Genomic DNA, 67,788 nt, shown 5'->3' with positions numbered 1-67,788 from the left:
AATGGTTGTCAGTTTCCCTTGATTAGGGTACTGCACGTATCTAAGAAACTGGATATTAATCTGAAAGCGAAGCATGGCAAACATACCATCTTTAAACATGTAACCCGACCATAACATCACAGATCCTTGCTCTTTGGCTTAAAGAGTAAGGGTATTATCAAGAACACCCATTTGTAATGTGTCTCTATACCATGGTTTCCTGATCACAATAGTCTCCTGGGAGGTTCAGATCTCCTAAACAGAGTGAACACAGATCCTTCACTTCCTTGGGTGAATGCTCAAGCCACCGAGACCAGCTTTTCTTCTGGAGGCTTTGTGAGTCTTGTCTGAATTTCTTGGATGCCGCTCAGGGGGAGGGGAGAGGAGGTAGAAGAGTGAAGTTCCCCTCTGGGAAGAAGGAGGGGTGGGGAGAAGGTGTTTTTAGTTTTGTTCTTATTTCTCACTAATTAATTTCCCTGAAGTCAAATCTGTTTTGCCCCTGACATTAACTGGTGAGTGATCTCCCTGTCTTTATTGTGACTGACGAGCTTCGCCATCATATTTTCTTCCCCTGTCCTGTTGAGGACAAGGAGTGATAGAGCAGCTTGGTGGGCATCTGGCAACCAGCCAAGGTCAACCCACCACAATGCTATAAGTGCTAAACAGCCATAACTACTTAGACTGGAGCTGTGTCCAGTAAAGGATGCAAATCTTTAGAAAGTCTTTGAAAACAGTCTCTGGCAGTAAGGAATCCTGGTGGTTTGTTTCCATGAAAGGTACTTCTGGAGTATAAAAACAGAGAGAGCAGAAGTCTTGCTGTTGAGCTCTAGCCATGTAACTGTTGAAATCCCAATACCACAGCTCTGGTAGAGAGTGCTTCTTGACAAAAGCACTTTGCTGTTGGGATTAGAAGGGGTATCTTGTTCAGCAGTATCCATTTACTGTGCGTTCACCTCAACTGTTTCTTCTTGATGATCACACCTGTGACACCCAGATGCCGTTGCCTTCAGGCTAGCCACTGGATAGAGCTAGTGGCAAGAGGCAAATGCCTGTGGTCCTGACAGTGTTCACTCCATAGTGAACTGAGAGTGTCTTATCAAGAGACAAGAATGGTCTTGAACTGGTGGATTATCTTACTTTCACTGGATGGTAGGTGTCGAAAACAATTTCAACACAGGGATCATGTCCTTTCTCCCAGAGAAAAGGTATACACGCAAATCTTTCTGTGGAACTACAGGGCAAAGGTTTACTTCATATTTGCGTTGTCTTTTTCCTGATAAGGACTGGCCTCGAGTTCAAATCCCAAACTAATAGCTTCTGAGTTTGTCGTGTCTCTACTGGAACCAGGAAGTATAGGCAGATTTTTCTTTCCTTTTGTTAATAAAAGGAGTTCCATCAATGTTTCCTGTTGCTTAGTTGCGGTAAAAGTCTGGTCACTTCTTGTTTTATTTCAGCATCTCAGGGGGTTATCTATTAAGTATTTATGGGGTTAAAAATGAATCCAGATGTGTTTACACAGTATCTGCTTTAATGCAGTAGGCACAGCTGTTTTTTGGATGTATCCTGGCTAGATTCCAACATGAGCAGTCACATTTTCCCTGTCTCTGAACTCCCTTGTAGTTTTAACTATCAACAAGTACACAAGAACCACAAGAACATTACTAAGCTTGGTATTTCCAAAAACAACCATTGAGGGTCCTGCTGCTGTGAGAAGAAATTTTAAGAATCGGGTATTTATAAATTCATAGGGAGTTGTGGGGTTTTGCCTATTAGTTTTGAACCTTCTGTGTCTGTTCTTGCCAGTGATACAGGCTAAAAGCTTTAAACTGATCTGAAAGTGCGGTTTATCCATATGAGGCCAAGGGTTGGGGCTTTAGTTTGTGGGGTATCAAATATCACGCAGCTTAGGATGTAACGGTGACAGCTGGCAGGATGGCAGTAGCCAACAGCCAGTTGAGAGTACAGATGGATAAAGAAAAAGCATATGGTGATGTAACTTCTTTCTGATGGAAAAAGGGGGCCCACAGCTTGTCCCAAAGCCCAAATTTGTTCTCTTAAGGGAAAATTTGAATCTAAAGAGGCAAGACAATAATCTCTATATTCTTAATTAGGCATTAGCAATGTCTGATTGGTCTCTGTCCTGACAAAGGGAACATAGGTAGCCATACATCAGCACCACCGTTAGGTACTCTTCTGGGGTGCGTCATGTCTTTCAACCTTTGGGGTTCACCTGCTTCTTGGTGGAGGTGTTGCCATTTTGTGTTGGTTTTTCTGTTAGGGTTTATTCTCCTTTATTGTGGCAGAGTTAGCTTGGACAGGCAAGTACAGGATTGCTTTTGCACGTGGAAAAGATATGACTTTTATTTGAACTATGTCTCCTGTGGCATGAGTACTGGTAGGATTTGAGTACTGTGTACCTTTTGTGCCCAGTTGCCAGACAGGGATTGTCTAGGAGGGGTGAAAAGAGCTGTAGCCCTAGAATAAAACTGCTTTTGTGTCACCTGGTGCATTTATGAGGCCACTGGAAACTTCTTTTAATTTGGGAGCTGTGTGTGTCTAGGCTTGTCAACAGTTGCCAAGGATATTGTCTCTTTTTATAATTTAAAGCAATAGCGTGACCGAAATGAGAGCAATGATACCAGTTCTGGAGATTTCATTGCACATCTTGATGTCTTCCTTGGAAGATCCAGCATGTGGAGTTACCTGGAGGCAGAAGCTTCATCTTTCCTTTTTAAAGCAAGGTTCTGTTTCTCATGGTTTCAAATGAACTACTGATGAAAAAGGACTCTAACACTGGAAGGCACACTAAAATACAAACTCAAGACTTCAAAGCTATTCTCATAATCTTGGAGACCTCAATCGTAGTATTTTTTAAGTAGGGTTGAAATGCTGATAGCTGTTGTAATTGCTAGACCAGAATCTATTTTTATAGATCAATGGTCTCTGTATTTCAATATTTATTTGTTTTGTATTAAGCAGAGGACAAAATCAATAGGGGGGAATTAGCTGTTGTGAAGATAAAACAACAGCAACACATAAGTTATTATGCAATGATTTCTCTAATATCCACATGATTAACAGCACAAGTTTTCCTTGTAATGCATCCAACTAGATTCCTTTTCCCTTAACAGTATTTTGGGTTTTTTGTTTTGTTTTGTTTTGTTTTTTTTTTATTGCTAAATTGTTCCTTCATGGGATTTTTCAGAGAGTATCTGAATTGCATGGCATTTGTTAGAGGAGAAAATAGAGAAACCTGAGCTGCCATTGTCTTTAGTTAAATTCAGGTCTGTATCCAAAGTGATGGTATTTTCAGATATTAGGGATCTGCCTAACTGTGCCCAGAGTCAGATCTAGCTGCAAATTGTATTTAAGTTCAAACTTTCTTTGGTTAAAAGAGTATCTGTGAACTGTGATTCAGGCTTTAGTTTGAAAGCAAATGTTAAGTTAAATAATTTCTTTTTTAGAGTTAGAAACTTAGTGAAAATGAATACCAAAGGGATCTGTGGATAACTGTTTCTCTTTTGATATGCTGCCTACAGCTAAAATAAAACTAGTTACAAAGGGCCCCACCCCTGCCGTAACTTAAGGCACTGTTCAGAGCTAATGTGTGCGCTCACACTCAGACCACAGGAGCTACAAACAATTCCAAAGCGTGCGTGCGTGCACGCTTACGACTCGGGCTTTCCCAAGCAAAAGTGAAAACTCTCGTGAAGAAACTCAGAGGCTGAAGGGGTTAAATGAAATACAACTCTCCTTTTCCTGTGCAGTAAGGATTAGTAACCAAACAGAAGCTGGAGAGAAGAGCGCTTAAGAGCCACCGTTTGATCCAGAAGGGTAGGAAAGTGGTATTTGGAGCTTGGTTGCAGAGTGGTGTAAGTGTCTCCAACTTTTGCACTCACCTTTCACAGGTGTACGGAGAAGGTAAGAGTTAACTTTGTGTTCTGGGCTGTCTCTCCTGATCTCTCTACCTGGACATCTATTTTCTATTAGTCTTTTCAGTGCTGTTTGTGCTTTTTAAACTATATTTTCTTTCCCTCCACTTTTTCCCGTCAGTTAAAAGAGTACAGGGGAGAGGAGAGACCAGAGTCCTTATGACTGCAAAATTTTATTTCCTAGAAGGGAAGGAAGAAGACACCCCATGTATTTGGTGAACATTAATCCCTTTCACTCAGTTAATTACACTGAGGCTTAATGTAATCAAAACTGCTGTTCCTGATATTATGGGTGGGAGGTGCAGCAGGCTGGAAGGGGAAGGTATCAGTTTTGTAGGATGCTGGTCAAATGTAGCAGGGATGTTGAGTGGAGAAGCATAATTTTTGCTGGTAGGAATAAAAGCCTGCCCAGGTGCTAAGACTCTTGTACCCCCTGCCTATCACCCCGGGGGTGCTCAGCTGCTTCTGTTCATGTGGGAGCAGGTGCTGAGCAGAGGGGAGTGTCTCCTAATCAGCCTTGCATTGCTTTCAGCTGTGGGAGACAGGATCCGTTTGGGAGGCTCTCTCCAGCCAGCTGATGCTGTCAGAGCCAACAGTCCTGTTGGTGAAAGGGGAGGTCTGCAGGACTGGATCTCTCATCCCTAAGGAAGTCTGGTGGGTGAGGGAGGACAAGGCGGTACTTTCAGGGACCTGTCCTGGCATGGAAACGGTAATGGGCCGGTAGGAATGTGGCTGGGCAGTGAATTTACCTGATGCCCTGGTGTTCCTTGTGGGTGGTCAGGTGGAGGTAGAGGAGCAGGTGATTTAAAAACTGAGTTTCAAAGCTTCGACAAAGGTAATGTCAGTCTTGAATGGGGTTCATAGGACTAGGTATATCTTGTGTTAGTAGAGGAGCATAGGGAGATGGTATGTTTCTTTAGGTCTGTCTTTAGAGACCCTAAAGAAGGCTGTAAATACTTTTGCTTATTATTTTTGGAAGCGTCTTCACAACACTTGGAGTTTGCTTTGTCCATTCTGCATAGCACTTGTGAGGGCCCTTCAACAGCTTCTCTGTAAACTGGCCTGCCACTTATGTGTTCCTCTCTTGGCTTCTTAGAGATGTACCACCCTCTGTGATGCCAGAGCATTTCCCAGTCTCTGTAGACAGAGCAGCCATGAAAAACCATTCTTTCTGAGATCCAGCATGTTGGTGAGCCAATGCGCTGTGCAGCTACGTGTGTGCTGGACAACCTCATGGTGGACTTTCAGGACAAATGCTCTACTGTTACAGGGAGCAAAGGGAGGCGTTTGTGGTGTACAACAAAGGTAGGTAGGGCCATGTATTTTTGGCATGGCATGGCACTAATACTTGTTCACATTAGTAAATGGCAAGATTAATAGAATGCGAAAAAAGAAAACAGAGCAAATCTGCTGTCTCTGGAAGTTTTGCTTTTTAGCATATTTTCCTGTCCAGTGTGAGATAATTGAGACTTCTTTTTCAAGCACGTTTTCAGGTTCTCACACACTGTGGAGCATTCTGACACCTCAGAGGTGTTTGTTTTTAAAATATTTTGCTTCACAAGTGTAGATGCTCGATGGCTTCACAGAAATGCTGGGCTTTGGGGTAGTTACTCTGTAGCGTTTGCATATTCCAAATCTGTCTACTAGTAAACAGTCTACTCTAGCATTTGAGAAAAGGTGTGTGACAGATGACTTGAGGTGATTTTCAAGCAAGGGTGTAGGTTTTTGTTTGCTGGTCTCTCTCTGTATATATATAAAAAATAGCATTAAGTATAAAACAAACCGAGTTGTCTTAATTTTAAGGGGAAAGTAGCAGTCATTATGGTACTATAATGCTATAGAGAAGTTAGAGAATGTTGCACTTCAATAAGCGCAGTACTTTTTGATGCGGACCCTGTAACTCTGGTTTTGGGTTGGGCTCTTTCTTAGATCCAGATACTTACCAGCTTGGTAAAAGAGAATGCTGGTTGAGCTCATCTAATCTAGTTGCTTAAGGGATTGCTCGCCTCACAAATTAGGCCCCAAGATTCAGTTGGAGTCTGTGCGAATGGCTGTGCCCTGACTTGCTGAAAGGGTTTAGGAAATGGGAAAGGAGCTATGTTGTTGCAACTTGTTTTCCTGGTGGTACCTGAGTTTGTGTTAAAAGAGCAAATTTTATTCTAAAGAAACACAGGTGTCCTGTTAACATGGGGAACCTGAGGAAAGAAAACAACCCTCTGATCTGGATTGAGGGCCCCTTCTTCTGAATGCAATGTAAATAAGGCAAAATACTGTTCTGTGTCTCAGAACAGGTAGGGCTTAGGCTGCCAGAAGGCTTTCTCTTTGTTCAGAGCAGGGCTTTAAATGTTAATAAAATGTTAACCATTCTATTAGATCATGTATGTACCTTGTGACTCATCAATATACAGTATTTGAACGGAACTTCCTATGTTCTAACTTGTGCCCATTACCCCTCGTCCTGTCACTGGGAACCATTGAAAAGAGCCCGGCTCCATCCTCCTTCAACCCACCCTTTAGATACTTGTATGCCATAATAAGGTCTCCCCTCATCCTTCTCTTCTCCACGCTAAAGAGTCCCAGCTCTCTCAGCCTTTCCTCATAAGGGAGGTGCTCCAGTCCCTTAATCATCTTAGTTGCCCTCTGTGAACTACAGAGGAAATTAGTTGCTTTGCTCTTAGGTCTGTGGGAAGGATTATACAAAACTGATGATAAACCCTTCAGTGTAGCTAGCGTAGCTGCTGAGCCTAGACAGTGACGGATGATTGCTCTGATCCAGTACAGTCATTTGCAGTTATGCTCATGGTATGATGGACTTGTCAAAAGAATTTATTTCACTGGAAATAATATTCTGCTGGATACAGTTTTGCTGTCTCATTTTTTAACACTCTTGGATCTGAAATGTGATTTGTTGGGGTCCAGTCTTGTCTTAGATGATTAATAATAATGGTTGAGATGTTTGAGAAGGGACTTTAATACAAAAGGGTTTGAGTGGGTACCTACTCATATGCATAGTCTATGTACAAACCGCTTGTTTATACTTTCTCACACAGTAACAAGCTCGCCTTCTTGACATGCAGTCATGATGTATAGAAAACAAGTACCATCCATGGATTGTTTATTTCTCTGCCTCACCCTCAGAGCAGTAATTGGAGGCTCTGGTTTGGGCATCTGTGGGAGAAACCAGCTTCGGAGCGCAGAACCAATTTATTTTTAGATCACACCGTTGTCATTCTGCTGTGATCACACAGTCGAGCATGTGCTTCCTTTGAGATCTCTCCAGGCACTGCAGTGCGATCGCACCCTCCTAAGATCATTTCTTGTGAAGTTAATTTTTAGTGGCAGATGAAAGATGCTAGGGCCGGTATCCTTAGAGACTGTAGCCCTAATTCCTCTAGCGCATGCTCTGCCTCCTGAGTTTGTTAGTCAAAAGTTCTGGGTTTTTTCTTTTTTTTTCCCTTTTAATTTCTTTTAGCTCTCCTCACGTTAGTCATCCTTCCCTTGCAGAGTAATGTGAGTAAGCCCACTGACTTCTCTGGGGGAATTCCTGCTTCATACCACTGAAGGTGTGTCTGCATCACAGTCAGTAAGGGTGATTCCTTAGGGAAGAGATGTACCCATACAAATGTGGTGTGCTTGGCATGTCTATAGATATATATAGTTAAAACTGAGTTAGCTTTAAAAAGAAAAAAAGTATCTTAGGTTCTAGAAACAATGTAGAGGCAGCAGAGCAATCAAAACCCACCTGAGGTTCAGAGTAAATACTCTCATGTTTTTCTGTCTATGTTATTAGTTCCCAGGCAAATTTATTTAAAGGTAACACAGGTGTTGCCTATGTATACTACAAACACACTGGTGGACGTAGTGCTAACATCCTCTCAGTGAATGGAGATGAAGATCTTGCAGAGAGGCAGAAAATCATTTATATAATTTTGAAATTTCCTTTTGAGATAACGCTCGTTATTTATTTTTATTTTTTAACCCCTTGCACAGCACAAAAGATTGCCATATTTATATTTAGGATGAAATGCAGTTAAATAAAATTGGAAGTAATTTTCCAGCACTGAGATCCTTTATTTTCCTAAGGAAGTCTCCAAAATTTGGATTGGAAGGGATTAGTTTTAGCTGGCTAACATGTTTGTAAACAGCAGCAGTGCTCAGTGTCAGGTAATATTTCAGATCAGGCTAAATAACTCGTGTAAGTGAAGCTTGAGCTGTGACAGGACGGTTGTAAATGTAAAAGATTGTAACCCATTCTTCTTCAATTATGTTAGTGTTTGGGATATTATATCCTCATCATGTATTTTCCATAGGCACTGTGTGGCTTTTTGTTGCAATGTTAACTGTCTAAATTAGTCTGTGTGCACTTGTCGTTATCCCTATGTGCTCCCAGATTTAATTAACAGCTAAGCACAGCGAGACTACCAAAATAGAAGGCAGAATCCTATCTTTACTCCTTATAATAAATCTCTGCCTGCAAACCTAGTAGTGGAAGCCTGGTTGCAGAAAATTGAATCTCAGCTGATATTAATAGGTAGACAGAAAGTTGTCCTCATGAAATACTGTATTAGCTCCTGTAAAGGGCAGGGATAGTGACCACATTTACTTGGAAGATGCTGCTTCACTGACCTAAACCTTAGATACTTCATTGTGGATTTTGGAGAGTGGAAAAGAAACAGATGTGGCTCTTCGCCTACCCATTGTTAGGGTATGGTGTGAGGCCTGACCAGAGCTTCTCTGTGTTTCCCAGCCTGATCTTGCTCTTGCACCTGATGATCTTTCAGCCACGGTTTTGTGTGATTTCAGTATTCAGATTAAAACTGTGTGGCAGAGGCTGGTATAGCTTTCCCAGGTGTTGCTGAACTTGGCATTGCTGTAGAAGTCCTCTGTGAAAACATTGTCAGTCTGAGTCAGCCACAGTAAGCGCTGGCCCGGTGCAGATTTATGTGTCTGTTATGAATCGGGCTGAAGGCTGAGATGAAAGCCTATTGACAGACCAGTCTAGAAAATGCTTATATGTTACCATTACTCAGTTCTCCAGCCAGCTGGTGCTCTGTTGCTGTGCTCATTAGTACGTTTTTGTAACTTTTTTTTTTATTTAACAAGGTGAATTTTAAAGTTATTCTAGCTGAAATTTTATGTTTCATATTATGCCTGGTATGGCTGAAAGTATATCTCAGCAGGATTACTTTCTTGATGAGCATTCTTCAACTCCTAGCATGTATTTCGAGTGAATTAATAAATCCGGATACCAATGGTAAAGATAGCTCCATAAAACTTTTACTCAGACTACTTGTGTCTTGTTTTCCTTTCCCGCTAAGCCCTTTCAACTAGTCTTGTATTTAAACACGTTTATAAACATTCATCCCTTGCTTTGTATATAAACAACTCTTTATGAATGTGGCTCATTGTGTGGTCAAGGCCAAGGAAATTCAGCATCCTCCCACTTTAACAGGCACATGTACATTAATTGGCTTATCCGCCCTAGCCCAAAGGACATCAGGCCCAGGGTTTTCTTTGGAAAAATGTCAGACAAAAGATAGTTTACTATAGTCGGGGAAGAAAACAGGCGTATCTTTAATGTGATATCTTCTGCCTAAAGGGGTGATTGGTTCCTTGGTTCCTCTGGGCTGTGTGATGTGGTCCTCGTGCTCTCCCAACTCTGCTCCCAGCCTAAGGAGGTTTTCCCCTGCCCTCAACCTCTGCTCCACAGAGCCCCTTTCTCTCTCCACCTTCATCTCATCTGTATGTATGGATTTCCCCTTTTTAACACTTCTACCAAAAACTTAAAAGGTGCTTCTCAGTAGACGAGGCGAACAAAAGCAAGCTGGAACCAAGATACGCTGGATGTTTTGAGAGCAAACCAAAAATCGTAATGTCTTTAGAAAATGTAATGAGTCTAAAAGCTAAAAGGCTTTGCTCTTAGTCAGTGGCTAAAAAATTTATGCCAGTGGATAATTGGGCAGCATATCATCATCCTTTCTGACTTCCCACCTCTTTCAACCCAACTTCTAAAAAATGTAACAACTGAGTGAGATATGATATGCTAAAGGGGGGAGCTGGGAGTGGAGGAAAGGGAAGGAAATTCTGAAAAGGTGTGAGTAGCAGGATCACAGTGACAACTTCTGCTTTAGTGCTAGGTGTGCTGAACTTTACAGTGAGCAATTTCTGTCTGTATTGCAAGAGACAAATATTTATTGCCAGGTTGGCCAACCTGTGGCTCACAAGCCGTGCAAAGGCAGCTTCTGTGTCAGGGCTACCTCAGACAGGAATAATAGATCCACGTTGGGTAATTCAAATCCCCAGCTGGGAGATGAAATGAGCTATAAGGACCTGCTGAAGCTAGTATTGCTGGGTGGCTTTGCTGATTACCTGCATGTCCAGCTAAATCTTGTCTGGCAATAGAAAAGTGGGAACCCTGAAGGGGTCTTTTTGTCTTCTGCCTATAAACTGCTCCCAAAACTGTCCCATCTTTGGCCAAAGGATGATTTAGAAATGTGGTTCGCTAGTCTGTCTTATGTGCCAAACAGGGAAGAAACCCGCAGCACTGGCTGTCCAATTATCTTAAAAAAGAACAGAGAAAAAGCCAGACAAATAAATCTGTGAGCAATGGAACTCATGAAACCTGTTTTATTTTCACTTTGTGATCTGATTCTGTAGTGTCTAAACAGCTTAAGCTCTTGTTTAAGTAAAGCTGATTTATTAATAACATGTCTTTCAAGTTTGGATTCCCTCCCGTGAAAAGAAAAAGCCATCATCTAAATGGGTTAAAAGTCTAATACATTTCTTCATCCCAGCCCAGTGTCTTTTTCCTCAAACAAATTTAAGCTTATGCTTTTGAAACCCTGAAATTAGGCAGCTGATTCAAAGTTATTTTTACATACATATACAGGCAAGGTAGGTCTTGTTTTCCTAGGAATGTGGATGTTGAGAGGTTATTTGGAAAAGAGGCTAAGTTTAAGTAAGCAATCTTGAACCTTGTTTGTACATTGGAAGGCAAGATTTGCACACATAAAGTAAATATAGGAGTCATTAAAACTACCCTTGATTCTGAAACATACTCCTGGTCTTAATGAGGATTTGACTGACCTGGCCCTGGACAAGGGTTTGTAACCAAATAAAATATTTTTACAGCGGTTCACTGATGGCTGCGCTATAGAGAAATCTCCAGGGCTGCCCATCTGTCTTTTCTAGGCCTTCTATTTGTTAAGGCAAAAGCTTCGTTCCTGAGTGGGTTCAGTGTTAAGCCCTGAAATAAGGGTGTTTATCCCAGTTTCCGGTTGTATCGGAGTTCTTGTGTTCTGTCCAGAGTTATGAAATTTCAGCCATCTCCTTTATGGCCTCTGACCCTCCTGTCCACGGTGCCAGGGAGAAGCAGGTGCTGTGGAGGCAGTTCAGAAAGGGCACCAGAACATCCTTTCGGAACTTTCTGAAATTTCCACGAAATGTGATTTGATCCATGCTGTTCTGGAATAGAAGTAAGGGTCCTGAGCTGCTGAAGTCAGATTCAAGTTTGAACTTCTCCAGTGTTCAGAGGAGCTTGGGTCAGCATCTCTTAGAGAAAATGGCTCTGCAGTTTTGGTCTGGACTGACTCTTTTTGACCAAGCTCACAGGTGGCTGGAACCAGTCACCACTTCAGCCCTTTTATTCATCTAACCTGAGCAGTTAATGCCAGATGTCATTGGCTAGATAATTTGAATTTGAATCTCTTCTGGTGTATGGAATGGAGGTTTCAGCTGGGCACACCCCTAGTTCTGTTAGAAAATTCTGGTTGTTCCTTACTTATTGTGAACTGATTCTCATAATCCCTCTCATTGAGATGACTTCATATTTTAGCACTATGGCAGGAATTCCTCCATGTGAGCTTTCCAGCAGCTGTTTCATATCTTGAGCATAAAGTCACCGTTTCCCCTCAGGCCCTGCTGCTGTTTCTGGGTGGAGGGGGATGGAGGTGCTGTTTTAGCACACGGTGGGAAAAGGGAGCTGGGGTGGGTTGAAGGGAATTGAAGAAGGGCAGGAGGCACAGGGAGCAGCTGCTGCGGTTGTTACAAGCGAGAGCACTGCAAAACACTGTCCTTTTTATTCCTGCCCCCGCATACCCAGCCTTCAGTGAGAAGAATGGCAAACAAGCAGAATAAACATACGCTGCTCTCTCCCAGGTCCTACAAGGAGTGCAAGAGCGGTTAAACCCAGAAACAGAACTTGGACTTTGTTTTTGAAGGTTTCGGACAGAGTCCCCAGTCCCATCTGTGTTGTTTGTGGTTGAAAGTAAGGAAAAAGGGATCGATGCTGAATAGTACATCTGAAGAAGCTTTTAAAATAACAAGTTTGTTGAAGCTCAGAGAATCAGACACAAGATTTGTTTTGCAATGGGGGATTTAATAGGATACAGAAGGCCCTGTTCTTCCTTCTGACCACCATTTCTGGAATCTGTTGACTGGTTTAACAGGTCTGGATGGTCTAAACTTTTTACTGCTAAATCTGGGACGTATGACAGCAATTCCCTTGCAAGTGCAATGGCACAAAAATACAAGCAAGCACCAGAGCTGTAACCTCTTGCTGCTTTGATGCAGGGGATTGTCCCAAATGTTGGGTGCTGTCTCTAGTTGTCTCCTCACAGAATTTTTTTTTCCTATCTGGCTAAAATCCTCCAAGATATTAACTACTTGAAGAGCGGGAGCACTGCTAGCCCTGGTAAGCTGCTTCTCTGGCCTCTTCTCCAGGAGCCTCACGTGTCTTGGCCCCAGCTCCCCGTCTGCTTCTTGGCTCAGATGCCAGAAGGAGCAGTCTGAGCATCAGTCAGATGCTGAGTGGGCAGTCCATTAGCAGCAGAATGAGGCTGCTGGAACAAGGGATGTGATTTCCACAGCCATCTCCATGAACCTGTGAGGTGACTGGAATGGAAGATGGGAGAGAGGAATACTGGGGAAGAGATATTTTTTCTCTCTGGGCAGTAGGAGGAGGATCTGATTGATCTCAAAGATTTATTTCTGTTTGACACCAACACCATCCAAGGAAGATGCTGTTCTCACAGTGCCCTTTGCTAGTGTGAGGACATTACAAACCGCTTCAGGAAAGTTTTGCTGTCTGTGTGCATGGAACTTGCAGCAAAAGGGTCTCTCCTGGCTGTCCTTCCCCTCTGAAAGGATTTGGCAGTTGGATAGGGTTGTGACACAGATCTAGTCTATGTTTTGGCTGTTGGTCTCTACAGCATAAAGAGTGTACTTGACCTCTTGCAGAGGGCATCTCCAGGCTATTTCTTCCTTGACTTGAGTGGGCAGAGAAATAGTAGCACGTGTGGGTGCTATGAGGGTACATAGTCTTCCCTCAGTTTTTGAAGAAGGACTAATGCAAAATGAATGAAATTCTATTAATAAAAAAAGCTCCTATAGCTTCATTTTCTTATGAATCATATGATTGACACTCAGTACATAGGGAGAGAAGCTTATCAGTGCTTGTTTCCCCAGTTACATTTTCCTTGTTCATTGCTATTTTGCACATAGAATTTGGTGCAACCAGATTTTCAGCACTTAATAGTTTTTACATACAAAAGAAAAAAAAAATTAAAGACCAAGCTTTTTATCCCCAGCACTGTGAATGCAGAGAGTTTCAAAATCCATGGTATGTATGGGCTTAGAGAGTTGTAATGAGCTATGATCCAGTGAGGCCTAGCACTATGAGGAAAATGGTTGCCCATCATAAAGTAACCTGAAATATGTCAATGCTAGATCAAGTAGGTTTCATTTTGGGTATATTTTGTTTCTGATTTGATATTCTCATGCAACAATGACTTAATATCAATATTATAATTGTTAATGATGATTTACATTCTATATTTTATCTGGATTAATAGGCTGGGCTAAAGGAGCTACATATGAAGTTTTAATAAAACAGATGTTGTTACAATGACTGAGATACACATTTCTTCCTTGATGCTTTTATGAACTGTAAAAGGAAGATTTCTTCATCTTTCCTTTTTCCTTCACTTTCCCAAGTTAGAAAGAAGCTTAGACTAGATAAAACTATGCTAGGAATATCTAGTCCATCTCTTCTTTCTGGGTTCAATCAACTAGTCATGAGGTCATGAGAAAATGGTCATGAGAAACAGGCAGTCCCTGGTGGCTGAAGTGTCCATCATCACAGCTGTAAATGTTGGTGAGTGGTGGTTGGTGTGGGCTTGGTTGCTGCAACTCAAAAGAGGAAGGCTCAAGTAGCAACAGGCAGTGCACCAATGAAGTATTGCGGTCTCAAATGGGCATAACACCCCGATTTTTAGGAACTGTTGTATCCTGTTGTATGCTGCTATACCAGTCTGCGTGGCCTGATCTTTCTAGCTCTGCAGAAGGGGTCTAACTACTCGTGGTTGAATCTAACTATAGCTGTCCATGCTGAATGGTAGGATTTTAAACAAGCAAGATCACACAAAGACAGACATGAAGCTTCACCAAGCCCTACAGGATGAATACAGGGTACAGAAATGTTACCTGTGGAATTTCTTACCTTGGTTGAAGTCATTGCAATCTTCAAGTATTTTATCATGTGTATATGTAAAGGGGTGGGAGGGCAGACATGCAACAACATGCATCTTCCACTGTGCCCGGGGATGGTGTTCTCATAATACCAGAGGAAAGTTCAGGGAAATATTTGCACTCAGTAATTACATTCTGGCTTTCTGTGTGGGGTAATTTCAGTCTTTGCAGTTGCCTTCATCCGTCCAGGGTGTGTAGTGATAAAACTGTTTTTCTTCTCTCACCTTGATTTTAGTTCCACCTCTACTTTTACTATCGGGTAACTTAGCTTTCTGCCATACAAGCAACAAAGAAGCAATTCTGAACAATGATCTTTCTGTTCCCACAGGCAGAGATGAAGAACTTGTTCCTTCTGCTCATGCTAGTAATGATGCCACCTCCTGCATTTTCAGTAAGTAAAAGCTCTTCTGAACACTGTTATGAGAAATGAAAGATACTCCTCTTAAGGACTGTCAACATCTGTAACTCAAGTACTTTGTAGAAAATGTTCCTGAAAGAGCTAATGGGTTCAAGTCACCAGGCCTACTGTGGTACGTGTTATGAAAAGTTTAATGTGGCAATTAAATAACAAAATTCTGGTAGTGTCTTTGACTCTAGGGGTGTTATCTGCAAAGCAGTAATTGTCTCCTGCTTCAAAGCTATGGAGAGTCGTCACTTGAAGTAAAAAGAATGAATCTTTGGTTAGCCAGTTTTTCTCTTTTCTTTGGTCTTAGTGGTCTAAGCCTTATGGTTTAGCTTTACTGGGGGAGGTAATCATAAGCCAATTTGATATTGTCAGAAAAAGGAACACAGTTATTGGGAACTGGGACTCCCTTTCTGAGAGAAAAGTAGGGTCTTTCTGAAGTAAATGCAGCTTGAGAACAGTTTCTCTGAGTTTATCTTCAATTATATTAATGAGTTGGACATCTGAGGTAAAAGGTGACCTGCTGAGTAGAGTGGAAGTGTTAGTGAAGGAAGATGTGATGTGTTTGTTAGGTGTAAAGGAACAGAGAGGGGGGGAAAAAAAGAGGTAATTATCACCTGGAGTGTTTTCTGGGAGTAGTGAGGAATTATAAATATGCCATTAAAATTAATGAGTCCATAACTTTTAATGTCTAGTACGATTATGAATTTCTGTTCCCAGATTCAGCATTTGCAAATCCTTTCTAGGCCTTCTTTGAAGATCAGGGATGAGAGGCCAGAAAACAAGCAGAGTGAGTTAGTCGTCATGGATTTCCTATCTTACAGATGGAAATGTGCTTAAATGAGATCTTGCCATCTCACATCTTATAGAAGATGGTGCTGTATGTTAAAAGAACCAGAAACGGAATATACTATATTCATTTCATCTATTCACCTGCCTATCTCCAACCTGGTGATTTTTTGGAAGGGAAATGGCTCAAACACCCTGCAACTGTGAAGGCTGACGTTTCTCTGTAGCATTAGAGTCTGTCCCTTGCATGCAATCAGTAGCTCCTCTTGAAGCCATGCTGAATGAAGGGAGAAGGTTTTTCTTGGCCACCACTTAATTTCAGTTTCCCTGACATGCTGGATCTGTCCAAGCCATGAGGAAGCAGGAAGATCCAGAAGCACTGAGGCACTCTGCTGCCGTAATTCTCCATTATTTTTTTTTTTTTTTCCTGGGAGGGAAGAGAGAAATGGTGTTGGTTTCATATGGGCTGTTCCTTAGCAGATGCTAATGCCGGTAGGCTGAACCATAGCAAGAGACAGTCAGCTTGTGAGAGCTGGAGCTGGCAGGACTGATTGCAGTGATGGCAACTCAAGTGTGTGCTAGATCAGGCTATGCACCAAGAGTAGGGGGGCTGCCTGAACTCCCACAGGTGGGACAGCTCTGGAAAAGGAGCTGCTTTTTCACTGCTGCAGAAGAGGAGTGGTAGCCCTGCTGCTATAAATGCAAATTTTGAACTTATGTGGTGGGAGAAAGGAAGGGAGGGAGAGGGTGAGACTGAAAACTGAGGCAGGGAATACTGCTTGATGGGAAAATAAGTTGGAGAATTGGTTGTTGTTCTATACCATTCCCCACTCCTTTCAGGCTTCATCTGAGATGGCAGGCTTATTGAAAAGTAACTTTAATCTGTGTCACATAGCATTGAAAAGGTCCCTTCCCTGTGCTGTGCCTTTGTAATTCCCAGTGGCAGAGATATGAGATTGTCAGGTGGCATAGTGCGTTTCCCCATGCTGAAGGAGAAACACTTCCTTGTATGTATGGCTGCATCTCTCTAAGAAATTGAGGCTCTGACACTATAACTCTGCTAAATATTAGATCCAGAGCAGCCTTGCAGCTAAGACAGCAGCAATTGTTTCGATTTTGCTATCAAATAAGCTGCCAGTTTAGCAGCAATAGGTAGAAAGTTGTGCCACCTCCAGCCATGCAGTGAATAATGCACACCCCAGGAAGAAGGTGGTGGCGGAAGAACTAAAAACAGCAGAAAAGGCGCAGACTAGTATGTGTGGGTTTTATTCCAGAATGAACCGCTTACCTCTGAGATCCGTCCTGTCCACCGATGCAAACAACAATTGCTTCTTGGACACCTTTTGTCCCAGAAGCGGGAAAGCAGGAACTTGCAAACACACAGATTGATAGTGCTAATGGGAGTACAGCTATAAACGTGTGAACTGCAGGCTTACGCAAGGATGGAGAAAATGGGTCTACAGGGATTCGTGTCTGCTTGTGATTAAAGGGTGTAGATTGATGTCTGCTGTTTTTCATCTCTTCTACTTTTGGAGTGGAGTAGCTGAACTCATTTTTACTTTATTGATTGTTAGGCTAGGGAAAGCAGCAAGCAGTGTAAGGGCAGAAATGTTGACAGGGCTGAGACTTTAAGAGCAGCTGAGGCTGTTGCCTACATCTTCTCTCTGCTCGCAGTCTGAGACTGACTGGTTTATCTGCCAGACATGGCAGACAGCATTAAGGAGCAAGAGGGGGACTCTCGCTTCTCAAAGCCACTGGCTGCTGAGAATTTCCTGCCCAGTGCTCCATCCTTGGTGGCACCCACTAGATTCTTCTTCCCTTCTTTCCTGCTAGAATATGGAGAGAGTCTTACCATACAGTACCTGTGGTGTCTGTCCCTTTTTCACCAGGCTTTGAAGGATTTGGAAAAGGAGGTCACCCATTACTTGTAGCTCCTTTATTGTTTGCACTGTGGTGGTGGAATCATAGAATGGTTAGAGTTGGAAGGGACCTTAAAATCATCTAGTTCCACACTCCCTGCCATGGGCAGGGACACGTCCCACCAGACCAGGTTGCTCAAAGCCCCATCCTGCCTGGCCTTAAACACCTCCAGGGATGGGACATCCACAACTTCTCTGGGCGACCTGTTCCAGTGCCTCACCACCCTCAAAGTGAAAAATTTCTTCATGATATCTAATCTAAATCTACACTCTTTCATTTCAAAACCGTTACCCCTCATCCTATCGCTACACTCCCTGAAAAAGAGTCCCTCTTCACCTTTTCTGTAGGCCCCCTTTAAGTGCTTAAAGACTGTAGTACTAGAAACTACAGCTGGATGGTCAGGAGGAGTTGTGTTTAGGGGCTATACAAATAGAAAACAAAGATGTCTCTCCATCTTATGTATGGATGTCTCTCCATCTTATACCCTCACTGTTAATGCAGAACTGAGACAGAAGTGTCTAGTGCAATTTCAGGCCATCCTGTCATTGCTTCTAGGAAGGCTGTGAACAGTGGCAGTAAAGGAAAATGCCAATTTCAAGTGGTTTTGTCATGATTCCTCCTGTGTTTTCAGAGAGGAATGAAATGATGTAAAAGTAAAACTGCCTGAGCCCTGTCCATTAGTGCTACTGCTGATAGAATGGTGCTTCTAGTGATTTAGAGAAAATAAATTCTCAAGTTTTTCCATGTGAATAACTCTTCTATTATTGTTGCGTGTATGTATTTGGCATGATTGTGTGTGTGTTTTTTATGCTTTGGGGTTGCTCTGTTTAGTAAACATGACATTAATCAGATTTCTCTCTCCCTCAATTTCTTTTTTACAAGTGTGATTTCATGTTGGCAATTTTTTTTTGCATCTGGAATTCCTTCTTTCCAGATTGGAAATGTCTTATCTGCCATAGGATGGGACTATTTAAAGGAAAAGCTGCTCATCAGGGGAAGAGTTTTATTTAATCTTTTATGAGCTGTAAGCATTAGCTGATAGTTAGATTATGTCCAATACTTTTATATGCTCCTAGGTTGTACTGCAGGTGTGCTTACAGTGAAGGCTGGTGTGAGGCTTGCCTGAAAATCATATTCAAATACATTTTATCTGGACAGTATTGCTTTCTGTAGGTTTGCATTTCTAGGTTCAAATGCTGTTTTTTATTTCTTCTAAAGAAAGGAACATTGTTATTGCTTAAACACTGTTAATCTATTGACTAAACTTCTGCCTTTTTTACTTCTGTGGTTTTGGTGTAACTTATAAATGTGTTGAGCTGTTCATTCCTTATGGAATTCTACTGCTAATGTCAGTTCTTGCAGTGGATGGAAATTTCGCTCCTACCTTTGGTTTTCTCTTTGGGCCATCTGCTCATCATCCATGCAAAGACTTTCCTTCTGGCTGCTTAGCTTCTTTCAAAGCTTTAGGTGAAGGATTTTGCTGAAAGCTTTTTGGAAATCTGAGTGTATCCGACAGGTTACCCTTGTTGACATGTTTACGAATCTCTCAAAGAACTGCAATAGTCTTAGAAGGAGTTGCCTTTAAAAAAAGCCTTGTTGACTTTTTCCCAAATAGACTGTATTTATGCAGGTGCCTGCTAATCCTGTTCTTTGTTATCATTTCTATTAATATCAGTAGACGTCAGTTTTACACTACGTGGGTGTACAGTTCCTTGGGTTCCCCTGGGATCCTTTTGTAAACTGGTGTCAGATTTTCCACTTTCCAATAATCAGATGCCAAATTAGTTTTAGCTGAGAGGGTTGTCTGCTAGTACATAACAGTTTATCCATTTCAACCTTGAGTTCCTATTGGGTCCCTTGGGTAAACAACTTCATACTGTGTGTTTTGTCCACTTTTCCAAATAAGTTTGGGGTCATGAGATTTTCTCACAATCCCCCTCTTTGTGGAGTTTGCTGAATGTCCCCAGTTTCTTCCACAAGGATTCCAAGTATTAATTTGACTTCTCTGCAATGGCTGTATCTTTTTAGAGAGCTCTTTTTTATACCCTCGTCAACTCCAGGCCACCCAGGGTTTCTGGAAGGCTTTCTGTTTCTGAAAAGTAACTTATCTGCTCTGCCCGCTAGCCAGCGAGCCAGCACGGTCCCGTGGGGCAGCACGTACCTGGTTGTGCGGTGGGTGAGGCATGCGCTGCATCCTGCTCAGCCGACAGGAGAGCAGGGGATGGGGAAGGGACCAGCTATATGGTGGGACAGCCCATAAAGAGGTAGAAGAGCGGGGAGTGCTGTGGGGGAGGTGGAGACAGGGAACATGGAAAAGAGCTGGGAACAATGAGTGGGTTAAGTGATGTAGGGAGAACCTGAAGCGTTTGGGGGAGCTGAAGATGTAAGAGAAATGATGGATTTTAGTGGATTTGTTAGAGGGGATATGCTAACAAGCCATGGCTAGGGTGGCAGAGGGGAATAAAAGGAGATATACACAGTGAGCGTAAAAACCACGACCCATTAAAACTAATGAAGCCTTGGGGTTTTTTCCTCCTCTTTGTGAAGCAGTTTGTCTTAATAAGATACTCTCTTCTTCTCTACCATTTTGTATTTCACTTCCTGCTGTCACCATCTTGTTCACTTTCATTCTTGTTTTTCTAGTCTTGCTCAAATGCAATTCTTTGATTGCTTATTCATTATTCATAAAAATGGTACTTGGCATTCTTCACCTTCAAAGCTCTTTGCAAGCCTGCTGTGTCTGAGCCAAGATCAAGGGTTAAGACAGAATTATTAAAAATGCTTTGCTGATATGGCTCTGATTAATTCGCTTATTTTTTGTTGCATTTTCAGCTAATAGCATAGCCAGTTGCAGATGGGTTTATCTTGAAAATGCATCTATTGGAATAGTAGCATCTATCTGCTTTATAAATCTGTGAGATATACTGAATGTTTTCAGCTCCCTTTCAATTAAGTGTGAGCGGTGAATGCCCCGTGTCTTGCAGGGCTTATCCATATGGCAACATTAGATGCGATCATCATTGTAGTACTGGGTAGGTCTTCTGGGTATAGAAAGGAGAAGGAAATGGTTCACGTCCTGAAAGCATGAGTGAAGAATATGCTCTATGTGGATTGTTTTTGTCAGGGCCCTGACAGCACTACTAGGCTTTACTGGCCCTGACTGGCCTTGCCCTGCCCACAGCCCAGGACCCCGTTGCAGCTCCTCGGGGCTGTCAGCCCCTGCCCCAGTCGTGCTGCAGCAGGGCTGGTCTCCAGCTCCCCACAGCCCTGCCCTGCCCAGCCATGGGTCCTCATGAGCCAGGCCCACCTGCGGTCCCATGTCCTGACCTGGCTTTGGCCAGGGGTGCCCAATTCCCAGGGCTGGGGCTGTCCACCAGCCTCCCCGCTCCCTGGCTTCCCCTGCTGCCCCGGGAGGACCCCCTGCTACTGGCCCCCAGCCCGCAGGGAGTGGCCGGCCCTCGGGGCACCTTGACAGTTTTCTTTTTTTTTTTTTTTTTTTTCCTCCTTTGTCCCTCCCTTATTAACTTTTCTGTAAGCAATTAACTTTTCTCCAAGCAATTATAATTCAAGGTTAGCAAAGCTTTTTTTTTGACTGGGGATTTCCTACTTGCCGGGACTTTGGCAATGAAACCATTATGGAATAAATGACTGTTGTGATAACTTTCTTTTGTAAAGTGTTTGGTTTTCACCCTTCTTTCATACATGTTTCATCAATGGGGCTATGGTTCAGGGGGGTGTCAAAATAAATGTTAACCTTATTTCAGAAACTGTAAACCCCAGAAAGCAGATATTTATCAAATAAAAGGATGCAGTGTTACTTGAGAAATACAAAGAAAGGGTAAAGAGTGAGTTTGAATTTTACTGTAGTTTTAAGTCACATAAATGCTGCATAAAATAAGTGACACCTGGGGAGTCATCCCCACATTACTCATCATTGACAGCAATATCTATTTTCAGTGGGTAACAATTGTACGGGGATTTGTGGACAACTTCCAATGTCAAGGATTTCCCACCGTGTCCTCAGTGTTGGCACCGAGATTTGTATCGTATCTGAATGAATTGTAGTAACTATGTGACGCAGCTTGAGAAATCACAGTAAAAAATTTCCAGTGTCCAAAAAGATGCTTCAGTTGTAGCTCAATGGACCAAAGCTATGTGACCTGCTGAGCTAAAAGCAAGCACTAGCATTGTCCAAAACCTCTCAGGCATAGCATGGATATCGGCAAGCATGTGCTTTGAGGAGCGACTGTTGGAGTGGTGTAACATGATGTTTTGTTGCTGCTTGTCGGTCTGGAAAGGCAGCACAAAGAATGACAGAATCATTCAGGTTGGCTATCTCTAGACCCTCAAAGGTGCCTCAAGGAGTAAGGGAAACGCTAGGGGAAAGAACTTGGTGGGGATTTAGGTTGTTTGGGCCTGTGACTGCAGACCTTCACTGTTCACTTTGGACTGCGTAGTAAATTGCTGTTTGCTTTGATAGCTTGCCAGTATTTGAGTTGCAATTGAGTTGCAACAAGGCACTAGGAAATTATTCATGCTGTATTGCCAGCGCACATTTGGTTATATGAACTTTGTGGATCACTGCATGCCTGCAATGCATCTGCCTGGGAAGCACAGTCCTCTTCCCATGCATAGTTTCCTCTCCATCTCATCAGACTGACCGAGAAGTCTTTCAAGAACCCCTTTTAAAAAGTGTTCCTACGTACTGCCAACATTTTCTGTCTTTCTGAGTCAAGTCCCATTCATAACTCCTCTCCTAGTGCACGTTTTATACATAAAAATAAATATTACATGGTATATATTATGCTATCTGGGACCCTTTTCCAGAATTCTTTTGTTTGTGTCTGCGTACTGGAACTGTCTTTAAAGTCTGGAGCTCTAGTGACTCAGAGGCATAGCTTTTTTACTTGCTGGTTGTATCAGATGGAGTTGGCCCAATAACAGCAGAGGCTGCAACTGTGTCAGCCACGCGTCTATCTAGGAACTGAGGAAAGCAATGAGCTGCTCCTAAAAATGAAATCACTGGCCTTCTAAACTTTTGTATCGCAGCAGCCTGTTTATCAATGAGCACTGAGAGCACGTGGTGCCGGGGTCACATGCATCATCAATATCCCCAGAAGGTATACATTCCTGTTGTCTTAACAGGCAATAAAACTCGACAGAACAGTTGGGCATTACCTAACTGTCCTTTCTGGAGTTTTTAGAAGTCCAGTAAGATGGTTGCACGCTTTCACTTTTCCTGAAACATTAAAATATATACTTAATGCAGATAAAGGAATAGTGTTCTTGTATGCGTGTTAGGCTGAAGCGAGGGAGAAATGGAACCAAATGCATTGGTAACAGTGATGAAGTCTGTAGATTTTTAGTTTGGGGGTCTAGGAAGGCCTGGGATTTAGTCATCCTGGCTGACAACAGATGAAAGCAGTCCAGAGTCTGAAGAAAGCAGAAAGAGGATTTTGGAACAGAAATTAGCTGACAGCATCTAAACCCATCTTATTTATCACATTATATAATAATAAATTTCTTATTTATTATAAACATGCAGCTTTATATGTGCCAGTGTACACATGAATGCAGTTACTGAAGTAATGAGGGCTGTGCACAGATTTCTGAATGTGGGAGTTTGGCCCCTATTAAAATGTTTCTCTGACACGATACAGCTTTGGGAGGATTCTTCTGGCTGGTGCTCCTTTTGAGGTGTACATAAATGGAGTGATACTGAGAAAATGATTGTTCCTGCACTCTGTGGATGCATAAGCCTTACAACAGAGTCCCTGCAGATTTTACTCTCTATAGAGGGAATAAAGAATGCTACTTCTCTAGGAGGGATATTGGAATATTTATCAGGTTGGTGTGTATGTCAGGGAAGGGCTTTCTATCCTAATTGCCTTTCAGTAATCTGACTTTCAAATGCTCTTCCTTTGGATTTTTATCTACATGTTTTCTTCTGCCTTATGCTGACTGAAGGGTCCCTTGTTTCCAGGGTGAGCTAATACTGCTCCTAAATCAGTCAGTTGATGGAAAGGAATAAAACTGCAGGGAAACAGCCTGGTAGCATGTTTCATTCTTTTGAGAGTAAGGGAGGTGGGATTACATGGGGAGGAATTAGGTGCCTGAAAGAAAAACTTGGGAAAATAAGATGCCTTGCTGAAAGCTGAAACTCTTGATAGGATTACTCCTGGAAAGGCAAATGAGAATCCAGAGGACAAACACTGAGCTCAATATCTGGAATGGGAGAAGGGTTTGTCAAGGGCTCAGGGAGATGTTGACTTGGCAGAGAGAAGGTATGTAGAAGTGCCTGTAACCTGGGTAGTGCCATTTTGCAGCTAGATAGTTGTGGGTAATTTGGTAGCAAATGCATAAATATGGTAGGATGATTGACTGTGTTGTTCTGCCAGCAGCAGGGAATTATTCCTTTAATGGGGGTAAGAGAAAGAGAAAAACAAGACTGTAGCTCAAGGACATATGGTCAGGCAGGGAGTATGTGTAGAAAATTACAAAAACTGTTTAAATGACAAGGGAGGATTAACCCATGCGTCTTATCTGACTTGGATTCACTGCATAATTTATTAGGCTAGCTCCTATTTCTAGCACAGACCTAGAGGTATTATGTAAAAAAATTTCACTTAAGCGAAAATTATGTTCTTAAAGTGAGGAGTTTGTGCTTTCTCTGTAGGCTGTGGAAAGCGTGAGCTGAGTAGGGTTAATATCCCTGCTATAGTGAAATTCTCCATTTCTAAGATGTTCCTCCGCTCCAGGAGAAAACCCTTAAGATGGTATTTACTAGTTGGGTGATCGTCAGAGAGTAGCTTACATGAGGGACAACAGGAAAGAATGGAGACAGAGCAGAAGCAGGGAAACATAGAGGATGGGAATGTGAGGGGCTGTGATTGAGTCAGAAGGGGTTGTGGGAAACTAGAGGATGGATTTGGGTTATGTAGATTTGGTGGGATACTGTGGGTGTGGAAAGGAATTAGACTACACCTCAATAACTTTTTACCTTTTGTTTCTCTGTCTGCCCGCTCTTCACTACCCCAAATGCCTAAGCACCCAGATGGTATATGTTACCTTCTCAGCTGAGAATATAGAATATATATCAGTGATATATACATAAACTGCCCTACAGGTGCAGCTGCACAGCAAACCCTGCTTTTACAGCGTCACTCCCTGTGTAACCCTGCATTCACCTTCTTTTCCCAAATGGAATGGATCCTGTTGCATCTTGCAATTGTTCCCTTTTTCAGGATATCACTATTCTTCCTGCTAAACCCCCATGTCTTGCTGTATGTGGATCCCATCAGCAGCAGTAGGCCTTTTTTTTCCTGAAAATATGATATTTCATGCGCTTCTAAGACAATGTTTTTTGGTTTGTTCCATTGCACTTGTATCTTCTCGTCTATATTATCATGCTTATTTCTCTTAATGTTAGTATCCATTCAGGCTTTCTAAACATAAAATTAATTAAGGGTGTAGTTAATGATGGCCCAGACCTTGACCTCATCATCAGATGCAGTTGGGTAGGGGAAAAAATGGTCCACATATGGAATTTTGTTGCAGTAAAAGGTGTGTTCCAGGGGTTTTCTTACTGTTTCCTTTATTTCTCTTAAGTATCTGGCACGGAGCCAAGGATTTGGGATTAAGTGGCTCCATCGAGCTGGTGTGGATTGACAGGTTTGTAGTCCCTGAAGTAATGATTTGCCTTTGTTGCCTAGCTGAGAGGGAGATGTTATCCTCCTTCAGATGGTTATTCAAAAGTGCTGAGATTCTCTGAATAGACAGTCACAGTTTAAGGGAGATTATAAAGCTGGATGTGCTGTATGGCTTCAGGAAGCTAATACTCCTAGATATTAGAGGCTTGATGTTTCTGATATATTATTCTCTGCCACTTTTCATACTAGGAATACAGCCTAGCAAGACAGTCTCTTTTGCAAGAGAACACATAGGAGCTCTGCTTCGTTTTCATTGGGGGTTTTTTGTTTGTTTGTTTGGGTTTTTCTCCTGTGTTGCCATGTCCATTTGATATGTCTGTGTGGTTTTTTATTTGCAGGGCCTCCGGATGAAACGGCAGATTGATGTGTGGGGGAACTGGGGTGAATGGGGCAAGTGCAGTCGGAGCTGTGGCGGTGGAGTCAGCTTTCGGCAGCGGCGTTGCTATTCCCAAAGGTGAGGGCTAACCTCTGGGTTTTTTTCTTTCTTTAAATGTGTTTTTCTGTTGCTGAGCTCCTGCACTTCTGTTCCAATATACACCCAGAACAAAAATGACCTAGTGTTTGATTCCAGGGGAATAAGTCACCTGAGTTCGCTTTGAGATGATCCTCGGCTTCAGTCTTGTCACTGCTGTTTTGAACAGTGCTGTCTTCAACACATCCTTGCTTTGGCTCCTTTGCTAGAGCACAGTGGTTTCCCTGTGAGATTGAGGGCTGATTGGTATTGGCAGCAGCGGTTCAACCAGGTCTAGTGCGGCAGGCCAGGGGGAGAGGGAGGAGAGTCCAGAGCAGTAGGTTTCTCTCCTGAGAGCCAATGACTGTACCAAGATTTTCTGAGGCTTAGAATTCCCAGGAAGATAAATTGCCCCAGAAGAAACAGCAGAGTGGAGTTGGCTCAAGTGGTGTTAACTCTGTGCCATCTCATTTGCAGCTGGGTTAGATGCAGTGAGGACAATGGCTGGGATTGCACCTGTTGGGAAAGATGGACCTGAGAGATCCTGTTGTGGATAAAAACAAAGAAAAGGGGAAAAAAAAAGCCAGTCTCCCAATAATATCCTGAAAAAAACCCAGCCTCTTTATGTTTAGAGAAACAAGAGTGTGGGTTGTTTTTTTTTAATAGAAGAATCCAGAGTTACAGAGCACTGCTTCTTCCCACCCAGAATAAAGGTCTCTTCTGAACGCTGCCCATTATGGTATACACCTGTGTGTTATGGTAGACACCTGCCAGAATCCCTGTGGGCCTATCTCTCCATTTTAGGAATGCTGAGATATTAGAGATTTGTTGGCTTTTCAGATCAATTTTTTCCATAACTGTTACTCTCCATAATTCTCAGATGGAGCCATTTGACTGGAATGGGGTGTTGCACATTTTCTGTAGGCATGTTTAACTCTTCCTACTAATGGGCCTGGTGTGCACATAAACAGCGTGACATGATGTGATGTGCGTACCTATTGTGGGTAGGCCGCTACCCTCTTGCTCATAGCATGTTTCTGGTTCTGGTAAGGGCATCTCAGCTGTGTATTGGTGGACAAAGGACATTATTTAGTGAAAACATGACCCTAAAGAGCTATACTGCAGTCATTCATGGTGTGTGTCTCATTCATGCCAGAACGCAAACCACAGCAGAAAACAACACTAGAAGATGCCAGCTTCCTCTTGTAGAAAAGGAGTGCATTTTAGTTATTTTGCAGCTTCAGGAAACTGTGTGAGGGTGATATTCTCGATGTGAAGGTGACTTGTAATGTCTACCACGAGATGATTTTTTGTGTGTGTATTCTTCAGAGAACTTCATGTAGTTTTTCTGTCTTTCAGGACAGAAGGTGCTTCCAGTTGTGTTGGACCGACACGAAGCTACCGGTCATGCAATGTTCAGGTACAGTTGTCTGTGCTCTGGTTTTTGGGTTTGGTTGCCTGTTGCTTCTTTTCCCCATGCAAACATAATTTTTGTTCAGAAGTAATGTGTCATTATTAGTTTCTCTTTCTCTGGCGTCACTGGTGAATGCTGTTCACCAAGAGTACCCCTTCAAAAGCATATTTAATTTATGCCCCTGATTTTATATGGCAGCAATAACAAATAAAAATTTTTTTTGTTGTACACTTAATTGTTCTCCTTTTCATAATGGCCCAGTGCAAACATTTTCTCCTCCAAACAGAGCTGCCCAGAAGGCTCCTACGATTTCCGGGCAGAGCAATGTTCAGAGTTCGATGGGACAGAATTCCAAGGAAAGAAATACAAGTGGCTTCCATATTATGGAGGTAATGACAAAACATGTAGGGTTACTCTTCCTCCCTGACTATCAACAGTATGTTCTGAAGTGACTATAACATTTTTGACTGTAGCATCCTAGCAGGGGCTTCCTTAGCTGGAGAAGTAGGTGGGGCACTGGCATGGAAAAAGTTTTTTTTGCCAGCAGCAAAGCATTGCTCTCATAAAGACATTAGATGCATGGGCCAAGAGACATCTCTCTTTGCAGCAGTATGTAGCTGCCCCTTTTAACAGCCATCCTCTCAGAAACACTACTCGAGGGAGCTGGAAATGGTTGCAACTAAGTCCTAGAGTATTAGAGAAGCAAAAACTCTGCTGTGTTTTTCAATATAGGTGAAATAATACTAGCACTGCACATGGGAAACCTGCATATGATTACTGAGTGCTTCAGAAAATATGACATCTCTTGCAATTGGCTCATGCTGTCTTGAAGAACTAGTTCAGAAGGCAGATGCAGGACCCAGAGGTCCTTGTTCTGAGCTTTGATATGTTATCATTCACAATGGTTTAACAAATTATGAGGGATTTCAAGACGGATTTAAAGTTCTGTTTGCTGAATGTTGAGGTAGCAGCTCTCTTGTGTTCTGTACCAGCACGTGTTCTCATTCTAGAAAGCCTTGTTCTCCAAGGGAGCGTAAGAATAGTCCTGCTAAGGCATAACCAAATGTCTGCCTGGCCCAACATCCCCCCTCCACCACCGGCCAGCCAAGGTGCCCGAGGAAATGGTTGCATACAGTGAGGCTTTACCAGGGTATTTTTCCAGCCCCCAGCAGTTTGTGACCCAGGAATTTGTTCAATATCTGCCACTTAATATCAGTCTACCTCTCTGTTTCTGCTCCTGTGATCTAAAACCAGGCTCCTGATGTATTAGCAAGCTATTAGTCATAGTATACAACATTATTTTTTTTCTCTCCTGCCAGCCCCCAATAAGTGTGAGTTAAACTGTATTCCCAAGGGAGAAAACTTCTACTACAGGCACAAAGAAGCAGTGATAGATGGGACTACCTGTGAACCTGGCAAGCGGGACATCTGTGTGGAGGGAGTTTGTCAGGTGAGTCATCTTGTTGCTTACTGCCTTTACCATTGGGACTGTCAGTCTTCCTGTTGCTTCCCTTTGTTCTACTTGGCCCCTCAAAATAACACCAGAAAAGCAGAATCATTCCATTTCTGAGGTGCTGAGGAACGTGTGGACAGCATTTATCTATCTGTCTCTGAATGTGAACTAGAAGATGCCAACTCTGTCCTTTCTCTGACAACTCCTTCCCTGCCTTCTCCTGACTTCCCAGATTCCCTAGATTCAGGCTTTCTCATTAGATCAGGCTAAATGGCATTTGGCCATTTTTAGTTTCTTTCCTCTGTCATTAAGGTTTATTCATATCAATGCCCCTGTGCTCTGACAGGCCGTTGGCTGTGATAACATGCTGGACTCCGCCAAGAAGGAGGACAAGTGCCTGCAGTGTGGAGGAGATGGCAGCACCTGCTATGGTGTGAAGGGCGCTTTTGATGTGCCAAGCCTCCCCAAAGGTACATATGATCTAGGTAGTCTGGACAGGTGAGAAGGGAAGAGTTAAACCTAAAGTCAAGCTGCCACAAGAGTTGGTGGAGACATCTTCTCACATGGTTGTTGTAGGTAGGCTTGGATGTTCATTTGAAATGTCTGTAAATGGCATGTGGCTCTTTAGCTGCTTTGGCATCAGAAAATGTATTGATGGCCTTATCCTGGGAATCACTTCCTTAGTCTCAGTGCAGACTGAAGTACTTGCCACGCTGTTGGTGTATTTCCCTGCTCTGTCTCCAGCAAGTCCTATAAATGTACCATATGAATATAGCTATATACCTCCTTCGTAAGACTGTCTCTCTGTCCAGTGTCTTGATAGCCCCACCAGGTTTGGTGCAAGGCTAGAAATGGGACTGCATCTTCTGCATTTGGCCAAGTTTGAGTAATTTCAAGATAACAACTGTACTGTGGTCAAATCTCTCCGTGTTGAGCTCCAATACGATGCTTGCTGAAATCCCAAAGATTTTAAAGTCTAAAAAATGGACTTTGCACTGACCCTTGTGCTTACTTTTCTGAGGTGTAGCTTGAACTTTTTAGACCTGGACTGACCTGTTGGATAGTTTGGGGTGAAGCTATTCAGAATGGAGATAAAGTGACAGCTGAAATGCTTCAAGCCACTATCATAAAGCTTATCCAGTTGTTCAGAGACCAATGAAACCATGAGCATCTTTGGCAAAGAAGAATGGCTGTGTGGCATCCACAGACAGATATTGAATAATCCTTTTTTTTTTTTTCTTCAGGTTACAATCAAATCTTCATCATCCCCGTGGGAGCCACCAGCATCCGAATTAAGGAAGTTATGCCCAGCAGGAATTTTCTGGGTAAGACTGATGTCAGAACCTGTGTTTCAGTCCATTTAGATTCCAGAATTGCATTGAAATTTGGTTTTCAGATACACCAGGCTTTGGGATGTTTACCTTGAGGGCTTGATATGGCAGAGGGAAAAACTCTGAAAATCAGAGTCTGAATATTGAGTATCCTTGAAGTGTTAGTAATGCTCAAGCCTGGGCTTCAGTGTTACCTCATTTTCTTTTCTGCGGTGATCTTGCTGTTGGGTGGGGAATAAAAAGACTCAACCATGTTCAGACTTCCTGCCTGGCACGTACACAGAGTCTAGCTGATATAGCAAAATTTGGCTATGAGTTCTGCTGGTTGCTTAGTGAATGTAAATCCTAACTCCTCCTGCCACCCCAAAATTTGGGATGGGTTGCTTTTCCCCGTAGATACCTTTTGGGTATTTGTCTGTACAACCTCAAACTCAGGTCATGCTGCAGAGGGCAAAAAGGAGGAGGAAAAGTCCTCATCTAGTTTTCCTAGTTTTCTGGGCAGGGCTGAGGCAATTCCAGTGGAGAAAGCAAATACTCTTCTGCTTTCTGACTCTTCCATTGCCCAGTGCTTTGGACAGATCAGTCTGGTGATATTTTCCTTTGTAGAAAAGTGGATGCAGCACCAAAGTCTTTGTCTTCTGAACAGAATGTCTGGTGAACAGGATAGTCGTGTAAAGGCAGTGAGGTGTGAAGCTCACATCTTAATGGCAAGCAGGACATAGGCTGTGCCTCAGTGACTAATGGTGGGGAATGCAGAGGCAGGGCTGGAATATACTGGAGGCATCTGGTTGTGCAGCAAAAAAAAATGCTTGATCTGCAGTAAAGCTGGCAAGGACCACTGTCTGAACGTGGAGCAGCTTCTGGCAAGAGAGCATTACAGGGCAGGCAGTATTGGAGGATGATGGTCCCATTTTTTTTGCTACACCTGCAATGCGGTGTTGAGTAGAAACAGGAACATCCCTGTTGAGTTCTTATGGTCCCCTTTTGATGTGTGGATTTTTGCCATGTTGGTAGATGCTGCCATGTTAGATTGTTGCCACACTTAAAGGTTGCAATACTGATGTAAAGGAGCAGGGGTTCAAATGACAGAGCTGAGAGCTCTGTGGATTGCCAATACCCAGAAAGTCTAGATCAGGCTCTGTCCTGTGGTATGTGGAACCAGGTGTCAGGTTATAGGTGTGTAAATTTACTGCTTTTTCTTATCTGGCACATGGGTTTGTCCAGCTGTCAAGAACGTGCGAGGGGAGTATTATCTGAACGGGCACTGGACCATTGACTTCAGCCGAGCACTGCACATAGCTAGCACAGTTATGCACTATGACCGTGGCTCGGAGGGTGATCTGGCCCCAGAGCTCCTCCACGCCCGGGGTCCCACCACGGAACCCCTCGTCATTGAGGTAAGTGGCTGTGGCTGCCCCTTGCTGATGGTCTTGCGCTCTCGCTTTGCATATCAGCCCTTGCTTTGTGCAGTGGGGCAGTGGGAGTGCATTGGTAGGGACCACATGGGGAAGACTGGAGAAGTGATGGGTCCTTAGGGGGGTCTGGTTTTGTTTCCCAGAAAGGAGCAGGTCAAGGCTTGATGTTGGCTTCCTGCCTATTCCCTTGAGCTCTGACTTTAAGGGAGGGGGGAGTCAGCACTGAATGGTGTTGGGGCAGGGACGGACTCTAGGGCACTGCTTGTTACAGCGTGCTGCTGGCCAGGCAAGGGTACTTATTGTTATAGGGGCAGCTGGACCTTCTGTCTCTGAGAGGAATGAATGCACCCTTCTGTGAAAAATAATGCTCTCTAGAGCATCATAGCAGGCAAGGAGAAAATGCAGCATAGAGGATAAGTGCTCCCTGAATGGGAGGGAGGCAGGTCAGCTCGAACCCTCGGGCATGGTGGGGAAATGCTGCGAATGGGAAAAGTGCTGCTGCTGTTATTTCCCTGACGTTATCTCATTCTCTCACAGCTCATCAGCCAGGAGCCAAATCCAGGGGTACAGTACGAGTACTACCTGCCCGTGCAAGGACAGGCCCCAGGTTACAGCTGGAGCTATGGTTCCTGGAGTGAGTGCAGCTCCGAGTGCGGAGGAGGTAAGGGGACAGGACCTGGTCTCTGGCGGCTGGTGTGGGGTTTATATCCGCACCCTCAAGGCACTGTGACTGTGTGCTGCCCTCTGCAGCTGCTTCCCAGCAGTCTCCTGTGTCTCCAGGTATCTGCAGGGGGCAGCTAAGGTTTTGTCAAGGGAGGGTCGCATGTGGAATCACAACAGGACTGTGTCCCTTGTCCTGTCTTATTTTCCATGCCCTAGTCCTCAGACTTGGTACTAGCATCTGTTAAGGATCTTCATAAATAGCCTTTGTTCTCTTTTGTTTTGCTTCAGTTCTTCATGTCCTTTTCAGGCCTTTTCAACCACTTGAGAGTTCCTCTCCAAACTGACTTGGCCTACGTGACTCAATCACATCATTCCACTCTACTGTAGCCTGGAAGAATCCCTCTCTTCAGGGGGAGTCCTGGAGTATAACGTTGTGTTAAGTTAACAGATTCTTCCATGGGCAAAGTTATGGATTTTAAGCTAAAAATCAAAACAAAATAAAATAAAAAAAAAAAAAAAACAACAACTCACCAGCTGACTAGTATATACAGTTCCTATCAGCCTGTTCTGGTCTTTTGTGCTGGTGGCCATTTTGATAGCTTTTGCCATACGGTGGCTGTAGGAGCTGATACTGTCTTTGCTGGGCGCTCTTATCCTGTAGGAAGCATGAAGAGTTGCAAGTTTTTCACCTGTATCCACTCTTCACAAGACTGACCTTCTGAGTCTAACAGGAGGCCCCCAGCTTTGCTGCTGTATACCGCATACACCATGCTGGGTTCCTTGATAAGCAATATATGGATATGGTGCTTCCCTTGCGAGTCTCAATCCATCAAATAACAGCAAAATGCCCCTTAGCTACACAGAGCTATTATGTCTCTCTTGCCCTTCCAGTGGACTCCTATACTGTGGGGAGACATCATTCATACTGTCACTATTGGCAGACCAAGAACTGCACCTGATTATAGAAACTTGTTTTGCCAACATCAGTGAATCGCAAACCTAGTCCTGGGTAGCTTCCATTGATCAGGATACTCTCTTGCTTCTCCTTCAGGTTTCCAATCCCGCTTGGTGTTTTGTACCATAGACAATGAAATTTATCCGGACTATATGTGCAAGAATAAACCACAACCTGACAATAACCGGACATGTGGCCATCAGACTTGTCCCCAGACAAAACGGTAAGGTCTCCTTCCCTCTTCTGGACTCTGACTTCTTCTTGAGGTGCTTCTGGAACCAAGAAGAAGAATGACCCTCACACTTCTGCCCTCCGACATGGTTCTCTCCAAGTAAATATTTCACCTCTTAGAGAAAGCCCAAGACAAAGGATGGTGATGATAATGCTGCGATGAGCATTTCTCTGTGCACAAGGAAAGCTCCTAATATGTCCTATGTTCATTTTATAGAGCAATTAAATTTGCTTTCCAGAGTACGATTGTAGAAGGTAGTCTTCTAGCCCATGTGAGAGATAGGAAACAGATTCTCTGTTCTTGTTCTCTTTAACTGGAGCCTGCAAAAACAGAGGTCAGAGTGTGTCGGGTTTATGTCATTTCTGCATTCCCAGTGTCCTTGCTTTTAGAAAGGGATGAATCCTGGAATCTTTTAGTTCTGGGGCATTTTCAAACCCTTTTACCCAGCCATTTCCGCTTTGTCCCTTGCTGGCATAGCCTTGAAGTTGACTTCACTTAGTTTTTTTTTTTTTACGTGGGCGTTCAGAGCTGTAACCAGAGCCTTAACTGTGTATGTGGTGGGCGCAGTAGAGGCCTGTGAGAGTGCTGTTGTGGGTGAGAGGGCACTTGGAAACCTGGGAGCATTTCTGAATACACCGTAGCCTGTAGCTACTCGTTTTAAGCTCTTTAAATCCTTTGTTCTGTGCATAAAGGACTTCTTACATCTATCTGCCACAAGCCTGGAGCCACAGTGGAGCCCGGAGCTCTCAGATGAAGAGGTAACAAGGAGAAGGAGGTTACAGGAAGGCAGCTGCTGTCTTCTGCTCGTCGCATAGTTGACCACTGAATTCTGTGGGAATGTGGGGGCTTTCCTCTTTGGCACTGGTGCCAGCAGTGGGTGGTGCTTCGCTTTTGATTCTTGCCCATGAAAATGATGGTGGAGGGTGCTGGCTGGCAGCTTTGCTTAGGTGGTTGTGTGTGCTCCTGGTAACTTGACTCTTATGGGACTGAGAAGGGGGCAATTTCTTCATAGCTTTTGGCTGCTTATCTTGAGAATTGTTTTTTCTCTGGAACCAGGGTAAAGAGGTGAAGGGATGATGTTCTGGAAAATTTTTGTTTGGTTTATCAAGATAAATAAAAGAACAGAAAGGAAAAGAGCGCATGATGGATTGGGCAATTGAAATATTGGCCAGAATGCCAGCATGCCATAGCAAAAGCCTCAGAGTTTCTGAAAAGCTCTTCTTTTTTTGGCATGGGCCCTATAACAGGCAGAAATACTGTGATGAGTGTAAGGATGTGACAGATAGAATAGTATATACTAAGGTATATACTATATATGAGTGCACAGAGGTATGAGAAGTAAAAAAGATCAAAAGCAAAATGGTTGTCCCTCAGCAAACTACTAATAGCTTAGGACTTGCAATGCTTTGCCCTCTGATGAGGGTCCCAGCCTTATGGTTAACGTTGTCTCACAAAGGAAATGAAACAAGTGCCTTGACTCACAATTGAAGGAAGCAGTAGGTGAGCCCATCCAGTTGACACAGCCTTTCTAAAACTGTACATTTGCTTTACAGGAGACAGAATACAGTTTTGGGGTGGTTTTTTTTAGTCCCACTGGATGTTCTGAAAAATCTTGATCAATGAATTATTTTTTTTTTGGAGCCCTACAAACACACCGCTCTAAGTGACTTCTACTTGCTGTAGCTCTTCCCTTTCCAAAGGGAACATCTTATTTTATAGGAAAGGCCATTCAGTTTTGGTCTGATACCTGCAGCTTTAGCAGTAAAGAAGTGTAGCTTAGGGCAATGAACATGTCTTCTCTTGGCCGAGTCTGCTGTAGTTTCTGGTAGGGTGTGAATGGGAATTGGCTGAAACTCGGTTTAGGGGTGGTGAGGGCAGACCAGGGAGCAGCTGGAAAGGCTGGGGACAAAACGTGAACTGCCTTCACGCCCTGGCTGGAGCTCACCTGACTGCAAGGGGAGGTATCAGCTGACAAGCAGATCACCATGAAGCCCACCTTGCATCACTAGTGCCTTTTGACTGTGCGCCTCACTGGAGTTTGGAATGAAATCATGTTGTCCCTGAAGCCAGGCCATGTAAGCTGTGATCCCAGCTACCTGGGCAGCTCTGAGACACAGGAGTGGACAAGGGCAGAGATTTTAGCATCCAAACAGTGGGATTGTTTGGTGGACGTTCCCCCTTCCCTTAGCAAGGGTGTATCATATCTGGGACAGCTTCAGCAACCAAACACAGGACAAAATCTGTTTAAAGTTTTGGGGGCTTTTTTTGTGCATGCTGCTGTTAAAGAATTTGGCCAATGAGAGGAATAAACCAGCTTTCTACTGGCTGTCAGCGAAAAGTTCACAAGCCCTTCTGAGAGTGTCTGGAGTGGTGTGCAGGCAGAGTGAGGTCTTGGCTTTGTTTTACTGTTTCTGATAGTGGCTGGAGTGTAATGGGTGGTTAGACTGGTGCAGGTTGCTTTTCTTTTAGCTGATCTGGATTGTTTTCTTATTTTCTTCCTTTTTTTTTTTTTTCTTTGGTGTTCCATTCAGGCATGACATTTTTTGCAGACATCAAAACCAAAAGACATGGAGAGAAATCTTCTCCTTCTGGGAGAGCTCTGCACTTCCATAGAAATGAGTGTTTTGTAGTTGGGGGTTTGTCTCTGGAGTGGGACTCATGCTCTACATTGCCAACTAAGCTGGGCAGCGCTTGGTCAAATGGGAACTCACCTCTGCTCTATTCCACAAAGGGACGTTTTCCCTGTCTGATTACAGAGGCACTGACCCCCCCTGTGCCTCTGGGAAGTGTAGCTGGGCTTACATTTGTTCGCTTGATTCTGTGACCTGCAGGTGGAAAACAGGGGAGTGGGGATCCTGCTCGGCCACCTGCGGTGGGGGCACCCAGACTCGCTCAGTTTACTGCGTGGCATTCGACGGTCAGAGCTCCCAAGGGGTGGTGGACAATGCTGAGTGCATGGCCTTCGCCCAGCAGCCTCGCAGCAGTCAGCCCTGCAACATGAGACAGTGTGCGACATGGAGCACGGGGCCCTGGTCAGAGGTGAGTTCGTGTGCGCGAAGCACCTGCCGCTCGGCACGTACTGAAGGAGGACCTGCCAAAGCTTGGGGATAAAGAGCCAGGTTCCTCTTCTGGGACTGCAAAAGGTGTGTGTTCCTGGATAGGTGGTGTGCAGAAGTATAGGACTTGCCCCTGCAGTCCTCCAAGCAAGTTCTCTAGCTAGCTACTATGACCTTCTATAAACACATCCCTGTTCCTCAAAACTGTGTGTGCCCCTGCACCCCTGTTCTTCTCATTGTATATTCCCTCTTCTCTGGTTTCCCAGTCCCTTCCCCGCTCCTGTATTTTTATGAGCAGGCACGAGAGGTGCTGTCCATCAGCTGATGATGTGCAGTAACACTCCCTCCTCCTTAAAACAGGAGCTCATGGCTGCTGCCTGTGCTGTTTTATTTCCATGGATATTGCTGCCTCAGCATTCCTAGCCCTGGACAGCAGTAGTACAATCACAACAGTTGGTAAGCCAGAAACACTGGTGACCTGCTGCTTGCTGTGTGTCAGTGCAGGGCTTCTCCTAACGCAGCTGTGCGGTGCATTTTTTGATGCCTGTGTGCACTTGTATCTCCAGGAGAGGAAACCATTCAAACTGTATGTGCTCAGCATTGCCAGCCAGGCAGAAAGTAAAGGTAGTGTCTACTCAGTCCCTAAAGCACAAGTGACTTTTCCTCTTTTCAAAGAAGTACATGCAGGCTTGCAACATTTGACTTACAGTCTTGTCGTGCTTTGTCTGAGCGGTGCAGCATCAAAAAATGTAACTTTGAGACATGATAACCCAGGCTGTAAAGTCCTTTTTGGTTGGTTTTTTTTTTTTGCCTGTCTTGTGAGATGTGAGGTGTGAAAACTGAGATGACTTCAGGGTTGCGGAGTAAAAGCACTGTGTGGGGAAAGCACCAAGTGTCGTGTTCTTACAAACTGATTCCTAAGTGATTCATTCCAGGGTTCTTAAAAGTGACTGTGTTTCGTGTACTCTCAGAAATAAAAGGTCACTCTAGTAAATGACTGGCTGAAACTCAGCTGGGAAGCTCATGTAAAATAATTCAGACTGTCCCCAGGTTAATGCTCTCTGTAAGAGACCTTGGTAATTCATGGAGAAATAGGCTGGATTCCAGGAAACACCACTGTGAATTTAAGAGGGCATTGAAAATGTTGCAAACCAGTTACTAGTATAGAAGTTGTCTCACAGATCCACACTGTAAAAATGGAACACAAGGCCTTCAGACAGAAGACATGGGCAACACAAGCACCTAATCTTTTTGTCTTCCCTTGAACCCTTTACCTTGGATGAGTAAACAACAAAAGGTTCCAGGTATTTCCTGCCATTTATTGTTCTCAATGTATTCTGCAGTATTGATATTTTTCCAAAATCGTTCTCCATGTCGTCTTTGGTAGAGATCAAGAGAAATGAAATGACTAGGCCAATATGATCCAGTGACCTCCAGATCTCCCAGACCCTATCAACCATGCCTTATTGTCTCTTCTACAGCATAAACAACTACTCTGCTAACTCGCATCCCAGAAGATGATTTTAATGATAGTTGGTTGGTTGGTTTAGTCAATCTCAAAATGGTGCTCTGCCCTAATGTTAGGGAGCACAGCCTGGAAATGCAAGTGGAAACCAGGTGCTTCCTTGTAATTGCTGTCCCCCTTTCTGCAGTGCTCAGCCAGCTGTGGAGAAGGGGTCCAGACCCGGACCGTCACCTGCAGAACGCAGCAGGGCTCTCCGGCTCAGGACTTCGCTTGCCTAATGGAGCCAAAGCCTTCGGCCACCCAGCCCTGCCTTAAGGAGAACTGCATCCAGGAAATCGGCTGGCACATTGGAGACTGGGGCCTGGTGAGCATCGCCCTTGCATGCCTTGGAAATAACTGATTATATTGCTGTGCTCCTCACAAACAAGCTTTGATCCGTGCAGTCTGCACGTTGGCTGAGGCTGGGAGCATGTACTGCTTCATTACCAGTCCCTTGGCGCGCAGTTGCCTTGTAACTGGCACTAGTGATGCTCCAGTTAATCTGCTGCCTGCTTTGTATGCAGCTGCTGCAAAAATAAAGCCTTCCGAGGGGGGGATTATAGTTTCAGTGACAGTGGCAAAATGCAGCCAATAAGCTGAAGCAATCTACTCTTGCTGCTTATTCCCAATTCTTTGCTCCATCGCTGTGCATAGTAGAACAGCACTCTGGTGGAGTACGGCTTAGAGCTCCAGGCTTCAGGACTGGTCATCGCGTTTGGTGATATGGTTTAAAGTACATTTTTGTAATTGTTCAGATAAACTGTGCTTCAGCTGGATTAGTCGTATCTTTGTGGAGGAAGCCAGACTGCGTTCAGCCTGGAAAAAGCGCCGGGGGGGAGGAGACGGGGGTAGATCCAATGCATCAGGTGACTTCCAAACACACCTTTTTTTTTCTGTGCTAGCCAGAGCAGCTGCTTGTAAGTTAACACATGTTACCTCTGGTTCTTCATGAGATGCAGGCCAAGTTCTAATAAAAATTAAAAAACTCACATACCTTAATCTGATCTTTCCTGGCCCCCGGCTTTCCGATATCAGAATAGAGTTCCTACCTGCATCTGAATAAGAGAAGAGAGAGAAATACTCTCCCAACGTTTGTAGAGCTTGCCACAAGCAGGTGGGTTGCACACATACCTCATCCTCTCCCCTCCATTGAGCTGCTGCTCATTGCTCCCTCTTCATCCCCAGTTTCCAGTGAGAGGAACTCCAGTTAGCTCCTTACAAGAAAGCCATCAGTTTGCTTTCCCATTGTAAACTGTTGTTCTTGAACACATTGTTCAAAACTGACCCTCTCACAGCTGGTGGACCCCTGTAGCACTGAGATGCCTTCAGACTGGGCTGAAACGATTCACGCCAGTTGTTTATTCCAACTCCCTGCCCCACCACTGCGGGTAACAGCAGCTCATCTAGATGTTACAGGCCAAGCATGGCTTGGGGCCTCATGCTTCAGGGCCAGGTGTGACATTTGGTACAGTGGTTTGAAGTACAGTTCTGTAATTGCTCAGCTGAAGTATTGTTTGCCTTATCTTGGTGGAGGAAGCTGTGCTCAGCCTGCGGCTAATTGTGCAGCTGTTCCCCACTTCTGGTCTGTGGGGTTTCTGCATTCGGCCTCTGCCGCCTGCTCACTTGCCTTGTCTCTGTGCTCAAGTGTTCGAAGAGCTGCAATTCGGGCATCCGGACGCGCCAAGTCATCTGCGCTGACGGCGACTCCAAATTCTACAGTCCCGAGACATGCAAAGCCATCCAGCCACAGAAACCAGCCACCCTGGGTAGCTGCAACACACAGCCCTGCTACCTGCCGCAGCGTGAGTGGTATTGCTGCACACCTATCTTGTCCTGAGATGCTTTTGTTTAGGAGTAGAAATTCCCAGCTCTTGCCTGCCTGTCTCCATCCTGTGCATTTGTTTTGTGCACATAACCATGGCATCTTCAGAGTCCCAGTACCTGTGCTATTTGAAATGCGTGTAACAGGCTTGGGAATAACATTGGTCTGTGTCCATCTTGAGTTCAGTATTCTGTGATGGCTCTGTCCCAGTGTGTGCTGTAGGCTGACCCTAGGACTTCCAGTCAAGAGGGATGATGACCTGGGCAGGCTCGGTAGCTAAAAGCTATAGCCAGCTCTCATCCCTCAGTGGACCAGCTATAAAGGAGGCACAACCACTCAGAAGGTTTTGCTTGCTGTCTGTGTCTTGTCTTCATCCCAGAGCTGAAATGTTGACTTTTGTCTGCCTGCACATCTCGGGTCACTGTCCTGACAATCCAATCAAATCCAATTGCTGCTCAGCTGCTCTTCCAGGAGAAGAGAAACATTTTCATTAACTTCAGTCTCCTGTTGACTCCTGGATGCATTTGCAATTATTAGAATGTAGGGTTGGACTAACTGCACTTATTTTGTGTACGTCTCTCTTTGCAGAGGTCCCCAGTATGCAGGACACTATGGGATATGATGTCACTCGCCAGTCCTTGCTGACACGTTACAACCCAAACAGCCCTGTCACAGGTTTGGAAGAATTTTGTTAGCTTGAGGTTTTGATGATGGTGGACTTGAAATAGGGTGTGGTAGGGGGAAGGTTCCTGCTTTTCTTTATTTCTCTCATTCTTTTCATGAGCTTCTAGAAATTCATGGAGCCAGGGACAAAATGTAGATTCTTTTACACTGATAGAGAGCAGTATCTGAATCTGTCCCTGCAGAAGAGACTGTACAGTATATAGATCCCACATTCTGGCAGCATGACTTAAGCACTGGCTGAGAGAACTACTACCCAAAGCAGATGATAGAAGAAGAAAGGATCATGTGAGGGGGACCACAGTAATGTGGCAAGTGGTTTCTCATGTGACAGGACAGTGAGCAAAAGAACCTCAGAACAACCAAACCCATAACAGTAGGCCAGGAGAGACATATTCAAATGAAATCCTGATACAGAAAAGCCTGTCCTGTAGCCCTGGGCAGGTGAAAGAGAGGAGAGATGAGGAAAACTGACCAGATTTTGATGTTCACCTACATGCTTTAAGGAGTTCTCTCCCCAGATTCTGGTGATGAAAGGATGCTCCCTGGGACCTCCATGATCCATAGTACCTCTGGGAATCGCCACATCCCATCCACCAAGGACCACGGCATCAACTTGTTGCCTGTTCGCTGGGAATCCCAGTCACGCTCTTCGGGTTCCCATCAGCTCAGCTTCTCTCAGGATGCCGCTGCAGGGACTGGCTCTCAGGACTGTCATCGGAGCCCACACGGCTGCTGTCCAGATGGGCACACTCTGGCTTCAGGTCCTTTGGGGAGAGGTTGTCCCTTCAGCACCTGTCACCAAAGCAGGTAGCTGGAAGTAGATGGGCCTGAGCAGGGAGGCATTGCCTTCCCTGGGGGCTTCCTGAAATGTACAGCCTGTGCCTGTTGAGCCGGGCAGGTCAGGTATTGCTGCAGCCCTTCTGCCTTCTGCCTGTAGGTATGGATGTTGTCCTGACGGAGTATCAGCTGCCCAGGGTCCAAACAACATGGGATGCCCACAATATTACCGTGATGTTCAAGTGAGCAGAAATCAGCCCACTGTGGCAGCTCCAACAGTAAGTACAAAAGCTCTTTGCATTTTAGGAGTCCGTCAGATATGAAGATTCAGATTTGACCCCAGTGACTCAGCTTGTGGGTTTCTGTTGTGCTTCATCTCTGCCAGTAAAGCTGGAGAACCAATACTCCAGGCATGTCATCAAGCCCTTCGGCCCAGTTCACTCCTGTTCAGTCTGGGGCATCCACCTGTGGTCCTCTGTAAGCCAGGGACAGAGTGGGTGCTTGGGAGATATCTGAGAAGTAGAAGACTGACCATCCTATGTAGAACTGATAGAATAATCCTAAGTAATCAAATTCCTGTCGGTCAGAAACTTGCCATCCAATTTCTAGGAGGAAAAAAGTGGGAAAAACATGGCCACTATTAATTGCCTTTGTTCATCAACTGCAGATTAATTGAGGGCAAAGTAGTCGGGGCGGTAATTCCTTTTGTAGCTTGGGGTGTGTGGTGGGGCCAGTGGAATAAACCGGCCTGCCCCCATGCTGGTTAGGTCTGTCTTGCAGAGATGGGCAGCCCTGGCTCCATGGCTGACAGCCGAATTTCCCACCCCTTCCCAGCATGAAAGCCTCCAGGAGGCAAACAAAAAAACCCAGTGGTTCCTCTAACAGCTGGCCTTCTGCAGCTGGCAGCTTGGACACAGTGCCTTGCATGTGCTACTGTCCTCGTGTGTGCATGATAACTTTTGGCTTTCAATTCCTGTCTCTAAGGCAAGCCAAGCCTTGTCCCAGCAGCACCCCTCGGGCGAGTGCCGCAGTTCCATGTACGGCTGCTGTTTTGACAATGTCGCTTCAGCTTCAGGTCCTCAAGGGGAAGGATGTCTCAATAGGCTCAACTACCGTAAGTGACGCTTTGGCTTCTTGGTTTAGAAACATAGGAAGAGTCCTGCAGAATCCAGTAGCGCATAGAAGCTTCCTGTGTAGAGGCTCTGCTCTGTAAAACGTAGTAAATGATCTCTTTAGAAAGAAATTCTGACTGGTGGTTGGGGCAGTGGAAGGTGGGAGGGAGTGTAGGAAAGCAGCCAGATGGTTCAGTTCTGTCAGCTACCACAGAAATTCTTGTTGTCCTCTGCTCAGAGTGAAGTGTCTTTGTGTGATCTCTGTCAGCCTGTAGGACTTCTGGGGAGCTGTTTGCCCCTGGGAAGACACCTTGATGCAGCCTGGAGTGCTCCAAATTAGTTACCTGGGTTTAGGAGAAGTAGGGCCTCTCTGAGGACTCAGGGCCACGCTCAGCCTTCGGACAGCCCATAGACAGCTGTGGAAAGAGTGTTACAGCTAAGGATGGAGGTGTTGCTCAGGGCTGCGTGGATGCTTTCAGCCACCAGAGTTCAATACAGTGCCTGCTGTACCATGCGGGTGCTGGAGCTGCTCGGCAAAAGCGTCTCTGCTCCTTCTCCTTCCCAGCTGTACCCTCTACCGGCACGTTGCTGCTGCATTGCCTTGCCCTTTTGCCGCAGCAAAGGGATTGCTTGGTGGCCAGCCCTGTGGGACTGCCCTGGGGAAAGGGAAAGCTCTCTGGATCCTTTCTGCCCAACCACAGCTTGGCAAAGGACCCCTCGGCCGGAGCCCTGCATCCAGTGTTTGCCAGCACGCGGCTGTGATACCTGTGACTCGGGGCACAGGGCTCAGTTTCTAGTCACATAGGGCTGTGCTCCTCTTTATATCAGTTCGTAGAAGGGTATTCTGTAATGCACGGGGCTTCACAACCGGGTCTAATCCACTTGCTCAGTGGGCTGGAAATGTGCAAACGGCAGCCACGTGCCCCTTGCAGGAGAGGAAGCCCCAGAGCCAACCTTGCAGCTGCGTGATTCCCCGAGAAAGGCCGCAAAGCATCTGCCTAGTATCTAGATTCTGAAATTTCTCTGAGGTTGGTTCTCCTTCCATCAGTGGCAAAACTGGGACAGAAAGAAACATGTGAGCAGCTGCCCAATTTCAAAGCAGATCTGGGTGTGGAACTCGGGTGTCTTACTTTCCCACCTCTGCCACACAACTCCCGCCAGATCATCTAGGTAAGTGGCTTGAAGCACCTGGACCTTTGTGCTTCATGACCCTCACATCTCCCTCTGTTCCGCTCTTTTTGGTAGCGTATCCTGTCATATGCCTGCTGCCCAGCGCCCACGGACCCTGCACGAACTGGACCACCCGCTGGTACTTTGTGGCTGTTGTTGGCAAGTGCAACCGGTTTTGGTACGGTGGCTGTCATGGCAATAAAAACAGCTTTGCCTCGGAGGAGGAGTGCATGAGAGCGTGCCACAGCTCTGGGGGGGTCAGTCCTCCGGAGCACCAGCCCTCTTCTGGCACAGGAGCCCTACAACATCAGCATACTGTCTCCCGCTCTCGTACGGGGGATGCTCAGAGTCAGCAGCAGCCACCCCTGCGAGGGTCTGCAAGTCACAGCCAAGAAGGAAGAGCCTATGGGGCTTCACACCCCACACAAAACAGCCATAGACAGGACAGCTGGAGAAGTGAGGTGCTGCCAGAGTCTTTGCCAAGGGCTGGTGTGCTGGAGAGCCAGCGCTGGGGCACCCAGCAAAGCAGCCTGGACAGCCTGAGCCGGCTGCGCTCATGGGAGACAGCAGTGCCTGGGCCCTCAGAGAGGCAGAGCGGCGGTGGCCAGCAGGTGCTGCTCCTTGAAGGCAAGCAGTGGCATAAGGCTTTCGGAGCAGACGTTTCCATGACGGAAGGACTTGCGCAGCAGGCATCTGCAGACTCGTTCCCAGCACGGGCTCTGCACAGGTGATGTTTGTTTTTTTTTTTATTTATTTGGGTTTTTTTTTAATCCTGTTCTGCCAGCTCATTGTGATGCATCAGTGCATCTTCCTCTGGAGTGAAAGTGTTGCCCCAGCTGGGACCAGCTAACTGGGAATACCATGAAGTGGATTGGCTATACACGTGGCCTTTTAGTGAATCAAGTTATTCGGGCCCTGGAGTTATCTGCTGTCTCTTTCCTTGCACTCTCCCTGCTCTCTGACAGCACTGGAAGTACCATGTATGGAAAAGACTGCAGGATCCTGCGATCTTTGTCTGGGAGGCATTCTTACACCGTGAAAGCGAATCCATAGGTGCTTTTCTTGTTCCAACCAACAAATGTTGCTGACTCTCTGACTTCAGAGCCTTTATCACAGCACTGCATGGAACAGCAGTGGATTGTTCTAGGGAAGACTTTTAAGATGCAGAGTTTGGGTCAGGATCCAGACAGTGTCACCCTGAAAATCAGGAGTGCATAAAGCTAGGTCTAAGTGTGTCTGCACCAGACCTGCATCTACCCGCTGAGCTGAACCTAGTTCCTTCAGAAAAGAGGGGTTGTAGGACTCTCTCTCTTCCTGGAGATACTGCAGCTTTCAGTCTGTCCAGAGCAGTCTTTGCCATGTGGGACGGCACTCCTCACGTGTTGCCTGGTGCATCTGCTCAGAGCTTAATGGGCAGCCGGTCCTGCTTTGCCCTGTGGTTGTGACTTAACCAGAGTCAAATTAGAGGACCCAGAGGAGAGGAGGGCAGCAAAGGTGCCAATGGAATCACTTTCTCTTTCAGAGCCATTCTGGAGGAAGCCAAGCCCTCTCTCGTGACAGCAGCCGTGGGACAAAACATCCAGCTGGTCTGCAAGACAGGCATGTCCCCCTTCTCCAGAATGGAGTGGATGAAGGATGGCCGACCAGTCTCCTCTGACAGGTGAGCTCAGCTCCCTTCGTTGTAGAGCAGATGGGCTTCCTGCTGGGGAGAATGCCAAATATGCTTGCCTGCTTTCTTTGTCATCTTACTGTTAACATTCTTAAAAAAAAAAATAAAAGGGGGGGGACACATGAATAAATAAACAAGCCCATGTATTGACCCAAGAGCATGAACTGTTCACCTGGTCTGTACACAGCAGAAACAGATTCAGTCCACAATAGTATTGAGGTATTGGCTAGTGTTACGGGGCAGAACAAGTGCTGTCCCATAACATGACGCTGGTGGAAGCTGACGTGTGGGTAGTGATACAGAAAAACATTGTCCCTGTTGGATTCATCTTGGGGCAGCAGTGAGTCAGTAGTCCAGGGTGAAACTTGTAGCCAAATAACTCAGAGTTCTTCTGGCTGGAAGTTTCTGGCACTCCTATCTAAGATAAGGTTTTTTTTAAAAAACTACTTTTAAAGACAGTTTTTCCTGGGAAGTCTGTTTCCAGCAACAGTCTGGAGCCAGACAGTCACTTTGTGTTATGAAAATCACAGTTAAGAAAAGCCCAGTTCTGCTTTTCTGTTTGCAGATGACTGCTGGGTTTTGAGCTCCTGCCTGGAAGGGCAGTTTTCTGCCTCATGGGAGAGGGCTGCTGAAAGCAGTTCCCTGTTTTCCCCATCTCAGTTTCCTCTCTGTTCCTGACCTCCCTTCTGCTGCAGTTATTTCCCCTGCCTGTGACCCCTCTGTGGTCAACAGGGTTTTGTTGTTTTCTAAGCCAGGGAGGACACTCCATGGTGATGGTTTATGCGACATCAGCATGAAGGGCCGCTCTGCTGTGGCCAGTTGCTGCCCGTGGCCAGGCAGGGGCGGTTAATCCTTGCTCCTGTTACAGGCACACCTACCAGTCCGACAGCTCCTTAGTAATCAGCCACGTCAAGCCGGAGGACGCCGGGACTTACACGTGCCTCATTTCTGACGGGAGGACAGAGAGCCGACAGATTCAGCTCCAGATCATAGGTGACTTATCTTCCACTTAAGACCGAAGAGGTAGCTCAGGGCTCTGCGTTAGTGGTTATTGACAACAATAAAGCCAGCTGCAGGAGCAACCTTCCTCTGCTGCCGCACTGTGCGAGCAGCATTGCCTTCACTCCGTGGCAGTGGTGCCCCAAGAGCTAGTCAAAGCAGTCAGTCCCCTCTGCTGTAGGGGTGCCCAGAGGGACTGCAGAGGCAGCAGGGCTTCTTTTGGTATTGCCTCATGTTAAAGCACTTCCTTGCAGTGCCACCCTGTAACCGGAGTTGTGGCTTGCCTGTAACCGGCACCAGTTCCAGCAGAGCGGGCACATCTTCCTCCCCGAGAGCCATCAACCACCTCCTGACCCCAGAAAGGAGGCTTCAGAAGAGGGCTTTTCTGCAGTTTCCTGGGCCCTCCACCTCACACTATAATGTGACCAGTCTTCCATAGCTCTCTGTGCTGGTGCATTTGTGTTTTGTGTTTTGCCCAAACAGGTCCTGCTGGGTAACAAATGATTCCCTCTTCTGAAAAATGTGCCTTATTTGAGAAACAAAACCAAAAAAATTATGAAAGACCCGTCTCAAAAGATGGGCCAGAGAGGCACCCTGTAGCCTTTAATCTCTTCAGTGTACTTTGTCACAGCAGTGGCACATGGGGCAGAAGGCATCGTGGCCTAAAGGATGCTGCAACATGTTCACTGACAGAGGAGAGAAAGGAGTCTAAAACTGCTTGCCTGCAGGTCTGTGACTCTCATTAGCAGACAGCGCAGGCTTGCTGCACTAGTCAGCCAGAAAACAGATGGCTGAAGGGCTCTTTGGCTCCAGTTCAGCGAGCTCTCCCAAGCTCACAGAAACACTACGCAAGAGGTCACAGTAAGAAGGGTCCTTTTATTCACATATGGCATTTCATTTTGAATAGAGTACCAGGGCGCTGTTCTGGCAGAGGGTGAGAGAGGTCGGGTCCTTCACAAGGAAAACCAGCAGCCGCGAGAGCTATCCAGAGGCGGGAAGGTTGTACAGGCAGCCGGTTCCTCCGTGCATCAGCAATTCACGTACAGGTAAGTTCACATACAGCAACAGTTTGTCCACCCTGCCCAGCTGATGAACCATATGGCATCTCTTCATGTAGAAAAGATGAAGACTGGAAAGGTCCTGGGTCAGCTGTTCTGGGGCACGGTTGGGAAGCAAAGCAGTGCTGAACTGCTGACAATAGGAACGGGAGAAGATCCCAGTCGCAAGCTGTCTTCTGTCCTCCCTGAGGGTCTCTTGAAGGAAGCATATTCTGAGCAGATACACGGAAGGAGGCTGACAGCAAAGGAGCTAGGTTCAAAGGAAAGGAGAAATATCAGGGGCAGCATCCGTAGCTGTTCAAGTTAGCGTAGGCAGAAAGAGAAACCTGTTCTGGAAAAAAGCAAAACAAATAGGAATTGCTTAACTAGCACAAAATAGACATATGTATATTTTAAAAAGCTCCAATTACTTTAGCCCCCACCCATTTATTTTAAATATTTAGTTTTGAGTCTAACTGGTTTGTTCACAATCTACTCACGTACTGGGTGGCATATTTTGTAGCTTCTTGCATGTTTCTTTGGTGCTTCTAGGCCCCACAGAAATAAAAGGGTGCAAATTATTTTTGCCTTAAACGCAGCGTGTTGGGTTTCCACATTAAAAGGGACCATGATCTGATCCCTCCCTTCTTTTGAGTTTACAACCTAGAGCCCAGCCAATTTGCTGAACTCCCCAGCAACATCCTTAGCTGCTTCTGCCTAAAAGCAGAAAGCAGTGATTCACTGAATTAAGAGCATTGAATTAAGGCTCTTTGGTTTTGTTTTTTGAGATCAAGAATTCAGGTCAGAGAATGGGGGTGGGGGAGATGATGTTTTATTTGACTCTGGTAACATCATGGTTTAGTTCCCTTCTGAAATGGTGTTTAGCTGTAGTTCTCAGAGAGCACAGAGCATGAGGACATGAGTGGTGTGAGGGCCTGACCTCAACCTTTCCGCTGCAGGAAGTGGATGGCCGGCTGCTGGGCCTTGCACGCCGTCAGGTGATTGCCATGGGCTCTTCACACCCTAAAAAAATATCTGCTCGTTTTTGTGTGCCAGACAAGCACCTTGGGGAAAACTTGCTTGGTGCCCTGTTCGGGACTTTGTACCATGCCGTGTGCTCACATTGGTGACACTCACTAGGCTGTTACCCAGAGGGATGCTGTAAGAAAGAGGGTTGCTGTCTCTAAATTGTTAAGCTGGCTGGCAGGAGCACAGCGCCGAGCTGCGCTGAACTGGAGCGGGATTTGATGGAGGCTGCTCTTTTCTGAACATCAAATGTTGGTAATGGCAAGTATCAGAGCTTTGACGGGAGTGCAGAGACCACCCTTTCCCGTCGGAGGTGAAAAATAAGGCTTGTGATTAAAAAAGCCTTGTGCTGAAGGTCGAATGCTGAACGAGGAAATTTTTGCATCTTCTGCTGTGCTTGTGGACTTTGCAGATTGAGAATGGATAAGAGCGAGCCCTCAGTAGTGGAGGCCAACGTCGGGGAGAGAGTCAGACTGCCCTGCACAGTGGAAGCATCACCAGCTCTCACCATTGAGTGGCAGAAAGATGGGCAGCCCCTCTCCTCTCCCAGGTGAGCTCCCAGGTGGCTCCCACCGTACCCACAGGCAAGTTCTTGTGGAGGAGAGCCGCCTCTTTGCCTTGCCTTCCCTTCCCTTCCCTGTCTCCTCCCTGAGAGGACGGAGCTGCTGGCCGTGCAGCTATGGCCCATCCTGCTTTATGCTGGCCAGCTGCCTCCAGTAGGGCCAGACGGTACTGCCTGCGTGCCCTTGCCTCGCTCACAGATCAAAGGCTGAACGCTGAACCCCCGAGTGAACAGCTGTGATAGAGGGTCTGCGAGTGAGCCAAAGCCGAGATTTGTTCATCTACAAGATTAGCAGAAAGAGAACACGTGGCAAGCAAACTTGCCAAAACCCAGCTGGTCTGTGAGCCAGGGCAGAGGTTCACAGCAAAGAGAGAGATCAGAGTGCCTGCAGTGAACTTCCACAGCTACTGGTGCTGCTCTCCTGCAGCTCCCTCTCTGCTCCCAGAAACCTCTTGCAGTGAGCTTTTCCAGAGTCTACAGCACCAGTGCTGGGATTTGAGGACCAGGGGTTGCATTACAGGTTGTACTGAGCTGCTGCTAAACCTTTGCTCAGTGTTACTACACAGTTGTGCGTGAGGCTCAGGTTCATCTCTGGTGGCTGGAGTCCCATTCCGACCCAGGCACAGGCTGAGGGGCTTTCTGGTTTTGTTCCCCAGACACAGGCAGCAGTCAGACGGGGCCCTGGTGATCAGCCGGGTCAGCTCTGAAGACGTGGGCTTCTTCACCTGCATTGCCTCGAATGGACGTGACCAGGACCAGCGCCAGGTCCTGTTCCGACCTCTCGGTACTGAACGGGTGGATGTATGCATGTGTGCGCACACAAGCAGGAAACAGGGAGGGCTGGGCAGCGTGGGTTTCTTGTCTGGCCATGCCTCTTGGCTTCACATCTGATATTTAACAGGTGGCTTGAAGGCAAGGGAAGAGTGAGTTGTTTTACCCAATGGTGATCTGTGTGTGTCTGCTGATCATGGTGCTCCAGGCAGCTTGGAAGACGGACTAATAGCACAGCACGAGTGATCCTCAGGGCCTTGTTTCTGGGACACTGGTGTGGAATGAGTATAGGAGCAAGAGCAACTAAGGAGGTGGTTTTTCTGTGCATGTGACATTCTTGTATCCAGCTGGAGAAAAAAGCTCTTTGAGGCTTCTGCTACTTGCCCTTTCTTGAGCCAAAGCCCTCAGGAAATCCACATTCCCCACAGCAACAGCATCATAGCTCCAAACATGCTGTTTCAAGGCCCAGGGGCTCCTAGCTCATCGTAGCATATGTTGGACTTTGCCCATGAGGGAATGCTCCTACTACCAGGGGCAGCATGGCATTGGCTTCCTGCTAGCGATTACTTCTCTTCTGGTCTAGGAGAGCTGAGGATCACTGGTCTTCTGCCCAGCATCACGGTACCTGAGGGAGGGACTGCTCAGCTTCACTGTACAGTGACTGGCAACAATGTGAATATAAGGTGGTCAAGGTGAGCAACAAGGAGACAGAACTTCCCTTTCCTTCTCTTCCCTAACCTCATCACTTACCCTCCAAACAATAATGCAGGATGCCTGCCAGGTAAGGGGGAGACCCACGGTTCTCAGCCTCCACTAGCATCACCTACCCTTTCCAAAACAACTTGGCTGCCACACAGAAATCCCGGGAAAGGTCCCTGTGGGGTGTGGGGGGTCACCAAGCTCATGTTCCAGCCAAATGAGGAGGAAAGCAGATGTTAAGCTAAGATCTCATGGAGTTCAAAAGGGCTGCATGCTGGAAAGCTAGTGACATTACAATAGAAAAACTAAAATGAGTAATCAGAGGAAGACCTTAGTTGGTCTTTATAAAACTCTCTGCCTAAGCCTAGCAAACATTTTTGCTCCTAAAATAACAGCAGCTCTTCTCCCACAGCTGCAATACTTCTCTCCCTCTACTGTCAAGTGGGAGCAAAGGAGATTTTAAAGTGTTTTAGTAAAGGTAAAGGAAAAGCTCTGTCCTCTTCTGTTGATGGTTTATAGGGAAACTCTGAATTTGTGCAAGTGTTTGGTGTTTTTTTTTTTCTCTATTTGAAAATAATCAGTTGCGTTTTGGAGCCTTCTTGCAAAGGATCCAGAGTGATGGATTGGTAATAGTTCAATTCTCTCTACTCCAAGGGGTAGGACTGAAGTGGGCCATCTCACAAAGAGAGCTTTTCTTCGGCACATAAGTTCGGTATTTGAGTTAAGAAAATGATGCACATTTCAGAGTGTGAATGGAACTCTTTTCAGTGAAACAAATTTAATTTCCTTGGTAACTAGGAGTTCATAATTCAGGCAGTTTTCCTGCTGGGCGCAGCGTATTCCAGGAGGAACAGAACAGACACAATCTCGCTGGTATTTTAAACATTTTTTTTTAAACAAACTTTTAAGGGAGAGGAAGGAGGGCGCATTGCTCAATACCCCATATGTTTCTCAAGCAGTACGCACTGCTGTCAATGGCAGCCAAACAAGCGCTGCCAGAACACAACCTGGAGAGAGGGAAAGGCTCCCTGGATTTTCTCTCAGTTCCTCAAACCTCAAAAATGTGTAATGGCGGAAAGGGCAATGTCTTTATACAGAGCACACAGCTAGCTACCTCCCACGCAGGCAGTGGGCTAACGGATGCAGACTCGCTCAGGCTCATGTTAGCACCCAACTGTAGAGCCAGGTCATGGCAAAAGAAGATTTCTTCTTCCTTCCTGCTGAATTTGTAAAAATTCACCCCTTTCGCAGAGCATCAGTTCCTAAAGAGCACAGAGCGGTCTTTTAGCCCCCAAGGTTAGGAACAGCGATACAAAACGTTTTCCGCCGCAGGAACGGAGTCCCCATGCGGGCGGATGGCCACCATATCCACCTGTCCCAGGACGGAAGCCTGATCATAAGCAACGTTCAAGAAGCTGACGAGGGATCCTACACGTGCAGCGCCTACAGCAGCATCAACTCCGTCAGTGCCAGCACGGAGGTGAAAGTGCTGAGGAGCAAGCCTAGCAGTGAGTACAACCTGTCCTTCTCTCTTCTCCCGGCATGGCACCTGCCTCTTGGCTGCTGATATAAGTCTGCCCATCGCCTGTGCCCATCCACCGCCAACCCCAGGCTTTGGGGAGCAGCAGGAGCCTCTGGGCTGTGCTACCCCAGGAGCCCTGCTTTCCTCAGGTGAATAAGCAGGATGGTGGAAACACACCCCTACCCCGTCCCCTACCAGGGTGCTGGGAGACTAATTAACTTCCCGAGGCCAAAATGCCATAGTTGGTTGACCAAATAGTTGGCTGCAAGATTTGTATTTGGACTCTGGATGCCATCCAGCTCAAGGAGATTGCAGAAGATCAGCCCCAGAAACTGCATTCTCCTCCTGTAACTCACCGGGGGTGCCAGTTTCTCTCATCCTTGATTTTGGACTGAATTTAGAACTGGCAGGGTGGAGAAAGCAGGAACATGCTGTGCCTTTTGGGAGGGAAACAGCACCTGTGAGGCTGAGCCCTGGCGGTGGATTTACAGCTGCTTCACCTTTTGCTTGGCCGCAGCTACTGTGAACCACGTCGCGGACCTGAGCAGGGAGTGTGTGGACCAGCCACACCTGGCCAACTGTGACCTGATCCTGCAGGCCCAGCTCTGCAGTAACGAGTACTACTCCAGCTTCTGCTGCGCTAGCTGCTCGCGCTACCAGCCACAGGCCGGCCCTCCTCGTCACCGCGGGTGACAGACACCTCCGCGGCCACACGGAGGTACAGGTGACCCATTGCAAGACTGGAAGTCTGTCCTTTCACTGCACGAAACTCTTCTGGGAGCTCTGCCCTGCTGGAAAGCTCAAGAGGGTGAATTGGAGAGAGCGTAGTGGGTGTAACTGTTCAAAGGTGGGAGACCCACTACCTTCAAGTTTATTGCAAACTTCTTTTTCCTCCCCCGTATGCCTTGCTGTAGCTAATCCAGCTCTTTGCTTAAGGGGTAGTCGCTTTCGTTCCCAGAACAAGATGACACTGGGAATGCAAGGGTGCTGTGACTTTATAGAGAAGGCAGGTAATCAGCATGAAAGAGGGAGAGACCAGTTCTTCATAGAAGCACAAGAGAGAAGTACTCTTAAAAAAAAATCATCCCTGAAGCGTTTGGAGACCAGCTTGAACTGGTTCAACCGAGGCACAAATGAGCGATGAGCATTTGTAATCCTGGGGAGCACTTTCCACTTAAATGCAAAGGACTCTGGCCACGAGAAACAGCTCGATGCACATAAAATTAGTGTTCGGGTGCTATGAGATTACTAGCTCTGGGGGTGCAGCTGTAACGTCACGTTGCTGTAGCTGTTTTATCCCAGTAGACCTTAGACAAATTTCTGGTTGGGTCAGTTTGGTTTCTACTTGACTGCAGTCAGCATTGGAGTGAAATGCAGAAGCAATGCTTCACAGAAAGCTTAAGACAAAATGGAAGAATACTTTTAGCCCTTCCTGAATGTTCGGGGTAATTTAGATTAATATACCAACGCTGTTGTCTGTTCTGAGATGCTACAGTTTAAATATCACTCACTCTAGGAAGGCTCAGCAGATAATTTCTTTTTTCTCAGCCAGAACTGTGCTGTTGAGTTTATTGCAAACCTGGGCTCGGTGGTGGTGCTCTGAGTTTCAGCTTGGAAACGTGAATAACATACACATAGAAATAGGTGTAGGGGCATTTGACTTTCTAGAATAAACCTCCCACTGATCTGCTTTACTCTCAGGACAGGGGAGGAAAGCCCAGCTCTGTATGTGGCCTGGGCTGACTCCTCCTGCTCTGGGCTACCAAGCGAGGGCTTCCAGATGCAGAGCAGCTATAACTGAAAAGCCGCCTTGGTTTCAAGATGAAGTGGCAGTAAGTGTGCATATGAGGCTCTGAAAGAGAAAGTCTCAGGCATTAAGGGATGGGGGGGTGGGGGTGGGGGGAGGTGGGATTATATAATGATTTGTTAAACCAGGAAAGGCCCTTTTGTGTCTTCAGTATCTCAAAATGGAATTATTTCTGAGCAAAAGCATTTTTTGACAGCCTCCATGGTATTATTTTACCCTAGCATCAGCCCTAACAGTCCCCCTCTTTCTCATTCCAAACTCCCTGGTGAGACTTGGATGAGTTAATCAAATTAATTAGCACCACCCCCCATTTATTATTTGCATAGATGTAGCTATAAACTACTAAATTGGTGTGTAGTGTTGCTGATTGGGTTGGGGTGGTGGAGGATTGGCTTCTTTCTCTCTCCTACTTCTGTTACTTTAATGTAAGGCTTCTAAGGCTCACACCTCTCCTCTCCCTTAGTCCAGCCTCAGTACTCAGGGCAGCAGTAAGACATACATAGGTGTAAATCCCCAGGCTTGACAGCCTAAAGCTGGTTTGAATGCTAAATCCAGTAAATCAGTTCAGCTGCACCTAAAAATAAGAATTGGTAACCTAACGATTGCGCTCTCTTCAGCACAGATAAGGCTTCAGGCTTGGACATGCTGCTTTAAGATGTGAACAAACAGAAAAGCCCAGAAGCAATCCAGTAAAGGAGCATGGGGTGACAGTCACACCTATCTGGGTGTGGGTCTTTCTGTGGTCTGATAGATTCTGCTTGCTAGAAAAGACAAAAATACTTATTTTGCAGTTAAGACCCTTTGAATTTGATTAGGGAAAACTTCCTCTGCTGTAATTCATGGAAGGTGTTACAGTGTAAGGTTTGAAGTTGCCGTCATTGGCTATTTAAGAACAATGAGATGGTCCTGAGACCTTCTAATTGTGTTTGTACATCATTTTGCATTTAACATCTCATACCGGCACCTTTTTCTTTGGTGTGTATAGGATATTTTAGTATATAGTATGACTGACTCTGCCTATTGAGACTAGCGACTAATCACAGACTGTGTACATTCCAGGCTTAGCGAAGTCCTCAGTTCACACGTGGCGAGCATAACGCGCAGTCAAGGTGCATGGCCCTGTTCAGGAGCATGCTTAGACGCTGATTGTGGGTGTATCAGACCCTTTTGTCCCAGAATACGCAGTCTGAGTTCTATAATAGCCCTTTCTACTATGTCAGAGGCCCTATTTTTAGAATATTTAAATATTCTGTGTAGTCAGCTTTCGTTTAAGCTGTACGGTTTACAAGATGAGGCCAGGGAGCACTTTCTCAAGACTCACAAGGGCAACAACAGCCACCTGTATTCTGATGGGTAGGACCTGTCCCACTGAAGGTGCTTCAGTTAATTAGGTGCGTTTGTTCTGCCCTCCTTTCAGCTGCATACCCACGGGAGTAGGGATGGCTTTTGAAGGCATGCCCTCCACCGCTTTAAATACGTGTCCTCACTGTAATAGTTAACTAAAGGGTCTTTTTACGTTTCTTTTATTTGGCAAGCTGAGCTCTCCCCTCCCTATAGTGCCACTTAACTGCCTAATTGAATGGTTACTTTTTTGATTTGAGAGTCAAAGAAAGATGTTTGTTTTCTTCCCTAAACAATGGATTGTAGGAAGGTCAGATCACCTTTATCTGCAGGACAGGGGAAGGGTGTAGCTATACTGGGCTATTTTCAGCTGATCTTTGGGCACTGCTGTGCAAGATAGGGAAATAATAGGAAAGAATGTATGTATAGCTTATACTATTATAAATGCCTACACATATTTGCTTGCTTTTTGAAAGCTGAAGAAAACACTGGTATCAACTCTGATACCACAGGAGTGTTGGTCACTACTATTCATATCATATTGAAAAGAGGTAAAAATTGGGTAAAGAAAAAAAGCCTCGCTTTTCTCTAACGTGTCACTGTGACACTCACTGCACTTGCCTGGAAATGGAAACTGCTGGCAAGCTCAAACGCTCAGGCCAAACAAAGGGAGCATTTCTTCGCCTCCAGATTACAAAAAGCCTGACTTTTCCTTGTCTAAAACTACATGCTGCACATAAGAATGCAGTAGGAAACAGTCATACTAACAGGGTAGGTATCAACTTACTGGGAGAACAGAAAAGGAGTGAAAATACACTGTCTTCTCATGTGTACTCCTTTTAGTAGCAGGGGGAATAAAACCAAAGTGAGTTTTCCTTTTTGAATGTTAGTGTTTTCATATCTGTCTGTATGTAAGTATTCAATGTTAGAAAACACAGTGATGCAAACCCAGAATCCGATGTTTTCAGTAAAGCTCTCCATTACAGAGCTGTAATTAGTTATGGGGCAACAAAGATATTTGCAAGTCTTAAAGTTCAAGGTAAGCTAACATGGTGTACAAACCGAGAGGTGTTAAGATACCATTACTAAGCTTCTATAAGATACCATTAGTAAGCTTGTAGGCTGGCAAGCAGGGCTTGGCTACGTTCACCTAATATCAAAGATACCCAGAAGGGCAAATGCTGGAAACTGAAGGGGGAAGGGCGGGGGAATAAAGCTTTCACGGACAGTGCTTCTACCACCAACATTTATTTCTGTTAAAGCAGATTATAAATCATCAGTACAAATATATATATAACTTACATTTGCTTGTAAGGCCAAAGTTTAAAAGTAAAGTTAAAATGAGATGGTTTTCACAAGTCACCAGAGGCAGAACCTGGACCAGCTGCAGCCTTAACCACAAGGTTTCACAAATCAGTGGAAAAAAAATAAAAACAAAGTTAAAAAACTCTAAGATCTATTGACAGACAAACATAAAATGGGTTCCCAGGTAGCCCCAGGATGTAGATATGATTACAGTAAGTTGTCACAGTAGTGTTAGAACCAATAGATTAAGACAAAGAAACTGCAGCAATACATGAAAGGAAAAAACCCATACTATATATAATATGTAGCTTGATTCCGATAAAAAACAGTAAATTTTCCCCACGGTTTTCAAACCATGACAATACTGTTCGTTAATTTTCTTTATTTAAAACTACAATATAATGACTTATTGGTTGTGATTGTTGTTGCAATATGCTACTTACAATGAACAGATACAAGAACAAGCTAGAGCCCCCTTTTCCACCCCCCCAATATTACTTACAATAAGAATCAGAGATAAATCAATCTTATGTACAATTTCTTACATCCAACCCCCCCCTTTTTTTTTTAACCTTTGGCAAGATTACTTACAACTCATACAGCTTTTAATATCCAACTATTTAAAATATTCTAAATGCATAAAAATAAAGATTTTGGCTTTACTTTATTCTTTACATATAATATTCACTTTGTTACTCAAAATGGAAGCTCAACTTTTTCCATAAACCTAGCTTTTGCTAAGCGGGTGACAATCTCCCACCCATATCCACCCCCCCCACCCCACCCCAATTTTTCCCTGAGGGGGAATGTCCAGGACTTGCAGGGCATCAGAAGGACACAGGTACAAAATCTGCCTTCCTTTCTGTGAGAGAATTGATGTTTCTGCAGACCAGGCTTCGGGACTGGGTGCCTGCCTTTGCTCCGTTTGACTTCCAACTTTCCAAGTAAGGAGGGAATGCAGACTGGGGTGGCTTCTGGACTCCTTTTAAGAACTGCACATAAAATTCTGCGTATGTTTATATCCTTCCCGTAATTGCTCCCTCTTTCTAACTCATTTTTGTTTGAAGGGACCTCTGGGATTATCAAAGCAAACTGATCAGAAACAGTCCCCTCTGCTCCCTTTATCCCTCTATGCTACTGTACAATTTATCCACCCCCCCCCATAGGACTGCTTAAAGTTCAATCTCAAACGTCTTCTGTAAATCACTTGAGAAGGGGTTAGTTGGAGAGGGATTAGTGCGCTGCTTTGCCTTGCTCTCTAGTGCTGCCCACTGTGCTTCAAATGGGTCTACCTGGGGGGGGGCAGCGGCAGGAGGCTGCGAGTGCTTGTCCTCTGCAGCCCATTTGCCACCGTCAACTCCGTTGAAAGCTGCAGAGCCGTTGTGCTGCGCAGGCGGGTTGAAGAATGGGCTGGTGGTAGCACTGCTGCTTTCATACTGAGGGAACGTCTGCTGTTTGACAAGACTGGGTGACTGATGCGGATGGGCTGCTGGAGTGTGGCTCGCAGTACCAAAGACGTTGGCTACCATCTGGGAAGGTGTGATTCCAACCACAGGTACGCTTGGGGCTGCGTAGGTCATCCCGTTTGCTACAGCGTAGGGCTGAGCTGGAATAAATGCTGGCTGCATGGGCGGTACCACACCCACCGGCACAGGCTGCGGCGCAATGAAGGTGCTGACTGGGAAGGCTGGCGCTGCTGACTGGGAAGCTGCTGGAGGAGGCTGGAGTAGTGGCTGCGGGGCTGGGGCTGGGGCTGGGGCTGGGGCTGGGGCTGGGCTTGGCTGCTGTTGGGCTCTGACAGTCTTTGAGACCTCTTCCAGCCAGCGGTCTGCCTCTGAGGGAGTACGTCTGTGATTTCCTTGGAAGAGACTCGGTGAGGCCGCAGCTGAGGAGGTGCTGCTCCATTCAGTGCCTGGGGAGGAAAGCATGGGGAAGTCAATGTTTCCACTCCTCCCCCTTTTATCAGTTAGAAAGGCTGGAGGAGGTACACAAGAGCAGACAGGCCTCTGTCCTCCACGGTTCAAAGACTGCTACCAACACTGGAAGCGTCTTTATGCATCCACTGCACTGTTCTGTTACAGGACAACATTGGTCAAGAAGGGATAGACGAGAGTTTCTTCACTAAAATGCAAATTAATTTTTTTTTCTTCACAGCAGACATCTGAGACTTTAGGGCATGCAGGAGAGGTGCTGCCTGCACTCATAACTTAGTGGCAGTGATCTAGTCCATAACCACTAATTCCTCTAACTGGGGTATATCAGTTTCTGAATGTACAGCGCAGGACTGGTGGACTGTCAGAAGACAAAGCTATAAGAAACTGCTTTAAGACTTATTTGTTCTGTTTCCTAAATTAAGGCTTTACCCTCTAAAGGACAGTAATGTAATTGTACTGGGAGTTCAAGACAACATTTATTTTTCTGTCCCATACACACTGAAGTGTGAGTACTCACTATGATATACATGAACATTTAAAGCAATACATCTAATCAAATTACTATATGATATGTAAACTGTACTTACTACGATTCCTTTAGATTATTCTTCCATCTCTACTCACTCTTCCCTTGCTCTTCTCATATATAACTCAGGCTGTTAAACTCTCAAACTCTTTTGCAATGTTCAACACATTAGACAACGTTCAACACATTCAACATTTTAGACTTTTCTTCTACAAAACCAGCTCTGATTTAAACTCATTTATCTTCAATGATTAAAAAAAAAAAAAAATCACCTTCATTTCCATTCCTCCCACAGTTTCCAAACTATCTCCCACCAGCTGAGTTCTGGTTTTCCTTCTCCCTACAGTTTCAAATTCTCTTTCCCTCCCACAGGGCCTTGCCAGGTTTCCAATGTGATGAGAAAAGCCACAGAAAACCTAGAGATAGCTCTGCAACTCGTGTTATTTGGTGTTTTGGAGAGGTGGAAAATCATTACTGCTCAGTAGTCTTCATTCAGCCCGATCTAGTTAAACACCATCTAAAGCTCAGTTTACTGTTGTTTTTACAGTGGGAACTGTTGGACCCAGAGCTTAGGGACTCTCTCTTATGGGGGAAGATTTACTGAAAATGGGTCTGGTACTCTTAACAAGGCCAAGCAGATCCTACTATTTCACTGGCAAAGTTTCTCTTTTAGAGTTGAGCTTATACCAGGAAATGATGTTAGTTTGATTGTAGCCTTCTAGCATACACGTCCCACATGGGTGACAGCCATTTAAAGTACCACCTTACATTGTGTATAACTGTAGGCAAGGGCTGGAGGGACAGACTAAACTTATTAGAAATGAACCTCTAAAGTCTTTAAGCAACTAACTTAATCTCTCCTTACGTACGTTAGTGGAAAGAACACACAAAAATTATTTTGAGTACACATACAGATTCTTTCCCAACACACACTATTTCATTACTTCCTTTTTAAGCACTGTATTTTCTAGAATACTGCCAAAATAAGAATCAGTCCAGCTTATAGACCCAGAACCAATGAGTTCATCGCTTCCCTCCATCCACTTGTGCAGAAGGCTACTACTTCCGGCTTTTGTTAGTGTTCCTTCCACTTGCCATTAAGTGGCATTGACAATTGTCTCAAGGGCTCAATTAGGCTTTTGATCCAAGTTCTCATAGCAATGCACCGGATCTACTTCCAATCTTACCAGTGACCATGGCTGCAGCTCCAGTATTAGCAGCAGGAGCATAAGCCCAAGGATTGGTTTCACGAACGGGCATAGCTGTGGACACTACAGCAGCTTGGGATGGTTTAGCAGCAAGCACACAGAAGGCAGAGGCAGTGCCATTAACTAAAATGGGAGCAGACAACATCAGTGCGATTAATTCATGCAAGGCATGCACGTGACTGGAATATTAGTGGGCCATGTCATACCTACCAACAGACAACGATTTTAGACACTTCCACATGACAGTAGTTGGTGTAAATTAGCCAAATTGGACTGACAGTCGATAAAGCTAGTAAATTCCATTTCACCAAGCCAATGCTTGTTAACAGAATTGTGGGATGGTGGATTTTTATGTATTTGATGAGATCTTAAGTTCTGATGACTGACTGAAGTTAAATTTGTTGTTTTCAGAGAGGAAAGATATGGCTCACCAGAAGTTACCGTATGATTAATTTTAGATTCAAAAGAACAGATTTTAGATGTGAAGCAGCAATAGCTACATTTAACAAGGAGAGGTTCTTTTTTCACACAACTTGTATAGAAGCATATCAGTGAGGCGAAGATTAGAGGCTGCTATGAGTTCTATAGTTGGCATCTCTCCACAACTTATCTAAGAGTTTGTATGAAAAACAGTAATCATGCGGTGGCACAAAAATCTCTTCCCTCGTGGGATTTGGTTCCTGTGACACACAGTTGTTAAGGTTTTTGCCGTTCAGGAGGCAGAACGTTAAAATAGCCGTTACCTCAAAGCCAGTCCCTTTTACAGGTAACTATCGTGTGGTAGGTGCATGAACTTTTTGTTAAAAACAAAAACACAGCAAAACTAAACAGACAAGATGAATAAAGCAGGATGCATTCCCCCAAAATACTGATAACAGGACTTGCACAAGAAATTAAGACCACGTGTTACTGGAAAGCAACATTACACGCATTCAAGCCTCATCCAGCATGACCATGGTACGCAAAGAAATCACAAACCTTGAAAGGCAGGAGATTGTGGGGCGACTACTGTCACTGGTTTTGTCATGGGGGCTGAAGAGAAAGGATCTTCTGATGGTGTGCTGAAAGCACTGGTGATCTGAGAGCACAGGGCACTGATGCTGTCCGTTTCCCCTTCTACCTCAGGGACTAAAATGTAAACAAAATGCATTAAATTGGAAGTTTAAAGGATACAGAAACAATTTACAAATACCAATGCGAAACTGAAATATAATTAGTTCCCTTATGTCCTAGATGTTCCTGCTACTGATGTGCATGACAGCTTTTTTTAAAATCGGTGTTGAAGACCTGACTTGAAATAGAACACCACATTAGTGATTTTGTGACTGAGTCAAGAGGGTAAGGAGATCAGCATACCAGATTTAAAGTTGGTTATTACTGCTACTCCGTGTTAATGTAAGAGGATGTCCATTTCAGAAAATAAAAGGGTTTTCTATAGCTTTAGTAGAGATCTAAATCTTTCAGTATTAAAGTGCTAAACATATCAAGGATTTGGCACTCAGATTTGGCACTCTGTAAAATGAAAATATTTCTGGTAGATTTAAGTGTTCCAACAAAATACTTCCACAGTAACTAGATGAAGTTTAAACGTGCTGACAGCAATGTACAGTGACAAGTTAGGTCTAGAGTTAGAATGTTGATTGCTTCAGTTCAGCGGTAGCAGAAATCCCTAGCTCCTGTGGCAGAATTATGAAAAGCAAAAGCTGAATGCTCAAATAAAATGGACGCTCAGTTTTAAACCAAGTATCAGCATAACATGGATGAAGTAACATCTGGAGTAAAACCACCAACTTACCAGATGTTCTCATTATTGCACTGCTTTTCAAAAGTACTGATCATCAGTCCTTCATTGCACAGAACTGACATGAGCAGCCATAATTAAGCACAAACAGTATAAAAACCATAAGATGTCTGGACACAACATGCACCATATCTAAAATGCAGGGGAAGGCGTGCCCAAAAACTGATTCTTTGAGGGATATTCCAATACAGCGCATGTGACGTGACAGTAAGCAGCACTGGCAGAGGCATACATAGGAACATGCATCAGAAATATCCTGAATCCCAAAAAACTCGGATTGTAGTGTGCTCAGCCAGCATCACCATTAAGCAGTGCACTACTACTATAAAACTGATAAACTCAGTGCTGGTCTTACAGCACAGGTCACCAAATAAGGCCTATAAGAGAAGTCAGGCTAGGTATTTTTGTCGGTTTTGCCTTTGCCACAGTAATTTTTACTGTAAAGCTTTGAACCCTAAAACTAGCTGTGTTGCCAAGTGAGAGTACAGCTGGCGTGCAGGATAACCTAGCTGAGGGGATTCTAGGACATTACGCAAGGTACTGAGCACGGCAGCTGTTTACATTGGGATGACTCTAGAAAACCCCACTACCATCATGTAAAAACTGTACCATGCATTACTGATACAGTCAGCTGTACTGCCTAAACAGTAAAGTTTCTCTTAATGCAAGGTGAAAAGGCATTTCATTGCTCAAAAAGAAGAATTCAGACAGGCAGAAGGACAGACTGCAGAAAAGCATCACATGATCCCATGACAAGTGGTTAAGGCCTTGAAGGGATTTGTCTCTCAAGATGCCCTTACATGAAGCGGAGGAACTGGTTCAGTGACTCAGAGGGCAGAGCCAGCACCTACTAATTCACCAACACCCATTCCTGGAGCACTTCAAGTTGTGCTCCAATATTTCAGATAGTGATTAGAACTGTTTGTCTTCTCCATGTGAGTGCTGCATTTGAAATTCTGGCCTATTCCAAAGCGGAAGTTTTCTGACGTGGTGATATTTGCTCATGAGAAATGATCCACGTGAGGCAGGAAGAAGGATTTACTAGAAAATAAGGAGTTATTTGAAGCCACGGAGAAGGAAAGGAGAAAGAGACAATTTAAGGTAACGTTTCACTGGAATCATTTGGTTTTACCTGAGTTTTTCATGGGGAAATCGGTCTTCCTTTGCACTGTTGAAGGCAGCTCATTTATTCGCAAAGACAACTGGCGTTTAAAAGGAGACATCTTTTGGCTAAGGGCAGGGAAGCCCCTGAAAGACCCTTGCCTGGCAAGCTGTTCTATAGGGGCATGCCTCCGCGGAATAGCGTGGGGATTGCTCATTTCTTTATCGAGAGAGGCAGCAGCTTCAGCAGTAGGAGAGGTTGGTGAGCCAGAAGAGGGGGCAGTATTGTTTGGTGCAGCACCTGGTGCTACTGTTTTCACTTCTGTTTCAACTGCTGGAGGAAACAGGGTAAGGTTAGAAGAGTAAAGCAAAGTAGTGTTCAACTGCCTGCCCCTACTCCCATTTGTTTTGAAAAGAGAAATTGCAGGAATTTGCATAACCAGTACTCTTCCAAAAGAGTTTCTAATACCACAGCAGAAGAATCATTTCTCTATACCTTCATTGTCCTCACCATGTCACTTTACATACACCCAGTCTCCAAAGCAATGCTTACTGAGGCTAGTCACTTCACAGAAATGATGGCTTTATATATGTATTCTTTCTAGCTCTTTCCGAGACCCCAGCTCTAGAAATACTTGCAAGTCATTTATGATTAAGACTGAAAAGTGTATTGCCTTTTTGAGACCTTTGCCTCGCACAGAACTATAGCTAAAACATTACTACAAACGGTATTAAGTTACTTAGGGTGGCATAGCTCAGCAGCAGCAGGGAACAGAACCCAGCTCTAAGACCTTCTTTTAAAACCCACCCTCCTACCCCTGGCAGAATCAGCAGCAGTAGCCAAACACACTGCACAAGCTCCAGCAGGCCAAAGGTAGCAGCAGCACTTCACAGGTTCGGCTACATTCAGTGCTCAGGCTGCAGCTCCCCAGCTCCTCCAGGAAATCCATTACGGATAGATGGAAGCGTGCTGCAAGGTAGATCCAACCTCTGAGCTGGCAGGCCTGGCTAACACCAGCCACCTTTACAGTGAGTTCCTGTGCCGCTTCTTTAGCTGAATTTAGCTGTGATGTTACCACCCAGTCACTAGCTAGTTGCACTGGAAGCCCCTCCACGTTAAAAGTCAGCTGCTTCATTTTGCAGGTTTCTGCATAGCACCGCAATGCTGATGTCACCCAGGCCTAACGGCAGAAATGCAGGATTAAGCCTAGTATAAATTGTGACATCTATGATTAGAATACCAAGGGGAATTTTTCTGTCTTTAGGAAAACTCTCTCACTCATGTCATAAGTGACTTGACTTTGAGGACAATAAACAGGTCATCAACACAGCAGGACAAGGGGAAATCTCACCATCCTGGTGTGAACACTTCCTTTACCTATATTGCTTTCCAAACGTTTTATGAAAAAGAATTCATTTTTTTGTTGGCACATCAACAGAATAAAAGTCTGGTAAAGAGAGGAGTCACACTAGAGATTTCTGAAGAGCTGGAATGGTAGGAGGAACTAATTATGTTGTCTTGCAAGCTTCAGTACCCATGAGTTGCAGCTGCTCGTTCAAGTGAAACTTTTCTAATCAGTCTTTCTTGGAAAGGATTTCACACACCTTCATTGAGTCAAGACTTTGACTCATGCCCTCAAGTAACAAAGGCCTTGTGTTTAAGCTTCATTTAGCACATTCTAAAACTAACGTATGGGAACAAGCAGATGGATGATGAAAACGAAGATTAAAGTTTTGCAATTGAGTGGCAGCATGAAACTTGCTGTGGAACCCTCTGAAACAAAAGTTCAACTCCACTGTAAAGAGGGCTATGAACAATATTTATAATACTTATTTTTTGTTAGCTGCAGAACTCCACTACTTGTAATAAAACTTAGGTAAGAAGTCCTACTTTCACTTGAATTTCAGAACACTTTAAATGACATTTTAAATGGCTAAGACATAAAAACAAACTCCTCTCAAATCAGTTAGTTACTAGTTTTGAATGTAATTAACAGTGCATCAGCTATGTGTTTTATGGGGAGGGAGTTCTTTTCATTTGTTTTTTTTAGAAAGCACACTGTGATTGATCTGGTCTCCCCTCATGCAATATAACTCCATATGTACACTTTGTAACCAGCCTTAAAAATAAAAATACATTATTTTCTAAGAAAAATGCATATAATTTTCTGTTGATTTACCATAAGCTTTAGACTACAAAAATGATTACTTCTTGTCTGGCAAACATTATATTTTTATAACATTTTTCTAATAAGGTCTTTTAGTATGGTACCTGCAGTGTTCTCTGCCATAAAGCAGGCTGACAACACAAAGCAGGAACAGCTTTTGCATATGAAGCCACATTTTCTGGAGAAGATGTGGGAAAACGCGCTATGAGTGAACCTGGGATCATTTTTCATCTTGTAAAGTGTTAAGCGTCTGGGAATATGATTTGTGCGCTATAAGGTTCATGAGAGGGAATGTTGCAAGGACGTTAAGCCTCAATCCTTGCACCGGCTCCAGTTCACCTCAGTGCTGGTTTTGCTCCCTATCGATGATTGTGTAAGTTGCAGCCCGTACCTTTAGCATCCGGCATCTGTCTCATAATTTCCTCTCTCTCTGCTTGTTCAGTAGCTGTAGTCACCCTGAATGACCCCTCTCTAGTGAATGTGGTTCTGCTGGCATCAAAGGTGGCAGTCACTCCACACTCCTTCTCTCGCTTCTGCTTTCGCTCCAGGCATGCTGCAAATGCACAGCCCACGGCATGACTCAACCTTTCCCCCTGTACAAGACAACATTGCGTCATACAGTAACTGGAACAGAAACATACATGTGCTTCAAGCATTGCGAAGTGATAACCTGCCTTTACAAGAGGAATCTAATTAAGGCATTAAAGAGAACTACTGTAATTGGACACCTTTTATATGGCTCTAAAATTAAACCCGGTACAGGAAGACTCCCAACTACTAATGCACAAGCAGTGTTCAAGAAGGCCCACCCAGAACGAAAGAGATTGTCGGATATCTGTTTAGTTCAACTGCTACTAAGATGCTAATGCGATAGCGTGCCTGCATGGATCCCTTGCCTCTGGATATGTTTGTGCACAACGAAATGCTTGTGAAGACATCTTAAGCAGGTTTAAGTGCTGAAGTACAGATAAGTGCTATTCTCAGATGGAGAAAGTTTACAGAGGACTCAGGGAGACACTTCCGTTGTGCGCAAGTGTGAAAATTGAAAGGACAATGGTGATTACTTACACCTCTTAATGGCCCTCACCATTAAGCCATTATGGCACAAGGTAGTAGTAACAGTGCCTTCTGAAAAGCACTTCCATTATTAAACAGTGAGGTCAAAAGGATCCACTGTCCAGTAACTGCAATAAGGAAAGGGAATTCAAGTCTGAGGAAGCCCAGCAATCCAGCTGATATGGCGGCTACAGCTGAGTCAGAGGTTGAGTCAGTAGCTCAACTCATCTATTATAATCAGTAAGTGAATTGCCCTGTTATTCACAGAGAAAAACATTAAGTTTAACTGGGAATTTCTAACTGCATTGTTTCTCTTTAAAGAAAAATGATAAATTGTCTAGTACAATTGCTCTGAACTTGTAGCTATGTGGAGTTCATGCAATGAATTTGGATGATGTTTCAAGCGCTTTGTATAATATAGGTGGGATTCAACAAAAAGCAGGAAGAGGGAAAGGCCAGATCAAGGAGTTAAATGACTTGAGTCTACACAGCAAGAGACTGATAGAGGTGACTTGCTTTCAAACCTTCTACTGGAAAAACCTCTATCACTTAGAAGCAAACAGGATGCTAATTTAATGCAGTTTACCTCCAACCCTTAACATTCAGATGACTTTCCATTCAAGATAACATTCGCATACAAGAGGCTGCATTCATAACCAGTCTGTATTTACTCACTATGATTTTATCCTGGAAAAACTGTCATTGATGTTTCAGTTTTGGCTGTATACATTTTCAGATGAGAATATCTTCTGTCTATTTTTAGAAGAGTAGTTCCCTTCTGCTAGAGATATCTGAGGCTGACTGCATTCCATTTATACACATGCTGGGCACCATTTCTCTCCACAAGCTGACACCACAGAGGGATGGCAAATAATTCAGATATAAAGAATTAGAACTAAAATAATTTTCAAGGACTAAGTAATATTTTAGCTGAAGTCAAAACATATTGCAGTATTCTAGATATTTTATTCTTCCAATCACAACTTCCAGCTAGAAGCTGGAAGAGTTGGATGCACACCGTATTAAACTTACCGTGTCCTTTACGGCCATAAAGCAGTGGCATATCCAGCGTCTCGTCGTGCCGTCTCGACAGATGTATGAGAATGCCCGGTCAAAGTTCCTGTCTGGTGCGCAGAAAGAAACCTTCTCTATTGTCTGATCAACTATAAGGTCCTAGAGTGAAAAAATCCCCCCAACCCAATAAGAAAAATGTGAAGAAATACGGAGAAACATTTGAACAAGTAATTTTCAGCGCTAACTGCAAGAAGATGAGTTATACTAAGAGGAGGCTAACCTGATGTGGCTATAGTTATCTGCCAATGAATTCACCATTCAGAATCTATTCCCAGTATGAAACAAAAGGGACAGATGACATTTTCCACGGGCCACCTTTGGTAGAAGTGTGCCAAGGCACCACTTAAGAATGTAGGGGAACAAACAATTTCTAAGATCTCCCCTCTAGACTATGGAGCTCACATCTTTGTTTTATTTTGTTTTTACAGCAGCTCCAGTAGTCTTGCAATCAAAAAAATCGTTACTGTCATTAAAACACAATGCTGAAACTTATGGGAGCGGTCTGCAAGTGTGAAAAGGTATAGCAGCTGCTACACAAAAAGCAAAAGCTGATGTGCCAATTAGCTAAGCAGGGATGCAATGGAAAAGCACCAGCAGCACTGGTAGTACCAAACACCCCTGATTTGTTCCCATAGATTGATGGGAGAAGTGTCTCTAAAAACATGCTATCTTCGTTAAAAATTTTTTTTTTCAAAATTGTTTGGTTTGGTTAGTGGTTAGTACTTGGCACCTGTGCTAATGTAATCAGCCACCAGGAGGCAATAGTATATTCTCTTTTTAAGTCCTATACTTTTAGTTTCCTCCAGGGTCTGCACAACTTATTAAAATTCAATTTTAACAGATCAGATATATGCAGCAACATTTCTAAAAATAATACATGTATT

General features: G+C 44.7%; 2 protein-coding genes across 5 annotated transcripts in view; one reads left to right on the top strand and one right to left on the bottom strand.

Annotated features, from left to right (window-relative positions):
* Positions 1–14,772: 14,772 nt before the first annotated feature.
* On the top strand, positions 14,773–52,276 carry PAPLN (papilin, proteoglycan like sulfated glycoprotein; the record flags this gene model as incomplete). Its single annotated transcript, XM_082485076.1, has 27 exons — positions 14,773–14,829; positions 25,598–25,713; positions 27,070–27,130; positions 27,411–27,513; positions 28,444–28,574; positions 28,924–29,047; positions 29,822–29,902; positions 31,133–31,305; positions 31,861–31,984; positions 33,038–33,164; positions 33,866–33,931; positions 36,005–36,212; positions 37,882–38,058; positions 39,379–39,535; positions 40,144–40,230; positions 40,758–41,046; positions 41,177–41,294; positions 42,001–42,130; positions 43,374–44,025; positions 44,821–44,958; positions 45,836–45,960; positions 46,874–47,012; positions 48,442–48,579; positions 49,248–49,375; positions 49,946–50,054; positions 51,394–51,569; positions 52,101–52,276. The coding sequence occupies 27 exons, from the start codon at positions 14,773–14,775 to the stop codon at positions 52,274–52,276; spliced, it is 4,110 nt and encodes a 1,369-aa protein (XP_082341202.1).
* A 3,687-nt stretch (positions 52,277–55,963) lies between these two features.
* Positions 55,964–67,788, bottom strand: part of NUMB (NUMB endocytic adaptor protein) — a 232,027-nt gene continuing 220,202 nt past the window's right edge. For 2 of the 4 annotated variants that reach the window (XM_082484873.1, XM_082484874.1), the window contains 5 exons: positions 66,863–67,003; positions 65,166–65,367; positions 62,638–62,940; positions 60,683–60,832; positions 55,964–57,948 (listed from right to left, as the gene is read on the bottom strand). In XM_082484873.1, coding sequence (XP_082340999.1) covers positions 57,209–57,948; positions 60,683–60,832; positions 62,638–62,940; positions 65,166–65,367; positions 66,863–67,003 — 1,536 coding nt within the window. In that variant the 3' untranslated portion in view covers positions 55,964–57,208. Of the gene's footprint in view, positions 57,949–59,683; positions 59,828–60,682; positions 60,833–62,637; positions 62,941–65,165; positions 65,368–66,862; positions 67,004–67,788 lie in introns of all 4 variants that reach the window. The other 2 variants (XM_082484876.1, XM_082484875.1) reach the window with 2 other exon arrangements.

The sequence above is a fragment of the Vanellus vanellus genome, assembly GCF_965231255.1.
Source record: "Vanellus vanellus genome assembly, chromosome: 6".
Taxonomy (NCBI): Eukaryota; Metazoa; Chordata; class Aves; order Charadriiformes; family Charadriidae; genus Vanellus; species Vanellus vanellus.
Note: the sequence above shows the minus strand (reverse complement) of the source record. Positions and strands in the feature narration are given on the sequence as shown.